The sequence below is a fragment of the Hylobates moloch genome, unplaced genomic scaffold (genome assembly GCF_009828535.3).
Source record: "Hylobates moloch isolate HMO894 unplaced genomic scaffold, HMol_V3 SCAFFOLD_5, whole genome shotgun sequence".
Taxonomy (NCBI): domain Eukaryota; kingdom Metazoa; phylum Chordata; class Mammalia; order Primates; family Hylobatidae; genus Hylobates; species Hylobates moloch.
In genome coordinates this window covers 131,137,098-131,209,186 of record NW_026652280.1, presented here as the reverse complement: position 1 = coordinate 131,209,186, position 72,089 = coordinate 131,137,098, and the positions used below count along the sequence as shown (strand labels likewise).

The following is a 72,089-nucleotide window of genomic DNA, read 5'->3' as shown; positions in this document are numbered from 1 at the left end:
TGACCATTAGCTTCCTATGAAATAATGGAACTATGCCTTTCTGTGTTTCTTTCCCTTACTCCCTCAAAGACTCTAGAAAAATAAGAAATTGCTTTAATTAAGGGAGGGAGGGGAGCAAGGGTTGAAAACTACCTATTGGGTACTGTGTTCACTATTTGGGTAATAGGTTCACTAGAAGCCCAAACCCCAGAATTATGTAATATACCTATGTAACAAACCTGCACTTTTACCCCCTGAATCTATAACTTAAAAAAGAAATTGTTTTAACAAGTATTGAGGGGAATTTTGGTTTTGGAATAAAATAAACAAGTAGTTTGCAAAGTATGGTCCAGGATCCTCCTAGTTAAAAATTGCCAAATGTGCTTGGTGAAAGTGTAGATTCCTGAGCCCATCCTTAGATATGAAAAACCAGAATCTTTAGAGGCAATGCCTGGGATTTTATATTTTCGGTAAATATGTCAAGTCAGTGCTTCTTCAACTGTAATCTCTATGTGCATCACATGGGCATCTTTTAACAATGCAGGTGCTGATTCAGTAGGTTTGGGTGAAGCAAGATTCCATATTTCTAACTAATTCTCAAGTGCAATGATGCAACTGGTCAGTGGCCACACTTTGAATACAAGGCTTTAGAGATTTTTTTTCTCCCTGAATGTGAGAACCACGGAATTGAGCTAGAATGAGGCATTAAGGATAGAAAGAAGACTTTGCTGAAGAGGAGTCCTGTAGAAAGAAAACGTGTGCTTCCCTGCATGGGGTATGCCCATATAAAACCTTGATCCCTACCCGTCTTTCTGTCACTTCCACATGATGGTTCAGTTTACCCTAATTCCTGAGCATGGTCTGTTTGATACAGGCAAGGGCTATAGCAACAGCTCTTCCAAGCCCTTCCTGGGAAGGTCCTGGCATGAGTCCTGGTGTGATAGACCTTCAACAATGACCTTTTATTGAGGTGTGATCTGAGACTTGGTAGTGGGAACTCTGGGCCCACGTTACCCTTGCACTTGGACAGACTGCAGTAAATGCGGTGTGGGCGGAGGGCCCTGGCACTGGGATATGTCTGGAATGTTGTATAGACTACTGCTAATGAGCAGAATCAGAGAATAAAGACAAAGACTCCCTTCCATTAGCGTTATCGACCAGGGGATGAGGGCCTGAATGACCCACTGAACTTCGCTTTGGCTTTTTCCAGCCTTCTATTAATTCTCCCACAGGCCTTGCCGGCACTTTTTTGCTGCTAATACTCGATGTTTGAGGTGGCTGTCCCTTGCTACAGAGTCAGTGAGTCATGGAACAGAACTTCCCTTTCTTATATATCACACTGGTTCATTTGGGGACCACATCTACCGTTTTTCTCTCCATAAACTATAAGCTAACATTGCTAAGTGAACAAGCCAGTCCAGCTCTCTGCAGCATAAAACAATCCTGAATAATTATCAACAGGGCTGCTGAATATGACTATGTGTTGTACAACTCCAGGGGATGGGATTCACATATGTAAATGGCATTCCTAAGGTTCTACAGTGTAGTGGCTCTGATTCCAAGGTACTTGCAAAAATGGAGCTGGGAGGCTAATCTGGATAGTAGGAAAATGTTGGTCAGAAGAAAGACAATAGGAAGAGAAGAAATATATTTCGACTACCCAAGTTTCTGTGCAAAACTGAAAGTGTGCCTCTCTTACAAATGGCCCAAAAAGTTGAGAATAAATGATAAGATTGTATAGGACTTTTAGATGAAAATGACAGAAACCTAAATCAAAACAGTTTAGACAAAAGGGTTTTATTGGCCTAGATAATCCAGGAAAGGACTGAGCAATCAAATACAGGGAGGACAGTGATACAGCTGAGCCCAGACACAACTGCAATAAGGGATTCAAGTGCTTTCGTTTCTCTGTATTGGCTTCATTCTCTTTGAAGGCTGCTTTCTTCTGTGCGGCAGAGAACATGGCCTACTGATAGCTCCCAAGTTGTACATTTTAAATCTTTTATTTCTAGACACTGATTCTCTTTCTTTGTTCCAGTGGGCAACACCTTGAGAAGAGACTCTGGTTGGCCTGGCTTGGACCAATTGGCTGTGGTCAGCATGGCAGCATTGTATAGAAAAATGGCAATTCCTCCACAGGAATCACATAGCCAGAGTGGAGTTAGGTTTGGAAAAATTCCCGGAAGAAGGAAAGCCTTCTGGGTAGGCTAAATAGCAGACGTCCACTCTGAAGCACATTTGCCCTTCTACATGTACTATAGTCTAAGGGGAATTTCTGTAGACTGCATGAAAGCCTATCCGTATTCAGCAAGAATGCAGCTCTCTTCCGGCCTGTGGTTCCACTAAAGGCTTTTCCCTAATGCTGTTACAAGCGGCAGCTGTATCACAGCAATAGTTGCTTATTTATTCACTGTAGTGACAGTTACATTTCATGGAGCAGCTGCTGAAGCCAAAAATGTTCAGCAAGGGCAAAATGTGATAAAAGCTCAATGCAATTTGGTTGCACATTATTAAGTTTTAATTTTTGGTTCAGGAATAGATTTTGTTTTCTGAAGCTATTTTTAACTCATTTCTACAGTTGAAAAAGAGATGAATTACTCTCATCCCATCAATTAAATTGGTTAGAAAACCCTCTTGGATTTAAGACCTGAGTTTACTCTAGTTGAAACACAGGCAAAGTAGAGCTTATTTGGAGGTGGAAGTAGAAGTAGGATTCTAGGGAATGAATTTGTAGTGGCGTTTTGAAGACATTTAAATGTTAACTTTTTATACCACTATTTCTTTACCTGTAAAACGAGAATAATATTAACACCGTTGTTTGGATCAAATGAATTAATGAGTGCACAACCGTTAAAATGTAAAGCACTAGATGTTAGTTAATGTTATTATATTATTAATACATTCATTTGTGTTCAATGAATGATTAGTCAACAACTTTGATTGCAAGTAGTAGACACTGCCTCAAAAATATGGTTTGTTAGAAGGCTTTATTAGACAATACCATGTGCAAAGAGGGTCCAATATTAAGTACAGGTGGGCCCCAAAGGGACAGGAGTCAGGAATGGAGATGTTCTCTCTTTCCCCAGGGCCATGTGGTTTCTTACCTCTGATTTTCTGTGTTTCTGTTCCATGCTTCTCTTTGCAGTTCAGCTTCTTCTCTCTATTCTTGCTTCCTTCTCTCAGGGCCCACATGAGAGCTTATGCATAGCTTTGGTTTGGTATTAGCTCCAACTCCAAACCTGCCTGGGTTTTAGTTCTAGAGCCCATCGCAAAGTGATGCATTCTATGTGTCTTAGTTGGCTTCTTATTAGAGGATGGTTGGCTGGCACTTGGCCTTGGGTCAGTTGTTTCACCCTGGGACATCCACTGAGATGTGACTACAGGGCAGAGGGGTCCCATCAAACCACTTGGACCTGCCCCTTCAGCAGGGACTAAGGGCTGGGGAGCTGCTAGAAAGATGGTGGGCAAGAAAGCATCTGAGATCCTATCTGCTGCCAATGGCTGTGAACAAAATGATGAAATGCCAAGGTCCTCTGACAATAAGTCTGGGGGATAGGATTGTTAGTGCACAGGGCTTCCATGGTGGCAGGGGTGCCAAATCCAGCGCTCTAGAGTTTGGTGCCAAGCCAGCATCTAGACATGAACATTCTAGGTAGTTGTATGAAAGCAAGAATATTCAGAAGAAGAGCTCTTTAACATATTTGAGCCCCAGTTCCATCTATAAAAAGGTGATAATGTCTACTTTATCAGGTATTAGAATTAAGTGAGAAAAGGTATCTTACAGCTAGTCCAAGATACTTGGAACATAGTATGTGTGCAATAAATGTAATTGCCTTTTGCTTTTCTTTCCCTCCTGCTTATGCACTATTTACTATAGAAGTATATCCATTTAAAAGAAGCAATTAAAATGATTTTCCTATTTTGTTGTACTTGAAAATAAATTCAATTATTTGTAGGTGATTGATTTAAGTGATGTCTATCCAAACAGCTTACTAGATTTTTCCTGTTTCTGATAGTAAAAGGAAAATCAGAGCCCCTTAATACTTTTTATTGATTTCTCGAGATAAATGCTGGTGTGACTTTGCAAATACCGTCTGTGTATTGAATTCGTAATAACAGACTATTTCAGGATCCTCTCCTAGTATACAGGTCTCTCTTTGTAAACAGTGGTGGTGCCTCTCAGATGCAGCCTCACACTTGGAGGTGAAAATATTTCCTGAGCAGCTTCCTGACCTTATTCAATATTTAGAAAAGGGCACCTCATTCTTTTCCCTTTCTTGCCCCAAGTGATACATGCTCTCTTCTGGATGAAGCCTTCTTATTTCTGTCTTCCATAGCTCACTCATACATCTCTGCTGTTAAACCTCTCTTCTCTTTCTCTCGTGCTTTCTCTTTCAGTTGTGTATTTTCTCTCCTGAATCTTCAGCTTCTGCCTATAAGAACTTCTCCCCCTTAGTCCACAAAGAAGTTACCCTTTGCCTTATCTTTAGAAAAGCCCTCTTAAACCTGCTTCCCTTTCAAGCTAACCTCGTATTTCTCTCCTTCTCTTTGCCAACATAAAAAATAGATAGAGATGAATCTCCAAATGAAAAGGTTTTATTTAAGAATAATATGCGAGAAGTAGGGTTATAATCTGGGACATACATACGGAACAGGGTGGCCTCTAGTATGTCTGGAAGAACAAACGAAAATGGTTAGAGTTTTTAGGGGGAAAGAGGAGGTTATACAAGTCGATTTGAAGGAAAGTCCATTGATGCTGGCAGTGTCTTTTAAGGGCTGGTGAGTTTTGATCAGCAAGGATCGGTGTTTGCTAGGTAGGACTTAGAATATTGGAGTTCTAGTTAGGCCCTTGTGGTTTTGGATTAGGCCTGTGAGACAGTGTGTCAGGCAATTGTTCTTGTATCAGCCACTAGCTGTCCTTGTACTGCTAGCTGTCCTTGGGTGACTCATGTAGTAAGCTGCAGTATTGGAAAAGTTTGTTGTCATAGTTCCTGTTATCAGGCAAATCATGTGTGAGAGCTCCCTCTTCATGGCCTTTCCCAGCTCCATTTTGCCAGGGTTTGACACAAGTGACTCCATTTTGAATCTGACAACTTTCTTACCTTCCAGACTTTCAAAAGGGTTGATATGGTTTGATTTTCACAGCTTCCTCATGCCTCACTTCCTTTTCAACCAGTGGCCCACAATTTCTACCTCAACTGCTTTACAGATTCTGCTTTCCCGAGCCATTAATAGCCGTCTCATGCTAACTCACATGACCTCTTAATGTCTGATCTTGAACATCCCCTTCTCATTGAAATTCACTGCTTTCTTGATTCCCATGACACAAGACTCTACTGCTTATTTTCCTGCCTCCAAGGAGACATGCTTTCTTCTTCTCCCCTTCATGCTCTATGTCTGGGTTTCTTTTGTAGAACTTGACAGATATTATTAGCTTTGCTTTTTTATTATGTGTCTCCACCAGACTATAAGCTTCAGGAAGGCAAGGCCTGTTTCTGTCTTGTTTACCACTATAACCGGTACACATTTATAACTATAAATGTTACCATTCTCCCTGTATCTCTGTCCACATGCTCTGAGGGTGCCTTTGTCTCCTTTCTCCTTCACCCTCTCCATCTAATCAGGCACAGAGGCCAATTTTACCTCCAAAGTATCTCTGGACTTCGTCTCAACATCCCCGTCCCCACTGCTCAGCATGAGGCCCTCCTGATGTCTAGGCAGCACTTAGGGGCAGAGTTGACAAGGTGATATCCCAGTCCGTCCCCATGCCAGTCTGTCCCATGCAGTGTTGACAAATTTTCCTTCCTAAAACGCAGCATGGATCACCTAACACCCTGCTTACAGACTTCTGAATCTTCACAGTGGTTACTCAATCAACTCTATTCTTTTCCATTTCTATGTTGCCCTCAATTTACCCTTCAATTATTCCCTCCTGTTGCTTCCCATCTTGTTGACTTGTGTGCAGACAGGGAATAGGGGTGCCATTAGGCAACTAGAAAGGAATGAAAGAGTTGCTTCATACTACTTTGGAGTGTTGTCCTGGTCACTCTAGAGCTCCAAGACACACTGTTAAATTGGGAAGGTAAGACAAATTTAAAAAGAACAATAATATGTATAGGACAAAGAAAGGAAAATAATTGCTGAGCGCAAGCAATATGCTGCCAGTTTTATTTAGCTTGGAATAAATATACCTTACTCTGATGGTAAGATTAAACCTAAATGTCCCAAGATAGAAACAGTAAAGAATAGTGGTTGAGTGCACGGACTCTGAAACCAAACTGCCTGGTTTTAAAAAGCATTTTTACTAGCCATGTGACTCTGAGCAAGTCACTTAATCTCTTATGCCTCAGTTTCCTAATCTGTTAAACGGGAATGATGAAGTTGTCAGTATTACATGAGTGAATACATAAGAAATGTTTAGAAGAGTGCCTGGCACGTATAGTACTATACAATCGTTAGCTGTTCCTGGTGTTGATTCAACAAATATTCATCAAATGCATATAATTGGGCAAGGCACTGCACAGCTATTGGGTAAAGTATGAGGGAAGGAAGAAGGAAGGAGAAAGAAAAAGTTAGAAAATGGAAGTCTGGGATAACTCACTTTTCTCTGGACACACCATGAAATGAGTGCCATTCACTAAAGGAAATACAGTAAGAGAAGCAGTGACTAGGAACTTACATGTTCAGGTTTTATGTCATAATTTCTATTGGTTTCTTTTTAGACCTTTTCAAGTAGCCATTATCTCTCAAAATGTGAAATCCACAAATGTGTATTACTTTTAAATAACTTTAAGGGCCGAGAACAGCAGATAACTAGGTAGATTAGAAAAATACTTCAGGAGTGGGGAAAAAGGAAATGTTTATGGGTCCATATTCCTATTCCAAACAATGCCTAGGAGAAACTGTTGATGAAATCAGAAAATGCTGCCAGAAGAGCTGGTAACCGGTCATGTAGTCTGCTTCCTAGCAGCATGGGATGGATGTGAGCACTTGCTTTTCCCTGTTCCTCTGTGGATCAAACCTGGGTCAAGTTCTAGGTGGGAGCTGTTCAGTGTTGCTTTTTCTCTCTACATTAAAACAGTCAATGTTCAAGAATAATTGCTAGAACAATAGTGCCAGATATCAGAAGTTTATATTATTATTAATAAACACTTATTCACCACTTATGTGTAAGACATTGCATTATATATTTTACATGAATTACTCAATTAGGTGGGATTTATTCTGTCTGTAGAGTATTAGAGCAAGAAAGGGCCTCAGAGCTAATATGGTCCAACCTTCTCATTTTGCAAATGAGCAAACTGGAGCCATGGAAAAGATTAAATAGCTTGCCCAAGATCTCATCTTGAGTTATTGTTACTAACAAGCCGGCAACACAATGAGGCTGACAAATATGCAACTGGACACTATGAAATCACTCGGGCCCCTCAATCTTTTTCAGTTATTGATACGAGCAAGTAATTGTGTCTTTGCCTCACAATTTAACCAATTCCGTACCTGACAATCTTTAAACAAGACAAAGTCTAATTTTTAGAAACATGTCCTTTTGTGTTTTGTGAATGCAACCCACTTAGGTTTTGGAAACACATGGATACTGCATTGAGATGAATTACTCGTTTTTCTATTTTTATCCTCATTTATAATCTCTTTTCAACACTTGATTTAAAAAAAATTGGAGAGAAAAATTGTGATAGCATTTTGTCTGTGTCTTTAAGAATTTACCTAAAATGTCTAGCTCCTGAAATGAGCTAGTAAATAGATTTGCTTTGCTCTGTGAGCCTGTACCTTTCTTTAAAGAAAGAATAATTACACAACTTGGGGGTTATTTTCCCTCTGGCTAAAAATGGCCTGGTAAGTACCCTGAACAATCTCTCCCCTCTGTTCCCTCTGAGCTTTCTCACATGCTCTGCGTGCTGTTTCTTGAAAATCCAGATGCTCTGGGCTCCAGCTTGGTCTCCCTGCCTAACATCTGATTTGAAACACTGAGCTAAAACCATCTGCTGTATTTGGGGAATAAAGGGTGGAGTGAGTAATGCTTTTTACAAATGTATCCAAATAGGGCAATCAAGAGAAGGATAATATTAATAAGACGTGAAGGCCTGTTTGGTGCCAAGCCCTCTGGTTGGCCACTCAGTGGCTTTTGGGGTATTTGTGTTTTCTGCCTCACACCAAGCTTGTCTCAGCTTGTGCATCTTACCGTTTCTTGGCAGCAAGGTATCTGTTATACGCTCTGACTAAACTGAACACTTTTAATGGTGAAGTGAGAATTCTGAAGTTCAAAGAAGCCTGAGATGGATTGTAAAGTTGCTATTCTTGAAAGATGCGCTTGAGCTCCTCAGCATCTTTTGTAACTAACATGCATCTGGAGCAGCTATGATTCTTGGTTCTTTCCCTCACTATGGACCCATTTCCAACTGAGCTGGATGTGTGCCCTCGCAGCTCTGTGCAGGGATTTTGGTGGGCTGTCTGCAGGTTTTATTGAACATCTGTAAATCCTCGGCTTGGGTATGCTTCCAGCTACCACTTTAATCTGTTCCTGGGATATGGTGCTCTAGGTTTTTAGCACTGGGGGCTGGGGAGGCATCTGTTTTGCTGCTGCAAGCAGAGGATGGAATAGTAACCTTGGTTTCCCAGGCGCTATGGAGCATGAAGGGGAGTTCTTAGGAGACCACGGTTACCGTCTTTAGCACAATCTGCTCTCTTTTCCCAGAGAAGTACAATCTCTGAGAAGCATATTTTTCAACTTATTGTAAATGAAGCCTATAGGGCTGCATGGGGCAGGGAAATTATACATAATTTATCCAAATATTTGTTCTTTCTGAGAGAGGAGTATGAGAGTAGGCATGTAGCTGTGGGGCTCATAGAGACACTGAATGGAGACACGTCGAACAAGTGAATCGTGAGAGGGTAGAAAGGCAGGGGCTGTGGGTCTGGGCAGAGGGTGGGGGAAGTTGGGTGGGGTGGACACAATAGGAAACCGAGCCTGAAAACATCTGTGCTGCCGTCTCTATGAATCCTTGGTGCTTAACTCTTCACAGAAGCTGGATTTGTGTGTGGCCAAGACCTGTTGAATTGCTCGCCTGATGTAAATTTCCCAAGACTTTGGCTCATACGTACTTTAGCCTCCTGGTTACAGCCAAGAGGAAAGTGACTCAAAACCTGCTCTCCTAAGGTTCTCTGGGAAGCCTGCTACGTGTCTGGACTGCATGGGGTCTGTTGACTTCAACCAGACTTTTCAGTATGTTTCCGTCAGTCTCTAAGGAATGAAACTTTGCTGAGATTTTCTTTTTCTCCTCATACCACAGAAATTCTCAGAATTGTTCACACAATCTGGGAAGTTCAAATATTCTTCCCTAATCTTTGAAGACATTGATATGCAATTCAGAACTTTAAGATCCAAAAATCTTAATTCAATAGAAAAGTCTTGTTGTACTGAGAAAAACAAAACCAAAAACAATTCCTTAAATTATCTGAACATTTTAGTCTTTTCCCTTCCTTTTTCTCACTTCTTTTCCCCTCTAAGGACACAGCAAGAGTAAGCAGAAGCTATTAGGTTGGTGCAAAAGTAATTGAGGTTTCAGCCATTACTTTCAATGGCAAAAACCACAATTACTTTTTCAACAACCTAATACTTTATGGTGGTGACCCTGGAGTTTTCTTGCTGTCATCCAAACACTTTTAAAATACCTTTATTTTGGCATGTTTTACATCCATTGTTTTACAAACAGTGAATTTAAATTGAGGACCCCCTCCTCTGGCCGGAGTGCCCTGAAGAATTATCCTTTATGCGAAGGAAAGGTAATTCTTAGGAGGGAGTCTCCTTTAAAGAGCCCCAAGCTAACAGCTCAATAATAACAATAATAACAATATAAAATGCCATTCATCGGCTATCTACTATGGACCTGGCACTTTATGAATGCTCTATTCAACCTCACAACCTCTCTTCAGACTACTGTTATTTATCCCCACTTTAAAGCATAGAAAATTGAGTCTCAGAGTTAAGTGAATTGATTAACTTTACAAAGCTTAATACATGATTAGGTTGGGATTTTTTTTTAATTAACTTTTATTTTATGTTTGGGGGTACATGTGAAGGTGAGTTACCCAGGTAAAGATGTGTCATGGGGATTTGTACATATTATTTCATCACCCAGATATTAAGCCCAGTACCCAATATTTATCTTTTTTTCTCTCCTCCCTCCTCCTACCCTCCCTCCTCAAGTAAACCCCAATGCCTGTTGTTGTCTTCTTTGTGTTTGTAAGTTCTTATCATTTAGCTCCTACTTATAAGTGAGAATGTGCTGTATTTCGTTTTCTGTTCCTGCATTAGTTTGCTAAGGATAATAGTTTTCCAGCTCCACCTGTGTTCCTGCAAAAGATGTGATCTCTTTTTTGATGGCTGCATAGTATTCCATGGTGTATATATGCCACATTTTCTTTATCCAGTCTGTCACTGATGGGCATTTAGATTGATTGCATGCCTTTGCTATTCTGAATAGTGCTGCAACAATCATTTGCATGCATGTGTCTTTATGGTAGAATGATTTGTATTCCTCTGGGTATATACTCAGTAATGAGATTGCCGGGTCTAATGGTAATTCTGCTTTTAGCTCTTTGAGGAATCGCCATACTGCTTTCCACAATGGTTGAACTAATTTACGCTCCCAACAATAGTGTATAAGGGTTCTCTTTTCTCTGCAACCTCGCCACCATCTATTTTTTTACTTTTTAATAATAGCCATTCTGACTGGTGTGAGATTGTACCTTATTATGGTTTGGATGTGCATTTCTCTAATGATCAGCGATATTAAGCTTTTTTTCATATGCTTATTGGCAGCATGTATGTCTTCTTTTGAGACGTGTCTGTTCATGTCCTTTGCCCACTTTTTAATGGGGTTATTTGTTTTTCCCTTGTGAATTTGTTTAAGTTTCTTATAAATGGTGAATGTTAGACCTTTGTTGGATGCATAGTTTCCAAAAATTTTCTCCCATTCTCTAGGTTGTCTGTTTACTCTGTTGATAGTTTCTTTTGCTATGCAAAAGATACTATCTTATCCATTTTTGCTTTTGTTGCGATTGCTTTTGGCCTTTGTCATGAACTCTGTGTTTGTTCCTATGTCCAGGATGGTATTGCCTAGGTTGTTTTCCACGGTTTTCATAGTTTTGGATTTTGAGGATGGGATTGGAATCCAGCTCTGTCTGAATCCCAATCCCATGATGCTTGTTCGTCTCTCTCTCTCTCATTAATTGTATTCTGTAAGAGGACCAGGCGTTGAGCAAATTGGAGTTGAGAGACATTGGTAATTAGGACAGTTGAGGTAGTAATCATAGCATTTGCTCAGTGGTGTAGGCATTACAAGAGCCTTTCTTTGCTTGCTTGCTTTCTATCTTACTTCGTTCCCACAACACCCCTGGAACATGTCTTCTTCAACCTTTAAGTCACCCTAATGCAATGATTCACCTTGGAGTCACTAGTAAGTTCAGACAAGCCCAGGACGCTGCTGAACCATTGATCACAATTGCCCAAAACCCAGGTACCACGACACACATCTTTCTTTCCTGACCTGCTTCTGCTTGATTATAGTCCCTCAGTCCCAGCATCAAAGACTATTGTCTTTCACTTTCAACTCTACTTTTGTCTTTTCAATTTGTTAATTGCTATTGTTCATCCCAGCTGGACCCACAATGCCAAGACTTTGGCTGCTCTTCACTCTGCAGTTATGTGGCTGATCTGGCAGGATAACCCACCCAGAACCAAATTAAATTGGAAGGTCAGTTCAGCTGGAAAGTTGCCAGGGAGGAAATCCTACCCAGATGCCACTTAAATTGGGAGATCAGTAGGGCCATTTCCTGGAGTGCCAATAATTCAAAGCATCAAAATACACTTGTGGTCTAAACTATACCTGGAAATATAAAAACATGGAGAAAGATGATATTTCCATAACTCCTCTCAGGGAGAGTACTGTGTATTATGTAAGAAAACCACAAATAAGCTACTTTGGAGGAGAGTGACAAGACACCCAAGGTCAATTATTGAGTAGCAATAGCTGGCAAGAGCTAAGTTGCTGAGAAAAAGAGGGAAGATAGAAATTGGTAGCCTGCAGCCCAAGGTGCTCTTTCACCTCTTAGTCTTCAACATCTCCTGTAGATAATGTTGAACAGATATTTAAACAAAATAAAGAGGCACCTGCTGCAGGACTACCAAATTGTTATCCTGCTGTGTCACCAATATGTCTCATTCTGATCCTGACCCCACCAGCCTCAGAATCTAGATGCTAGAAGAAAGCTCCTTGGCTAGTACTCAAGCCCAGTCCCTTCCTACTCCTGTAAAGTGGGTTTGTATAGATGTAGGTGTCGTTGTTGTCATCATCATCATCGTCATCACATTTTCAGATGAGGATCTCTGAAAGTGAAATACCCAAGGCCATTTATCTAGGAAGAAGCAATGGCTTCTAAAACTACAACATGATCCCTACATAGCGCACACTAAGGTAAACTAATACTATTTTAAAAAATCTAACAATGGTCATAGAAGACTGGAGCTGGTCTTCTGTGTTTCCTGTCAAAGAGTTCCTCTGCAACTTTTCTTAGTATGCTAGGAACACATATTTCTTAAAAGTATCCTGACTTATGTCCAGAGAAAGCAAATACTACTAGTATTTGCCTCTTGTTCTAGAATGTATTCTCAGAAAATGTTAATAAACACATATATGTCTTTAGTGATCACATTTTTTAAACTTTTATGTTAGGTTCAGTGGTATATGTGCAGGTTTGCTAGGTAGGTAAATTCAGTGCCACAGGGGTTGGTGTACAGATTATTTAATCACTCATGTAATGAGTATAGTACCCAATAGGTAGTTTTTCAATCCTCTCCCTCCACCCTCAAATAGACCCTAGTGTCTGTTGTTCCCTACTTTGTGTACATATGTACTCAGTGTTTAGCTCCCACTTGTAAGTGAGAACATGTGGTATTTGGTTTTCTGTTCCTGCACTGGTTTGCTTAGGATCATGGCCTCCAGATCCTTCCATGTTAGTGACCACATTTCAAGGGTGCTTTTATGTTCTTTCACATTAGGGAACACTATCATGCCTCCAGCGGACCAAGAGCTGAGTCCTCTTGGTCCAGGTGCACTTCCATGAAAGTGCCTGAATTGTTCTTTTGCTTAGGACTTTATAAGCTCCTTAAAAGTTCATGGGAGAGGAAGTTAAGACCACCTAGGAAAGAAACCATACACATCCAAAGTGAACTGAAGCTTAAGTATATTCTTAAAAATTCACACCATCTAAAGGCATGAGTGTGGTGTGAGGGCTCCAGTCTCTTTTCACTAGGAGATTCTTGAAATCCTAAATCAAAAATGGTTTGGGAGTGGTGATATCCAGTTGTATTCTAGAGATCTTCCTTCATCCTGACTTAGTGTTTCTGAACAGAATTATTCACTTCTCCAGTCCAAGCTGGTTTGTTTGTTTTTTCCAAATCTTAACATCTGTTTTCTATGTGGTTGATAAAAGGTTAGAATTCAAGGCAGGCGTATTTTCTGCCTCAACCACCCATAATTTAACCACTATACAGCTATTTTTCTTGCTATTTCTGTTTCTAAGTACTACCACACATGATTTTTCTGGGACTTCTCTTTGTGACCCCTCTATGCGAGGAAGTTAGATTTGTTTATAGAGCTCTAGGGCTTGAGGTAGAAAATAAATTATCTCCAGGACTCTTTACTGCCTGGAAGATCCTTCTTCAGCCACTTTCACATCCCTTCTCCTTGTCTGCATCTCATCCATTACCTGGGACTCCGCCACTGCCCAGTCTCGAGGCAGTGTTCTGGGTTCTTTTCCAGGAGTACTGCTTTTGGTCATTAGCCGACTGCTGCTCACTGGATGGCTATGTGAAGAGTCTTTTTACACTGCAGGGCTGGTTGGAAAGTCATGGACCCATTGAAGGCAGTGTGAACTCACTGTCTTGTGTTTCTCAACAAAAGAGCAAGGCACATCTGGCTCTGGTAGAACCGGAGGGGACAGATGTCTCTCCTTGTTCTGTTTAAAGTTAACAAAGAGTGATAGTCTGGGAAAGAAACCTGAAAAAAAAAAAGAGAAAAAGAAAAGAAAGGAAAAGAAGAAAAAAGTGAGGGAGAGGCCAAAAAAGAGCAGCCAGACCTTCTCCCCTTGCTTCAACCATATCTGATCCATCATGATCTTTTCTGTGTACTGGAGTTCTGAGTGAGGTCTCCATTGACCAAAGGAGAGTGCTACAAAGATAAAAAACTGAAGGGCACTTATCTTATCCTGTCCCTTCATTACAAAAGATGAGTAAAATGTGTTATAGGAAGGTTACCAATAGCTAGGGAATATCAGAAACACACATATTGTCGTTTCCCTTTATTAATAGATTGTGGGGTATAATGCTGATCTGCTACTGTTAGATACATTGAGGTCAGATACAATCTCCATCCATACAGTCTTTCCAGAAAATATTATTCCCATCCTTTGGCAGGGGCGCTCAGTGCACTTGAGACAGATGAGAAACATTCTTTGGGAATAATAGAGTCTTCTCCCTTAGAAATGTTTCATGTACTTCAGAGTTGCTGCCATATGGTTCCCATAAAAGTTCTGCCAAAATTCCCGTGGTTCTCACAAGAGCTCCTACCTCCTCTGTTCTTTTAATCTCCTGCTGCGGGTGGCAGACATGGGAGAGACAGGCAAGCTGCAAAGGGAAGTCGACGAAATAAAATTAAAGCCCTACAATCGTGTTCGTGTCAGTGTAGATGGGGTGCCCCCCTCAGTTTGCTCACAGAGGTGGGTGTGAGATCCTACAGGACGGTCTGCAAGACATCCCATGGAAGGCACTTTATTTTGCCCAGAAGCTGGAGGAAAAGCAGAAGGCAAGTGTTGTCTCTTAGAAGGCCTGGGCGGGGGGTAGGGGGATGGTAAAGGTTTAAGGAGAAGAAGTCTTTAGGGATTTTTACTTCACAGAAAAAAGAGAATGATACGTAGAGGCTTGTCTGAATTTGTGAAACCACGTAACAACAGAAAGAGGCAATGTTTAGAAAGACTACCCCTCCTGATTATGTATTCTGGCAGGGCAGAAACAGTCTCGGTGCCCGTGTGAGGACTGGAACTGGTTTCTTTTCTCCTTTACATGATTGTTCTGAGTCCCTTCTGTTTCTTGGTGAGCTATATTGTGGTCTCTCTCCCAATCCTCCACCCTAAATTCTATGTACGTAAGTGATTGACAACTTTCTTCTTTAGAAAATCGCAAATTTCTCTTGAAGGTAAATGGCAGCATTAACACTCATAGAGTCTGTAGTTGTGGAACATATGCTCCTGCTTGCTAATTTCTGACTGCACATTTCGAAATAGGTTCTTTGAGATTAATGACCAATTATTAGCTCTGACGTGGTGCTTGCTAAGTTGGATGTGGATTCATTTCGTAAACCTTGGGTGTGCATTTGTTTTTTATGTTTAGCAACTACTTACATGGATCACCTGTTTTTGTTTTGCTATGACTGTTCAAAGTAGGTAAGGCAAAAAGAGACTTTTGGCCCCTGAAACTCATTCCAAAAATTATACTGAAGAAGTGAGATCTCTAGGTAGGTCTTGCTGAGTTTGGCAAGCCCGGGGGCGGGGGGGCTTATATTTTGATGTCATGTCACTTCTTTCCCAATTGTCCTGTTGTTTGACTCATCTGGAGGAGATTTAGCACACCTGTTGGAGAGCAGTGAGGTGAAATAAAGGTCACCCAGGAATAGCATCCTCACCATCCTCTCTGGTCCTCATTCTAGCCAGGGTCCATCTGTGTAAGCTCTTTGGGTGATCCTTCCCCACCTCTGTAAATGTTTGCCTCTCACGTTGCAGGTAGGCACGGGGCTTTTGCTTGATTTGACTGAGACAGTGAATAGATTTCACTCCCCCATTTCCCTCTCTCTCTACCCTATTTGAATTGTCTCTGCATGCTTGAAGATGAGGTAATTAAATATATCTTTGAAGGATATAGAAAACAACACCCCCCCCCCTCCTTGCCTTCTTCTGGGGAGTGCAATCCGGTAAACTACCAGGTTGTCTTGTCAAATGAGTTATTGTTTTTCAAAATGTAGCCTGAATGGCATCCTTTATAATTAAGGCTTCTGGCTTTCAGTTTAAAGTGATATTTGCCAGTAAAAGCCTGCCAAAAAATAAATAAATAAAAGCAGGCTTACCGTTAAATATTGATTTAAGCTTGGAAACTGGCTCCAAATTTTGTTATACTAGTCTTGATCTTCACGGCCTCTGGGCATCTGTTTCAATTTGGTCAAATTGAAATGGGGAGGGACAGTGCCAGGTTAACAGCAAGGTGATCCAATATAGTAGGATGAGTTGTATTTGATGAAAAAGAGCCAGGCAAAGTCATCTACAGGTCCTGGGGATAGGTGAACTGGGCTCGGATAAAATAAAAGCTGATGGGCATCTTAACCTATCCCTTGGGCTGACCTGAGCCAGTGATTATATTTTTGAAATGTAAAAAAACATTGGGCTATCTTTGGAGGACAGAATTTTTTTTTTTTTTCTGCCTTTCTGTGTGTCCTGTTATATAGAAGCATTTCCTGCAACTGGTCTGGATGGGCATTTTTTCTTATGATCCTTCCACAATACTGGTAGGGATATTAGAAAGCTCAAATGCAAAACATTTCCCTAGGAACCAAATTTCTCAATGCCCACTTTGAGTTTTTTTCTTTTTATTTTTTATTTTATTATTATACTTTAGGTTTTAGGGTACATGTGCACAATGTGCAGGTTTGTTACATATGTATCCATGTGCCATGTTGGTTTGCTGCACCCGTTAACTCGTCATTTAGCATTAGGTATATATCCTAATGCTGTCCCTGCCCGCTCCCCGCACCCCACAACAGTCCCCGGAGTGTGATGTTCCCCTTCCTGTGTTGTCCATGTGTTCTCATTGTTCAATTCCCACCTATGAGTGAGAACATGCAGTGTTTGGTTTTTTGTCCTTGCGATAGTTTACTGAGAATGATGTTTTCCAGTTTCATCCATGTCCCTACAAAGGACATGAACTCATCATTAGGAAAAGGATAAGGTTCTCAGAAGAGTTTTCTCTTCCTGAGTATATATGTTTGAGATTGAGAATTGTTCTTATCTATCTCTATCTCTCATAAGAGAAGGCAAACAGGAAGGGGGAGAGTTAAAAGTTCCTGAAAAAAGGGCCCTTGATGAAACTGAACTCTGTGGGTGCAAAATGCCTGAGATCTATTAGTTTTGGCAACCCTAGTTATTCCAGTGTCTCTCATCATCTGTAAAGTTAACAAGGGCTGATAAGAGATGATGAGACAGGGTACAGGGTACTGGTTTGTATTTCCAGACTCATAAATATTTCACAATACCATTTTTTTTTTTTTTTTTTTTTTACAATCAGATACATTAGATTGCCAAGTGTGCTGCTGGATGTTCATTCAGCACTAGTGTTTAACAAAAGCCTGGTTTTAAAATCATAGGATATGAGTTGGGGGGCCTTGAGGTAAGCATCACTTGTTATTGTACCTGGCTTTCAAATGCATGTCCTAATTTGAGTGAGGGAGTTGGTATTTGACCTCTAGAAACTGCTGCTGTCTACCTTGAAAAATATATTGTTATGTTCTATGGGCAAAAAAGCATCAATCTTAGCTACACTCTCATATTCTTTCTCATTCTCTAGCTCCACCAGTGCCCTTGTGTTTCTTTGTACTTCACACCATGGACAGTAGAATCAGGCACCAAAGGGTGAATTTAATTTGGAACAAACCTCTGTCTTGATAGAACTGCCTTTGCCCGGGCTCAAACACAGCAACCTGCAATTTCCTGAGGCTGTGCCTCACCTAGCACTATCACAGGCTCTAAAAATTAAGTCCAGCCTCAGCATTTCTCATAGCTAACCCAACTACAGCAAAAACGGGGTATAGACACACAAGTCAGCCAAGTAGCAATGGTTTTCTCCCTGATGTAATCAAATGGAGTGCACGGATATCACTTGATTAACAGCTGCGGTATTAATTTCCCTTTTTGGTTGCTTGACTCACAGCAAGAATCATGTCAAGGCAGCAGAGAAGCAATTAAATTGATTTTAATCTTTGTCAGAGAAGATAACATGCCTCTTTCTCTTCTCATTTAAATAATTAAAGTTTCAGTAGGTATTATTTCTGGCTTTAAAGAAATTGGTATCTTAATGTAATAGAATCCTTGTAATTATATACTTAATGGTCCTTAATAAGTTAATCATGGTTTTTCATTTAACATGTATTTTTTACTTATTAAACTTTTATTTGTTATAGTATCTTTGCTTTCAAGAAGAAGGGGGAAAACACAAAGAGTGATAGATATAAAACAGTTCTGTCATTTCTTATTATTAATCCTTTCAGCATTTATTTTCTTCTTCTTTCATGCTGTCTTGGACTTAAATTTGAAGTAATTTTTTTACATTTCAGTTCATTTAAAAGAAGCCCACTTATTTTAATACCAACATACTTAATTTTAATAATAATAAAATTTGGGGCTTCTGTGAAAACTTCTTTTAATAACAACATACTTAATTTTAATAATGATGAACTTTTTGGCTTCAATGAAAACCTCCTTGTGTAATATTGTATTACTTAAATTGTTTTGAACTCCTTTAAACTTAAAATTTCATTAAGATATTAGAGAAATATTGAAAAAACATTGCAAATGGTTTTATTCCTCTTTGGTATTCAGTCAGACATTATATAGTTATTTTACTACTCGCCCCAACATTGTGAGATGCATCTCAGAGAAAAGGAAATAGAGAAAAACAAATAGGGGCAAAATTCATCACAGCCTTCCTCGTTAGATGCTGGATTTTAGCTGTAATGCATATGTAGCCTATATAATGTTGAGCATTACATAATTTAACTATATAAACCCCAGTTGCTACCAATGAGAGGAGTGACTTGTGTAACAGAAGAAGTGTTGTCCTGGAGAAAGCCTACTTCTCGATTTAGATTCCTATGAAGAAATGAGCTTTTCACCAAAAGGTTTCAAAACTGCTTCCTTTTCAGGATGCTGAATACTGACTAAGAGGAGAGAACTCACATTACATGGAGACCATGGTCCCTATACCAGAAACATTGAGAGTAGAGAGAAGCAAAGCTAGCATCGTGGAGCCAGTCCCTTTATCCAGGGTCTTAGAGGGATACAGTCTTCTGTAGAAATTAAATAAAGACTGAATTCTTCAATGGGTATTTTGAGAAGAGAGCCACCATAAGCTTATACACTGTGCATTGCAAAATGTTACTGCCTCTGGGTGGACAGGTTTTAAAAAGACATTTTTTTTTCCTCCTGGCATGGCTGACAGAGGGAAGGTTAGGTTTCAATCCCATCTTTCCCTTCGCTTGCCCAGTGCTTCTTTATGTGCACAACCTGCACAACTGTGTGTGGTTTGCAAACACTCATAAGCAAAGACTAACAGCTTCTGAAACAAACTCTGAATCAGAGAGGGAGCATATTAATGCAGATGGCAGAGGAGGTGAGCAGCATGGGCAGATAGAAGCATCACAGAGACTGCAAGAAGAATGTGCCAGACCAGCTCATAGTGGCCACACTGATTAAGAATTATCATCAACTCTTTAGGATTTGGAAACTTGGAAACACATTGTATGTTCTTCCTGGTTTGTTATAGAGTATGTGTATGTACTTCTTTCTCTTAAAAATATTTATTTTTAAATAATTGACTTATAAAATTATATGTATTTATCATGTATAACACAATATTTTGAAGTACAGTCCTGTGTCATAAGGATATGTTCTGAGAAATCCATCAATTTTGTCATTGTATAAACATGATAGAGTGTATTTACACAAACCTAGGTGGTATAAACTACTACACACCTAGGCTACATAATGTAGCCTATTGCTCCTAGGCTATAAACCTGTATAACATGCTACTGTACTAAATACTATAGACAATTGTCACATACTGGTGAGTATTTGTGTATCAAAACATATCTAAATATAGAAAAGATGCAGTAAAAATATGATATTACAATCTTATGAGACCACTATAGTATATGCGGTCCATCATTGATTAAAACGTTGTTATATGGTGCATGACTGTATATATGCATTGTGGAATGGTTAAATCTAGCTAACTAACAAATGTGTTACATCACATAGTTATTATTTTTGAGGTGAGAACACAATATTCACTCTCAGCATTTTTTAAGAATAGAGTATATTAACTATAGTCACCATGCTGAATGGTAGATCTCTGGAACTAATTTCTCCTATCTAAGTGTGATTATGTACCCTTTGACCAACATCTTTCTAACCCCACCCCACAAACACCCCATAATAAAGCCTCTTGTAACCACCGTTGTACTCCTTTTTCTATGAGAATGGCCTTCTTTGTCTCTCCTTTTGTCTGTCCTTACAGTTTTTTAAATTAATCTCTATTTTGCCTGATATTAATACAAGTATACTTCTTCCTGCTCTCTTTTAGTTTCTACTTGCATAGAATATCTTTTTCTGTTCCTTCATTTTCAGTCTGTGTGTCTTTATAGGTAAAGTGAGTCTCCTGTAGGCAACAGATAGTTGGGTTGGCTCTTTTTTTTTTTTTTAATCCATTCCAGCCACTTTGTGTATTTTGATCAGAGAACTTTATCCTTTTACAACCAAGGTAATTATTAGTAGATAAGGAGTTACTACTGACATTTTGTTTATTGCTTTCTCATTGTTTGATAGATTGTTGTGTGCGGTTTTTATTACAGGGTGTATCTTGAGTCATCTCAATTAATCTTTGATGCTCTTGGTTCCCACATCGCTGTTAGCATTGAGGATGTTAGAGTGCAGAGTATCAAAACCAGCATTTATCAGAAAGAAAGGATGTTTACATAAACATTAAAGCATGGAAGAGAGTCAGTGGGGTGGGGGTGGAAAAGGAAAATATTCTAGGCTGAGAAAATCACTGAAGCAAGAAAATGGTGTATACGAGCATGGGTTCTTTTAGAAACTATCTTAACACCTGATCAAATGTGGGTGTTTCTGAAAATGCTGAGCTGATTACGGCACATTCTCTGTCCTGAAGAAGCTGAAAGCATTTTTACATCTACCCTATTTGATCCTCATACAAATTTTATAAATTAGATAAATATCTAATTTTATTTATCTAATTTTATAAATTAGATAAATATCTAAATTAGATAAACATCTTAATAACTAAAAGTCACTGAAGAGGGAACCTTAAAAAAAGTACTTTAAAAAAGTACACAAGACTTAAGTTTATACAACTAACTCTAGGAATGCTGGAACTGGAACCCAGTTGCCTGGCAAGTACCATGGTGTTTTCAACCAGATCAGAGAGGGGTGAGCTTTTTCCTTTTTCCTGCTTCTTCCCCAGAGCAGTAAACTAAAAAAAAAAAAAAAAAAGCATTATTGTTGTTATTTTATTATGATGATTATTACTATTATCAGATAGTGAGGGGTGAAGGAAGAGAGTACAGCTAGATTCCTTCATTTCTCTCTACTAGTAGTGAATACATGAAAAATCCTTGCAAGGTGAGTTAGCAGATGTGAAATGCAATGAAATGTGTGTGGGGGCATAATAAACTCAATTAAAGGAGTTCTGAGTATTTGCAGAGCAAGTTTGTTCATCTGTCTCAACTGCTTTAAAGATATTTTTATTTTAATAAGATAAATAGTTAACTCATCCTGCCAAATGAGTTTTCTGCTAACAACCATACACCTCTCCCACAACACTAATCACAAAGTATATTTCTAAAGTGATTCCAGCCCTGTTTGGGGAATCAGTATTATTTACTCTTTTTCCTCTAGTCCCTAGCACAATGTCTGGGCTAGAGGATTCATTTGATCACTCAGGAAATATTCACTGAGAACCTACTATGTGGCAGTCACTATTTTAGGTACTTAGGACATAGCAGTGAAGAAAGTAGATATGATTCTTTCTCTAATGCAGCTTATATTTTGATGGAATAGTTTAGTATTTCTATAAATAAATAAATAAAGATATGTGTTACAAAGAAAATTAAAGAGATGTGATAATGACGAAACAGGATAATTTGCTTGGGTGCCCAGGAAGGTTTCTTTGAGGAAGTGACATTGGAACTGAGACTCAAATGTCAAGTTTTAAATGTAGGAAAAAGCTTTGCATGCCTGAAAAATGGAAAGATGGATATTATGGCTTGAGGCTGAAGGGGCAAAGGAAGTGGTGTGGAGGTGAGTGGAAAGATTCCAAGATGGTCTTTTCACAGAGGAGGGTGAGGGAGCCAGGTAATGTCAAAAGCTGACCCATGTTGCTAGGCTGTCAAAAGTACCAGGCTACAGAGATTCTCCAAAACTTAATTAAATTTAAAAATATTTGTGCTCCAAAGGATACCATCAAGAAAGTAAAAAAATAACCCACCAAATGGGAGAAAATATTGGCAAATCATGTATCTGATAAGAGGCTTGTATCCAGAAATATAAAGAACTCTTACAATTCAATGGATAAATAAACCAATTTTAAAAAATGAGCAAAAGACTTGAATAAATGTTTCTTTAAGGAAGAGATATAAATGGCCAATTAACAAATGGAAAGATCCTCTTCATCTTTAGTTATCAGAGAAATGCAAATCAAATCATGAAATACTCTCTCATACCCACTAGATGGCTAGAATTTAAAAAGTCAGTAACAAGTTGTTGGCAAGGATATATCAAAACAATCCTCATACCCTTCTGGGAATGTAAATGGGGATGTTAAATGGTGCAGCTGCTTTAAATGTCAAATGGTCCAGCAATTCTATTTCTACATATATATATATACCCAAGAGAAATGAAAGCATATGCCTCAACAAAAACTGGTACACAAATGGCATTATTCATAATAGCCAAAGGTGGGAATAACTCAAATGACCACTGACTGATAAATGAACAAACAAAATGTGGCATATCCATGAAAGGGTGACTCTGTAGGCTCAGACTCAGACCATGCCACACCGGTTGCAGTCAAGAGATCTTTATTGGAGTCCGAGGGAGAGCCGAAGCAGAAGAAGAAAGAGAGCGAGGGCTCTGCAGCCTCCGTCTTTTATGCCTAGGGACGTTACGTGGGGGTCGCTGGTTGGCTGAGGGGCTGGGTCTAGGCTGAGGCGGGAAGGTGTGACCTCTGATTGGCTCCTTTTGGCGGGCCTGTGTTGGGGAGGAAGAAGAACCCGGAACCAGCGCCATTAGGGCGCTTTTGTTACCTAACAATCCATACAACGGAATTGGCCATAAAAAGGAATGAAATGCTAATACATGCTACAACATGGATGGACCTTGAAAACATGATGGTAAGTGAAAGAAGCCAGTCACAAAAGGCCACATATATCATTCCATTCACATGAAGTTTCCAGAACAGAGAATTCTATAGAGTCATAAAGTAAATTAGTAGTTGCTTGGTGGTGGGGGATGGGAAGACAGGGGTAGTAGTTAAAGGGTACAGAATTTCTTTTTGAGGTGATGAACATGTTCTAAAATTTGCTGTGGAGATGGTTGCCTAAATCTGTAAACATATTAAAAGTCATTAAATTGTACACTTGAAATGGGTGAACTGTGTGGTGTGTGAAATGTATCTTAATAAAGCTATTTTAAAAAAACACTAAAAAAGCTCCCAAAGCCTAAGGTACACTTTATACTACCCAAGAGATTCAGGCTCTTCAGATAAAATTTACTACTTCCAGATTAGAATACTTTTGTGCCCAAGGGAGAATCATCAATGAGGCTATTCTTAGAACACAAAGCTTTGCTTCCTAAAATACTGGAAAGGAGCAACACCTTGAACACCACAGGAAACCCATAAATATCTAATTTGCACCACTGCATGATAAAAGCAGCTTGCTTCTTCCACTCATTAGCAACACTCAAAAATATATTCTAGCTCTTTGCCTGCTGAAAGGGATATTTACATTTGCTCCTTGTATCAACTAAATAAGCCCTGTTTATGCCCACAGTTTCTCTGCAGCTCTGGTCCACCTGAACTGTGTTTGGAAAGCAGATAGAGAGCTGTTCTGGGACAAACACGGTGGTGGAAGGTGTGAGAGTTGTATGAGAAATCATTTAAATTAATGCATTTGGAATCAATGAATTTCAGAGTAACTCTAGAATTAAGAACCTTTCAGCTTCCTAGATGACAAGAAGTTAGCCATTGCATTTGACTACCTGTAACATGCTCTTCGTCTTGCAGATGAACTGGTCATAGCAGAGGCAAATTTTAAGCCCTTTAAAATAGAAAATATCTTATTCATCGTTGTACTCTTTAATCTATAATTTAGTGGTTTTGTATATAACATGTGTTCAGTGATGTTTAAATTGAATTTTAATTAATGGATTACCTTGAGAACCAGTTCAAGAAAAATTTTCAATGATTGAAATTAATAAAATTGAACACATGATGGATGCTATTAGCCACCTGTAGGTCTGACCCACCCTGGGAGCTGGCTTATAAATGTGATGCTATCTGAACCAGAGTCTCCAGCTGCCAATCAGGAAGCTATGGAATTGATGATGCTACTGTAAGTTGATATGGAAAGAAATGGAAAGTAAGACTTACCCAGTACAGATAATGCTCAATTTATAATGGGGGTATGTACTGATAAACCGGTCATAGGTCAAAAATATCATAGGTTGAAAATGAATTTAATACTCCAGGAAAGCCATCTTAAAATAGAAGTATAGTAAACTGAACTATTGTAAATTGAGGACTGTCTGTATTTTTTAGCCCAGTTTAAGGAAGGAAGACCTCATAGCTGGTGGACATAAACATTCAGTTCACTAGACTGAGACTCTGCTTGGTGGCAGAATAGTTCAGTAGGCTTTACCACTGTGTGCATGAGATATGTAATTTCCTCCACTATCATTATGGGACAAGGTTCCCAGGTGTTGACGTATATGGAGCTGTATATTCGCCAGTCACAGGGATGTCTCTTCTCTTTCTCTTGATTCCACAATAATCAATCACAAGGTGCTGCCTGTGAGTGTGAGGTCCTGTCTGAAAAAGCTTGTTGGCCTTCCTTGGAGAAAAAAATGTAACAGTTACTTCTTTCAGTTTTTTCCTAACCTTTGCTCTTTCTTGCCACCAACAGAGCAGGGCCTGTTTTCCTCAGGCTTCCCTCTGTCCATTTAGGTTGTGTGAATGAGTCTGAAATGTCCAAATATCCTAAATATATTTTTGAATATATGAGATATGCTTTGAAATCCAAAGTATAGTATACTGGTACCATCTTTACCACACATACGGCTCTTAGCACTTTACAGCTCAATTTTCTGCTTAAAAGGGTGCTGCTTACAAACCAGCAAATACAGCAAGTGACTAATTAGCCAAATTAATGAGGGCTTGTTTACTTGAAGTCCCCAGTGCCCTTGGAACTTGGGATGTTTCGTTATTACAATCTGCAAGTGGTTTCCTGCAATTAATTTTTAACATACGGCTCTTGCCTCTTCTCAGTAATATCTAACATCCTAATACTTTAGAGAGGTTTGCAAGATTTAACTCATTAATCCTCAAAAGGAACCACTGGAATACTGAAATAAAAAGGAATCATACTACTTTTTTTTGGTCAACATTAATTTTGGCATACTTTACAAATGCTGTCCTATAGGTCTAGGGGAAAATTGGTAAAGATCAAGTATTTAGGCCCATTCTGATAAAAGTGTGGAAAGGAAGAAACACAGGTATACGTCAAAGGAACTGCTGTTTGCTACAGAATGAAAGATGTACAAACTAAAAACATCAGTCCACTTACTTCTAGACTTTCATAGGATCACCTTGTTAGAGACAAACCTAAATCTAACTAAGCACATGAAAGTAAACAATCAAAAACAAAGACAAAGACAGAATATTGAAAGCAGCAAAAGGAAAGTAATTTATCACATACAAGGGTCCTTAATAAGATTAACGGCTGATTTTGCAGCAGAAAGCTTGGAGGAGAGAAGGCAGTGGGATGACATATTTAAAGTGCTAGTAGGAAAAAAAGTCAACCAAGAATTCTATTTCTGGCAAAACTATTCTTCAAAAATGAAAGTGAACTTAACATATTCCCAGATAAACAAAACCTGAAGAAATTCATTACTAATGGACTTTCCCTACAAGAAATGCTAACAGGAGTCCTTCAGGCTAAAATAAAATGCAACTAGACAATAACTAGAAGCCATATGAAGAAATACATAACTCTGGCAAAGGTAACCATAAAGGTAAACATAAACACCAGGATTACCGTGTTTTTGGTTTGTAACTTATTTTTGGTTTTTCTATATAATTTAGAAGACAAATACATAAAACAGTAATTATAAATTCTATGTTAATGGACATGAAATATAGAAGTATAAATTTTGTGACAATAACTTGGAGACAGAAAGGTATAGAAACAGTTTTTGTATTCTATTAAAGCTTAATTGGTTTCAATTCAAACTAGATTGTTATAGATATAGTATGTTAGTTATAATTTCCATGGTAACTACTAAGAAAAGAACTTTGAAAATATACAAAAAAAGAAATGAGAAAATAAAAATAGTACCCTAGAAAAAAGTGAATCAAACACAAAAGAAGATAGTATTGGAAGAATTGAGGAACAAAAAATATATAAAACATATAGAAAACAAATAGCAAAATGGCAGAAGTACTCATTCCTTATCAGTAATCATTTAATGCAAATGAATTAAACTTACCAATTAAAAGGCAGAGACTGTCACAATAGATTTAAAAGAAGCTTGTAGTGAGGTATACATCTAGAGCACATGAAGAAGTAAAGTAAGCATCTCCAGCTCACTCAGAAGGGAGAGCTTATTATTGTATTGATGACTGAATTCTAATCCATCCCAAATTATCAGTTCCACTTTTGCTTCAAACTTAAAAGTTTTAATAATTCTATCTTTATATTTTGATAAAAGCCAATCTCATATATTTGGGGCTAAGCTACTATCTTAGTTCATATTGTGCTGCTGTAACATAATACCTGAGACTAGATAATTTATAAAAAACATAAATTTGTTCTCTGACGTTTCTGGATGCTGGGAAGTCCAAGATCAAGGCTCTGGCATCTGGTGGGGCTTTCTTTCAGTGTCCTTACAAGGCAGAGGAGCAGAAGAGAGAGAACTCATTTTCACAAGCCCCTTTTATGGCAGCATTAAGCCATCATGACCCATATAACTCCCCAAAGTTTCCACCGTCCAACACTGCTGCATTGAGGATTCAGTTTTCAATATAAGAATTGTAGAGGGGATACATTTGGATCATAGCAGCTACAATATGGTATCGAGTTTGGAATGAATATTCCCAAAAGAGAAAAGGTTTTTTTCTTTTCTTTTTTTCCTTTTACTATCAACCAGCCAAGTAGTATTTTTAAAACATGGCATCAACATGTCAGGCAAATTTACATTTAAGAAACAGTGGAGGAGATGTAAAAAGGAAGAGTTGACATCACGAAATGAATGGAAACATGAAGAACAAAAGAAAGATGCAGAGTCTGTACATGCCCATTATTTACTCTGAATGTAGAAAGAATAGGTTTTGAGATAGTCTTCAAAGAAAGGGAGGCTCGTTTGTTGACTCGTGTGGAAAAAAGCATATTCCTAGTGTAGGAAGGAGGTAAAATGGGTGTTGAGTAGAAGATAGCTTTGGAAGTTAAGAAACAAAACAAGCTATGGAGTCCATCCTTCCTTGCAATGATTGACAAACTCAAGTGCTTTGAGAAAAGAAGCAATAATCTTACCCTGAAATATTTGGATTTATACCTAACACTAAGGAAGACAAATAATAAACTGTTAGTAGCTTAATAACTGATATGGTTTGGCTGTGTCCCCACCCAAGTCTCATCTGGAATTCCCATGTGTTGTGGGGGGGATCTGGTGGGAGATAATTGAATCATGGGGCAGGTCTTTCTCATGCTGTTCTCGTGATAGTGAATAAGTCTCTCAAGATTTGACAGTATCATAAGGGGGGGGCAGGTTCCCTCCCCAATCTCTCTTTTTGCCTGCTGTCATCCATGTATGATGTGACTTGCTCTTCCTTGGCTTCCACCTTGATTATGAGGGTTCCCAGCCACATGGAACTGTAAGTACAATTAAACCTCTTTCTTTTGTAAATTGCCCAGTCTCAGATATGTCTTTTTCATCAGTGTGAAAACAGACTAATACAAACCCTCCCCTCTAATTTTTTTTGATGCATCGTCTTCCCAAGACATTTCTCTGTAAAAACACTTTGATTAATTCATTGATAAAAGTATAAAATTTAAGCTCTGCTATGGTCTAAATGTGTCAATTTTGTGTCTCCCCAAAATTAATATGTTGAAACTGAATCCCCAATGTGGTAGTATTAAGAAGTGGGGCCTTTGGGAGCCCTCATGAATGGGATGAATGCCCTTATAAAAGAGGCCTAGGAACTTAAATACTTGGAAAATTCTCATCCTGACTATATTGTAACAAATAGGAATGCATGTTTATGACTGTCTTCATCTTCATCTTTTTGTATGGCTATAAGAAAATACCTGAGTCTTTGTAACTTAAAAAGAAAAAAAATTTATTTTCTCATAGCTCTGAAGACTAGGATGCCCAGGATCGAGGCACTAACAGGTTCAGCATCTGGTGAAAGCTTGTTCCTCACCATCTAGGTGTTCTCACACGGCAGAACATCAGAGGAGCTAAAAAAGGACTGAAGCTGGTTTCCTCTGTCCTTTTTATAAGGCACTAATCCATTTCCCCAAAGGTCCCACCTCTTTAATACTATTACCAAAATGCTGGGCATTTGGTCTAGGTCTGGTTGCTCACTGCACAGAAAGCCATTCACTGAGACAATAAGTATTGCCAGAGAAGAAGGCTTTATTATGAGTGATGTCAGCTGGAGGGATGGGAGCCAAACCTTAAACCCATCTCCCTCTCAACTGACTAAAATTGGGGGTTTATATAGTGGGGAAGGAGAGTAGTTATGTGCAGGAAAATAGGAATTATTGAGGGATAAGGACACAGCCATGATGAATGAGGGGCCTTGTGTCTCATTGTCTAGATGCAGTTTTCTGGTGAGTTTCAGTTCCTTGATACTATCTGGGAGGCCTGAGGTTTCTTGAGAAAGGAACTCAGATAAGACAAATGTAAGTTTCCAGCTTTTTTTTTTTTTTTTTTTTTTTTTTTTTTGAGACGGAGTCTTGCTCTGTCGCCCAGGCTGGAGTGCAGTGGCGCACTCTCGGCTCACTGCAAGCTCCGCCTCCCAGGTTCACGCCATTCTCCTGCCTCAGCCTCCGAGTAGCTGGGACTACAGGCGCCCGCCACCACGCCCGGCTAATTTTTTGTATTTTTAGTAGAGACGGGGTTTCACTGTGGTCTTGATCTCCTGACCTCGGGATCCGCCCGCCTCGGCCTCCCAAAGTGCTGGGATTACAAGCGTGACCAGCTACTCGGAGGCTGAGGCAGGAGAATGGCGTGAACCTGGGAGGCGGAGCTTGCAGTGAGCCGAGAGTGCGCCACTGCACTCCAGCCTCCGAGTAGCTGGGACTACAGGCGCCCGCCACCACGCCCGGCTAATTTTTTGTATTTTTAGTAGAGACGGGGTTTCACTGTGGTCTTGATCTCCTGACCTCGGGATCCGCCCGCCTCGGCCTCCCAAAGTGCTGGGATTACAAGCGTGAGCCACCACGCCCGGCCAAGTTTCCAGCTTTAAGACTAGGACAATCAACTCTATGTTTATTCAAAAACTGTAACCATCAGTTCTTTGGGGAAGTTGAGCCAATTTCCATGTTACTATAATAGGCATTACTTTTCAATTTAAATTTGGAGAGGTCACACATTCAAACCATAATAGGGACCAAGAACACCAAGAGTGTGGATAAGAAGATCAGTATAGATTGGCCCTGTGCTGTTCATCAAGACAACACAAGTGTGGCCCTGAAGGCATTTTGGAGATAATTGGGGCTGCCACTCCCATCACAGTTTGGAATGCCAGTTGGTTGAGGGCAGAATGACTTCAAGGAAGGGGTCTATGAGACATTGGGTCTTACTGCCCAGCACCACTTCAAGGCTCTGCTGCATGCATTCCAGTGCAGTGCTCCTTGGCCCCCACCAGGTTCAGCTCCAGCAGGCCTGGTGTGGTTATGGCTGCTCCTCCAGAGGGCATAGACAGTAAATTTTAGTGGCATCTACATGGTGCCATATCCACTGGTGCTCAGAGTGCATGAGCTGTGGGATAATGGCTGCCTCCACCTAGATTTTATAGGGTGCCCCATAGAGCCTCCTGGTTCAGGCAGACAACTGCCACAGGAGTAGGGCAACCACAGAAAGCCCTCACTAGCATATTGTCTAGTGGAGCCATAGAAGCAGGGTCATCCCCAAGACACCAGAATGAGAATGGTAAAGACACCAGAGTGCAACTCCAGCCTGGGAGAGCTATAGGCAGGTGACATCAACCCATGAAAGCTGCAGTGTGGGCTGTGCTCAGCAAAGCCATGGAGATGGGGCTGCCTGGGGCTTTGGGGGCCCAACCACCCCCTCCCAGAAGGCAGGACATAGAATCACAGAAGATTATTCTTCAGCCTTAAGATTTAATGTTGTTTTCCTTGTGGGATTTTGGATTTACTTGGGACTTGTTACCTCTTTCTTCTTTCCTATCTTTTTTCCTTTGTAACGGGAATATCAATCCTATGCCTATGATATTTTGGAGACACATAGTTGTTTGATTTCACAGGTTCACCTGGAGAGTGATTTGCCTTAGGATGAACTGTACCTTGAGTTTTACCCATGTCTGATTTAGATGATATTTAGATGAGACTCTGAGCTTTTGACTTTTGAGTTGATGCTGAAATAAGTTAAGACTTTTGGGGATACTGGGATGGAATGAGTGTATTTTGCATGTGAGAAGGACATCAATTTGGGGGCATCAGGATCAGAATACTATGGACTGAATGTTTGTGTCCCTTCCAAAATTCATGTGTTGAAACTTAATCCCGATTGTGGTAGAATTAAGAGATGGGGTCTTTGGGAGATGATTAGGTTATGAGGGCGCCATCCTCATCATAGGATTAGTGCTCTTATAAAAGAGGCCTGAGGAAGCTTGTTTGCCCTTCTTGCCATTTGAGGACACAGTGAGAAGGCGCCGTCTATGAGGTGGGGAGACAGCCTTCACCAGACACTGAATCTGTTGGTATCCTGATCTTGTTCTTCCCATCCTCCAAAACTGTAAGCAATAAATTTGTTTTTTATAAATGATACAGTCTAAGATATTTTGTTATAGCAGCTCAAAGGGATGAAGACAAGTTTCTTCACTTGGATTCAAAGCCTTCCACAATCTGGTTCTTATCTGCCTTCCCACAATTTTCTCTCTCTCTTTTTTTTAAGTCTTCAACTTCTCAGGAAGCAGGTTGGTGAGAAGTCACAGTTATACATATTTTTTTGATAAATCTACTGTTTTAGAAGAGTAGATATTTGGATGTAATAATTATTTGAAGACAAAAATAACCAAAGAATGGACTCAGATTTTTGCATCCCTTGATCTTAAAAAGCATGGTGTTAGTTTTCCTTGCATAGTTTCTTTGCCTTTCTTGGCCCCTGAGGAGTGTTCTGCTATTGTCAGGCCAGATTTTGGGGGGGTTTGATACAGAATAAGAAAGATAGGTGGAAAGTGTAGAATAACTGGAATGCTCAGGCCTGATGTCGATGAGGTTTTTGTTTATTTTGTTTTTAAGAAAGTTTTGAGGAGAATGGTACCAGGCAAGTTCCAACATCTGAAGAAAATAAACGGGAGAAAAGAATCAAAGTTTTAAAAAACGTTAACTGTGGGCTATGTATTCTCTTCAAACACAATCCAAAATAGCTGAGCAATTTTGATATTACTCAGGTTGCTGAACAGCATTTGGCCGACTGTGCACTGCTGAGGCTGAATCACATGTGTCCTGGTGTCAGTAGGCTTACACAGATGATAGTGAAGTTCTGGAAACCAAGTGAACATTGAGTAAAATTTGGATTTAAAGGTACTGACACCAGTCTTTTTCCAGTCTTGTTTCTGAGACTAAAATTTTTGTTGTAGTTAAAGTTCTCTCAGTCATCTGTCAAGACTCAGCTTCATGATTGTCTTCTCTGTAAAATCTTTTCCTGATATTTCTTTTTTCCGTAGTAGAACTGACTCTCTATCCTTTGGGTCTCACTTCTCCCTCATACAGATTTCTCTCATTACCCCTGTAGCACTTGACTGAATTTATTTGTTTGTCTCTCTAACTGATTGTGAGTTCTTTGAGGACAAGAGCCATCTATCTTTGTAGCCCCAAGGCCTGGCATTGCACCTGGCACATAGTAGGGACTTTAATGGACATTTGTTGAACAAACAACTGCTTAGTCAGTATTATTTATTATTTCTCCTCATTTCATCCCGTGTCTACATACTGCTGTGTTTTTCAAAATGTTTCTTTTCAGTAGGAAGGAAGAACCTTCCTACTGTAAAATATCCCATAAAATATCCCAGCAGGTTCCCTGCCAGCCCCAGAATTTGCACTTGTAGATTGTGTAGTAAGAAGAGCTGAGACAGGAGCAACAGAAAAAAAAAAATCCCACAGGGGAGTGTAAGTTATTGTGAATATTTGAATTTCTGTGTTAGGTAGTGAGATCACTGGTGTTTATTATATTTTAAACAAGCAAGCAAGCAAATAAATAAATAAGAGCCATGTATGGACTAATGATGAAAGTGTACCATAAATCAAGGGTATGGTTAACCCAATTCTATGAACTTGAAGTAAATAATATCTGGGCATTGCAGTACAATGGAGAAAAGAACGAGTAATGTGCCTGGTACATTTGTCTCCTCTTGCATGTCTGAGATCCTTGCTGCTTTCTCAGTGCTGACTTCACTTGTGGGACAGTTATAAATAATAGTGTATAATGTTTTGAAAGTTTCAGGCCTATGTGCCTATATAGAAAATGTATTCAAAGTTTATATTGAGGATTTCTCGGTAATGACTTGCTGCAGCTGGTCCTCAAGTTTTAGGTGCCTACGAATAATCTGGGGTATCTTGTTAATTTACCATTTTGAATTTCTGAACCCATCTCTCAGTGATTCGCTAGGTTTAATTGTATGACCCAAGAATCTAATTTTAAATAATCCACTTTTGGGATTTTTTGATGCAGGTGATTTAAGAAAAATATGTCATGATGTGATGTTGGTTAGGGTCTTTTGGGGATATCAAGTTGAGCTACAGATGTCTCAGTAGTGTAGAGATGTACAAAGACTCTGAAGATGCTATCAAGAAGAGCCTCAGAAATGGTTAGAGTAATGGAAGGATTGATCTGAGGCATTTACTAGGTTTAAAGGATCTAAATGTGCTTAATCCTTAAAGCCTAGCTCAGCAACAACTAATGGGAGATGTGATAATGCTTTACAAATATTTGAACGGCATAAACATCAAAGATGGAGGGAAATTATTTGGCTTGTTAGAAGACAGTATGATTAAGAGTAACTAAAAATGACCTCTAGGGTGAATCTAGGATTAGCCTACTGAAAGTACAGTGATTAGGTTTCAGGGTAGACTCTTAACAGAAGTGATAAATCAATACAGATGAAGGTAGAAAAAAAATTGATCCACAAATGAGTTGACTTCACTTATACTTCAAACCTGAGGAATGATTGCCCCCAAATTTCTTTTATTCTCTATTTTCTTTCTGCAGCACCCCAGGACCTCTCTCCCATGTGTTCTCATAATTGGCCTTGGTAGGTTTTCACTGGCCCTCTTGTCTTGCCTCTGGGGATATCACAATGCTGGCCAATCTTGATTCTCCAAACTGGCAGCTGCTGGTCTCCCTTCTTTTCCTTCATTCAACAAATATTTGTTAAATTTACTAATAAGTATCTTTGAAATATTTCTTAAGGTACTAGTCTAGGCTCTATGTAACAAAACAGAGGCTCTGTCCTCATAAAGTTTATTTTCTGGGAGATTACTGATGGGACCCCACTGGCCATGTTCTAACTGGAATTGATTGAATTCTCGTCAGTTCTGTCCCACCAGGGAGAACCCAGTAGTACCTGGCTGTGAGCTAACCTAGAAGACAGGTAGCTGGGAGAAATGCAATTATAATAGAATCCAGCAAGAGCCTGGTCCCAATACTTCTTTCCAACCCTACCTGACTCACCTCCTTCACTGCGTTATCTTATTAACTCAGCTGAATTTGCACCATTTACTCCGGCAAACACTCCCTTTGTTCTGCATTGCATCACCGTCAGAGAAGTCTTCCAGGCAGGCAAGCTGGGGCCTTTCCCCCAATACTGTGTTTTGTGTGCGGCCCTCACAGGTGACAGTTGAAGAGACAGAGACTAAGAGATCACTGTCAGGTAAAGTAAAAAGAAAAAGAAAATACACATACAATTGGCGAACTTAGTACCATGTCTCCTCCCTGGCCCCCAAAAGGGACTGTTCTTTCTCTCTTGTGGCTTCCCTTTCTTTCCATCTTACACTGCAAGTTGCTCTTTTGTGATTTGCTTTTTTAAGGCTGATGTTCACTTAAAAACACACAAACAAAAAAACATTTAAATTTCATCCATATACAGATGTTTCAAGGAAGGGCAGTAGGATAAGTGAAGATTAGGATTGGGAGGGGTGGCTGACTACACCACACAAATCCACACTCAGAACCATCCTGTGATTTAACCCATTTCCTCCACTTCTTGGGTTCTGCCTATGTTCTCATGTCATGGCTTCTGTCCTGTTACCCTGGATCCCAGGTAGACCTAGAGCTTGAGGGCAGAGACAGAGTCTTTCTTCTTTGGTAATTCTTTGCTGGGAAAACATTGCAGGCCCTGATGCTTTCCGTATACTATTTCCTTTAATTTCACTATAAGTGCATGCAACCTCCATCCCTTCAACTCCCACAGCTAGGCAAGAATGTGGATTGCACCACTTACAGGCTTGCCACTTCCTATCTCTGGATATTTTTCATTTCCACAAGGAGACAGCAAAATTGAGCCACAGTTTTTGGACTTCAGGATTTTTAAAGAAGCTGTTTTAAAAAATATTTTCTGGGTTGAACTTAGAACTGTGATCGTCTTGATTGAATGAAAGGATTCAGCTGCCCTCTGTGAAAAGTACACATGGCAGATGTTTCAGAGTGATTAATGATTCTGGAGAGCCTTCCCAGGGTCATCTTCTCTGAGTATTATTATAAACTAGATGGGAGAGATTAGCTGTAGTATTAAATGCAGACAAGAGAAAAGTCTAGAACAGGGCTGTTCATTATGGGAGCCACGACCCAGCCATATGTGGCTATCAAGACTTGAAATCTAGCTCTCTGAATTGAGATGTGCTGTAAGTGTAAATTATACAGCAGATTAAAAAAACCCAAGAGAAAAAAAAGTAAAATAACTCATCATACATTTTTATAGTAGTTTCATGTTGAAATAATATTTTGGATACATTGGGTTAAAATGTATTGGTAAAATTAAGCTCATTTCTTTTTACTTTTAAAAAATGTGGCTATCAGAAAATTAAAAATTATTTACATGCTAGCATATATTTTTATTGGGTAGTGCTGGTTTAGAAAAAAGGTATCTAGGAATATAGGCATCTAATTAAGTTCACCTTACTTTTCTGTAACGCTTTTATTTGTATTTTTTCTGGTACTTCTTATATCTACCATTTAAACTAGCTTAGAATTAAACTGCCACCTTTGCTTTAAAAACATCTGGCATGTAACACCCAGGCGTAATTATTTTTCTGCTACAACCATGTTGCTATAGGAGCAAAGTTATGGTGTAATAAAGAACAACTTGAGCTAATAACTTGTATATGAAAATAGTTACATCTTCATTGTGGAAGCCACGAGGCACCCATGCTGTTTCATTGCACACACAAATCCCTTTTATAATGATGCTTTTTCATTCATTTGGCATGCTTTTATTATTATTAATACAACAGCAAAAGCTCCATATATATCAGGGTAAAAGCATCTATTTTTGATAATCAAACCTATAAATCTTGTGACTGCTCAGATATAGCCAATTAACTCCCCTTCCCCAGAACTGCAGTATACCATATGGTGCAAAAACAGTGGTTACATACTTCTTGCAGTGCTTTTGACTGAGTGACATAGTCACAAGAACCATGGAAACTAGTGAGGAGGTACAAATGTTTTGGTTGCCCAAAACACTCATTTTAAACCCTAATAAGAAATGTTTCTATTCTTTAAAATTTTGATGTCTTTATTAACGATGTCAAAAGTGCTCATTAGTACTTTGGCAGAATCCTTCATTGTGCATTAGCAGAGTCCTTCTTTATACTTCCGAGGCACCATTGTTTGATAACAGAAGAGTTTTTAAAAAATAAACCAGAGGTAATACTTTATAAAGAACTCTAGGCACCTTCCATATCTATTCTGGGATATTGTTCTGTTTCTCTGCCTATTGCAGCAAGCCATCATTATTGTTGTGTGCGTGTGTATGTGTGTGTGTGTGTGTGTGTGTGTGTGTGTGTGTGTGTATGAGACAGAGAGAGAGAGAAAGAGGAGGCAGACAGAGAAGCAATCTACATGAAATGCCATGCAGTCAATAGGCAAAGTGGGATTGACATGAGTAATAATCTTTTATTTTCATTTACTTTTAAAAAATCTTCATGTGAAAATTCCTGAAAATGTTTAATAGCTTGATTGCTGCTACCTAAATATTTTTTGAATTAACTAGTTATATCACTAAGGCAAAATATATGCTTTGAAATTTCAAAGGTCAGGAAGTCACATTTCATGATCTTATGAATTCTGGCTTGATTGTGTGTATATCCCCTGAGCACAATCTCTTTTGGAGATCTGGGATTTTGGTTTTGTTGAATTAAAATTGCCCCATGATTCTAATGTGTTTTTAGACAGTGGTTGCTTCTTCATTATTTTGAGCTTAAAATGGTAAACTTATGAAGTGCTTAGATATGGTTTAAAAACCTGAACAAAAATATACTGAGAAAACTTTCATATTTGTACACTTCTCATTCAATATTGTTTCTTGCCTCCAAATTGCTTCCATAAAATATTGCAGATTTCAATTTCTGTTTGAGTTGTTCATCATTCCTTCGAACTATAGCTGACCTTTCTTAAATTTGTTTTTGGATAAAAACGATGACCTAGAAGATATTTCACCAAGTGAACCCCTGCCAAAACCTGATAAGTGGGGTCCAAAATATCCAATCCTATAAAATGCAAGCTCACAATTTTATGAGGTTAATGGAATGGGGTGGGGGCGAGCCTGTCCAGCTAGCTGCCACAGTTCTGGGGTTTGTCTGAGGATCCCAGTCGGCCTCCATCCCAGTTGCAGTGTAATGCCACCTGGTGTTGGTTGTCCTTTCTGATTTAAGTGCCGTTGACATTGATCCAGCTTCCCAGGGAAGGCTGGGAATTCTAGGACAGCAGCAGCAATTCCATGAATCTCCTGGTTAATTTGTGCCCACTTCATTGGCCTTACTTGGGGGAAACTGAGCCAGTAAAACTCTGGAGACCAGGGACCCACTCTTTTCCCCTGTACCTCCTAAGAAGAGTTTTGTTTTGTATTTTTTGCCACTTCCACCAAGCTTTGTCTTTCCCTTTACATTTCACTTCATGCCTTACCTCCCATATAAAAACTTTAACCCCACCAGATCTGAAAACATGATTAGATAGAAGGAAGGAGTCAATCACATTGTATACAAATTTTGTTTCTGTGGGGTCTGTTTGCATGGGGTTTTGCTGCAATTTTCTTGTAGTCAACCAAGTATCATTAGAAATGAATTTGGCAAAAACTGTACCCTCCATGAACATGACTAGTTATAGATCTTAGTTCCCATATAGTTTCTGCTCATGCCTACAGATGATTATTAAATATGTAGATTTTACTTATTTTCAAATTTTGGTTTATTTAGCTGAGGAATCTTAACTTCATCATTAGGACATGTAGGTGGGGTATTTTACTAAAATTAGAGAAGAGGTACATTTTATTTTTATTTATTGTTTTGTACTCCAAATTAACTGTTAGAAAAAAACCTTAGCTTTTGATTGATCAGAAAAGGAATTCGAAACAATGTATTTGCAGATCACACATAGAATAATATCTGCTTTTCGAATTTATTAGGTAAATCTCATGGGAAAGAGCTCTCGAAATACCTATAGCATTTGATCTGAAGCAATTGTACTACTTTAGAGTCTCATCTCCCCTATGATAATATAAAAATTATCACTAATCACAGATTAATTTATCTTTGCATACCTCACAGTGAAAAAGGCATTTAATAAATATTAAAAAAGAAAGAATGTGCATTACACATGTGCTTTTAAAATGTTCTGCAAATTAAAAAAAAGCCAAGTCACGCCATTAACAATAATCATAGCTTCTCTGTCTCCTCCAGTGTAAGTGTATGAGCAACTATGAATGTAGGTGGCTAAAACATTATATGATTGTGCATAGCACGCATGCTTCACCAATGTCCAAAATACTTTTCAATCTCCTTTGTCATTCAACTTATTTTAATATCCCGTCTAGGTACTGGAGATTGAAATCGGTTCATTTCTTGGTTCTGTAAAAGAAATGGCACAATAGCCACAGACTTGATAAGCTTTCATTCCAGATGAATGATGTTGTCTAGAGAGACAGCTTTTTCTGAAGGCAGGTTCACCCAACTGTCCATAATGAAAACCTCCTATACTCCAACTGGAACTTTGGAAAATTTTCAGGAAAATTCAAACACCTTGAGGTGCTGTGGGAAGGTCACTTTATGTAGCAGGACATTTTAGGTATGGGGGTTATTGTTGCGTAGCATGAGACAGCGAAGCAGGAGGGAGTGACTTTGTTCAGCATTTTCTACCAAAAAGATCTAGGCTTTCGTCACACAGTGGTCAACAAGCAGAATCTTCTCTTAGAGCAAATAAAATTGTCTCTCCATGTCCCAATTTTATGACAGTCATGAATTTAGTTCTGTGCCTGGAGAGTAATGGAACTTGAGAGTGATGGAATCAATATGCTTCTGGTTTGAGCAGAGGGATGCTTTGGGAAGAGTTTAGATGAAAATGTGGCCTCTAAGCCTCGGTTCAGAGATGGACTTCGGAAGATCTCTAAATCCACCCAAATCTCATACACAATTGTGGATGCACATATATGTATTTTTTTTTGGCAGAGTACACAGCTTTCATTATATTCTTAAGGGAATTCAAGGCTCCTACAAGAATCAGAACCTCTAATTCAGAGTACTCAGAAATTACATTCTAACGGTTGTTTGAAAAATTTAACAGATGGTGTCCCTAGGATTTCTTACAGATGATTGTAACAAATGTCAGGTGGATATTTGTGACTAATCTGAAAAAAGGTAATGTCAGGACCTCTGTGGACAGTCGTCTTCCTTAGAGTAGTGTGGGGATGACTGTCACATGGAGCCTTAAGGGGCAGATGTGCTAGAGAGTCAAGGTGAGAGTGAAGAGACAGGGCATTTATAAGGAGGGTTAATAAAATGGAATCCAGCTAGAGGATCACAAGTAGGGTGGCAGTGGGTCTAGAAATTATAGAACAGAATAAACATAAAAAAGCTGAGAACATTTAGAGACAAGAAGGCTTTGTCTTGGGGCGGGGGCACCCATGATAACCACCTTTAGATACCATGTGGAAGACAAACTGGATTTGTTTTTATTCTGAATGTCTTGTTTCTAGTATGAGTGTCTAGAGAGACAGAACCCAGGAGCAGCTCTGGTCTGGTTGGTCATAGCTGTAATGCCAAGGCTCTTAGAGGGCATTCCTCTAAAAGCTGATCCGGAGACAATGGTTTGAGTGAGGTCGTTTATTTAGGAGATGATCCCAGGACACACCATGAGGCAAGAGAAAAGTCAACAAAGGGTTGTGGGAAACTAGGGCTCAATTGCACGTGGACCTCCTGAGAGACTGTGTACCGCAAACTTCAGAGCTCCCCCGAGGGCCGAGGAAGCTGGCATGGTTATCCACTGACTCCTGTCCCTCATTTGCTGGAAGTCACTCTTGGGTGGCCCAGCCTGCGCTGAGTCCAGACTGAGCTTGCTGCCGCAGCCTGAGAACACCCTCAGCTAGGAATGCAGGAAGCTCTAGGCCTGCATGGAGACTGTTTACAGGGGATCTCTGGGGTGGGCTGAGGTCATCTGGGTGCCAACATCCTCTGTGAAACCAAGCCGGCACTCTTACACGCTCACTTGCCTTCTGCTTCTGCGTGGATGTGAGGCAGGAGGGCTGTCACTGCTGCTAACAGAGGCAGAATGCATCCCAGGGGCATGGCACATTGAGTCTTGCCTTGGATCTCAGGATTTGCGGCAGGTAGGGTGACACCCTCAGGGGATGCCAAAACCAAGATGGTAAATGGAGGCAGTGATTTTTCTTTCAGCTCACAGCTACCATACTGCTCATGGGTCCAGCACAGGGCTGGTGGCCAGAGGCTGACTGCTGGGCAATGGCATCCTGACCTCTCCCATACATCCCCCTCAGGTTGTGCTTTTGTGACATGGCTCTCTTTCCTTTTTCTATCGATGTGTCCACGATGTTCCCTTTAACCAGATTCCCTGTGTTACCAGGGAGAGAGAGAACAAAGAATGGGTAGTAAGGATAGAGGCTGTTTTGTGATTTACCACTGGGCCTGTGTCTGCCCTGCTGGGCTTAGCCCTGCCTGTGCTGTGTTCTCTGAATTGGACTGAATTGAATTTTATTCAGGTAGTTCCAGACAAGAAAGCAGGCCTATGCTCAGCTGGATTCTGGCTTATCCACGCAGCAGGTCAGCTACCAGAGTTTACTCAAGCTCTTTAATAAATTTATACTAACTCTCTTGCCCCCTAAAATTTGGACTAGAAATCAAACTAAATTAAAGTGGGCATTGTCAGCAATTTTCATTTTATCGTCGTTTTGGGTTAAATGTTTAAGGCAAATCAAATCACTGGAACTGGTTTTGCTGGTTTCAGTTACAACGTTTCATCGTAACTAGCGTTTATACTTTTTCCCTTTTCCCGCTCATTCTGTCTCTCTTCATTCACTTTCCTTCATTCCGTTCTTAATTTAGTGATTATTTCAAATAACATACTAAGAAAAAGTGAGTGCTGACACATAAAGCTGGAATCCCATGTCTGCCTCTTTTCCTCCACCAAAAAAATTAGGCTGTTCAATTCTTTTTAAAAATATAACTTCTAGCCATTCAGCCTTCAGACATAATAATATAAATCTATTTCTTAACCCAATTTTAATTCAGTTGCACAGTACATAGTGGAATGAGCTTGGAAACCAGACGAAAATTAGAGTAATAAAAGCAGACAATGCCTTTGCCTATGTATTATGCCTTATAAATTTCAGGTTCTCTGACTGGCTTCATTTTAACTAGCTGAGAAAAATATAATCCGCCAAAGATGGTTACCAGTGTTCAAAGTCAACTGAAACCGAAGCAGTGTTCAGTAATTACAGCCTTACAGTTTCTAGAAGACTCCGTCCCCACCAGACCTGCCGTCTCATGTTCCCATTTGTAACATTGTTCATTATATTCAACCTGCTGCCATCACTCTGGAGCTTTCAAAGGCATTCTGGGGGCTATCTTGCTGTAGGACATGGATAATGAAATAGTTATATGTGACTTGTATTATAATCGCCTCACCTAACCCCCCATTTAGCTTGAAAAGTAGACTTAATAAAAGCAGGAGTGAAAGGCACTTTATGTTTTTAATAAGGAGTCTCATATGGTATTACCTGCTGTTTTTCATTGTGTGTCTCATCTCATGGTTTTCCTTTGAGATACATGACAGAAGAAAGCCAAGCACATCTCTTAATCTTAAAGCACTTTAAGAATCTATTGCAGTAATCTACCGAAATTGATCAATAACTTCAAGCTAACAGGGCTGATTTCCAAAGTACATATGTGTACTTATAGAGACAGGCAGATCTGTTCACTGGCAAGTAAAGGCCGTCTTATGTCCAAGAAACTAGAGGATTCTACTGTATAATAATTTAACGTTCTGTTTGCAAAAGGTAATTATAAAACTCTCATTCCATCTCCTGCTCTGATGGGCTCAGGATGAATATAAAATGGATTAAGAGGAAATGGATAAGACGTTCTGTATTGCTGAACTCTGCCTGGCGTCATGATATGCAAACAGTGAGCAGAGTGCTGAAACTACTAAATACACACTGAAGAGATGACAGGGCTCAAATGCGAGAATGCCTGGATCTGCCAGAGAAAAGGACTCCTAAAAATAGTGCTAACAATTTACAGAAGAGAAAATCTGACTGTGGTGTAAAAATCTTTGAAGGCAGAGCTGCTTGGAGCTGGATGCTATAATGCTATAAACATATTCATGATGATATGTTTGGAGAAGCATCTATTTTCTATGCATTAATTCTCAAATGAGGAAGGGAAAGAACATCTATGGACCTGTAATATGTGCTGAAAAAAGACTGGACTAGGAATCTGGAGGCCTTATTTCTAGATGAGGATTTACCACTAATTAGCTCTGTAACCTTTAGTAAAGCGCAATACCTCGTTAGGCCTTCTCTATAAAATAGGTCTGCTAAACTGAATGTGGCCTCCAGGTGCTAAAAGGTCAGGGCAGGTTGAATATTCATGATGTCCCCAAATTCTGGTTATAATGCAAATTTTTTTAAATTTTAGGAACTACATTAAAAAATGCACCTCCCTTTTTTTTAAGGTTATTAGATATTTTTAAATAAAAAAGTAACACATGTTCATTATAACAAGTCAAATAACACAGAAATTGAAAGAAAAATATTCAAAATTAAAAATCTCTCTTCAATCTTCCTCTAAAACTGTGTCTGGAATTGGTTTCTTCTGATGGATTCTTGGTCTCGCTGATGTCAAGAATGAAGCCACGGACCCTCGTGGTGAGTGTTACAGCTCTTAAAGATGGTGTGTCCGGAGACCGTTCCTTCAGATGTTCAAATGTGTCTGGAGTTTCTTCCTTCCGGTGGGTTCGTGGTCTCTCTGACTTCAGGAGTGAAGCTGCAGACCTTCGCAGTGAGTGTTACAGCTCATAAAGGTAGCGCAGACCCCAAAGAGTGACCAGCAGCAAGATTTATTGTGAAGAGCGAGAGAACAAAGCCACCTTGGGAGGGGACCCAAGCCGGTTGCTGCTGCTTGCTTGGGCAGCCAGCTTTTATTCCCTTGTTTGTCCCCGCCCACATCCTGCTGATTGGTCCATTTTACAGAGTGCTGATTGGTCTGTTTTTACAGAATGCTGACTGATGCGTTTACAAACCTTTAGCTAGATACAGAGAGCTGATTGGTGGGTTTTTACAGAGTGTTTATTGGTGTGTTTTTACAGAGTGCTGATTGGTGCATTTACAATCCTTTAGCTAGACACAGAGTGCTGATTTTTTGCATTTTTACAGAGTGCTGATTGGTGCGTTCACAATCCTTTAGCTAGACACAGAGTGCTGATTGGTGCATTTACAATCCTTTAGCTAGACAGAAAAGTTCTCCAAGTCCCCACTTGACCCAGAAAGTCCAGCTGGCTTCACCTCTCAAAACCACTCCACCTGAGGTAATCAGCAATGCTATCTGTTATTACATTGTTTTCATTATACTTTTAACATATGGTTGTATATAAATCGTTCTTTAAGCAAGTTCCTTCATAAAAATGGCATCATTTTTCGTTTAATGATGTACCATGGATAGGCAAACCATGGTTCATGGGCTGACTCTGGCCATGCTGAACGTATTGTCTATGGCTGTTTTCACACTACAAAGGCAGAGTTAAGTAGTTGCAACAGAGTCATTTTAGTTATAAAGTCAAAAATATTTAATATCTGGTCCTTTAGAGAAAAACTTTGCCATGCTTTCAACATGTGTAGTTCTGTCTCATTGTTTTTAAAAAGTTGCATAATATTCCATAGAATGTATATGCACCGTTGATTCAACTCTACTGGCTCAGGTAGTTGAAAAGCCAGGAGGAATGTAAGCTTCAGTTACTGTCAGATTCAGAAACAGAAATGATGTTCTCAGGAGCCTGTCTACATTTGATTCTTGGTTCAGCATTTGTCTCTGTAAGCTTAATTCTCAAGCAGTCTTTCCTCTTTGACAAAATAGTCATCATCAGTTCCAGTCTTAAATCTCATTTTACAGTGTTAAGAAAGCTGTTCTTTCCCCGTTGTTTTTTCTGAGGTACTGGATATGATTTTCGCTGGCCTGGTTGCCCATCCCTGAACCAGTCACTGTAACAGGGTATCAGTACTCTGTCTGCCAAGTTTAGGCCACCTGCTCCCCTCTGGACTCTGGAGCATGAAGCCACCCTTACCAAAACATTTGGATTGAAAGTATGAAAGTGTGATTACCCAAGGATAATTGCCGAGCAGTTATTAAAAGGGGAGACAAATACTAAGAGCTTGAGACAACTAATGTCTACCATAAACTCATATTTTCCTCAAGTAGTTTGCTGGGATAGATATTTGTCTTCTTAGAACTTCTGTAAGTATGGTTGTTACACTTCTCAAAAAGTTTCTTGTAGTTGATCACAGTTCATCTCATCAGCAATTCTTAAGTACTGGTTATTAAAGCAAATTAAAAAAATTGATCTGGTATTTGAAAAATATCTTACTGTTCAAATTTGCATTCTAATGACCACTAGTGAGACTGAGTATCTTTTCATAACTTTATCTTTTATTATATGCATTTACTCTTTTTTTTTTTTTTTTGAGACAGAGTCTTGTTCTGTCATCAGGCTGGAGTGCAGTGGCATGATCTTGGCTTACTGCAATCTCCACCTCCCGGTTTCAAGCGATTCTCCTGCCTCAGCCTTCTGAGTAGCTGGGATTACAGGTGCGTGGCCACCACACCCAACTAATTTTTTTGTATTTTTGGTAGAGATGGGGTTTCACCATGTTGGCCAGGATGGTCTCAATCTCCCGACCTCATGATCCGCCCGCCTTGGCCTCCCAAAGTGCCGTGACTACAGGCGTGAGCCACCACACCCGGCTGTGCATTTATTCTTATATGAAATATCACAATACCATTTATACGTTTTTCTATTGTGTTGCTTATCTTCTTACATTTGTAGGAGCTCTGAGTACGTTAAGCATACTAATCTTTTGTCTAGTTTATATGTTGCAAATCTTTTTGCATCAGTTGCTTAGTTGGCCTTACTTATTATATCATGCTATATTTTTTAAAAGTGTGTGTTAAGCTCTGTGAAGAAGTCCATTCCAAATGTAGAAATAAATCACAATCTCACTGATCTGAGAGCACTGAGTGAAAGCATTATTGAAAGTTATGTTCATCTGTATGTTTAAAATGCTCATATTCAGAAATTACATGATTCAGGGTGTGTAAATAGAACACCTCCTGGCTTCTCTATTGCTATATGTTGTTCAAGGAGAGATGGGAGCTCGAACACACAAAAACCCAGTCCCCTTCATCCACAAGGCATCATCTGTCACTGAAGCAGCTCAGCTCCACCACTTTGGTCAAGCACAGAAACCAATATCCAGCAATCCTACTCCTGGCTATAGATCCAAGCAAACTGAAACTAGGATCTTGCAGAGATATCAACACTCCCATGTTCATTGTAGCACTATTCATAATAGCCAAGATATGGACACTACCCAAATACTCATTGACATATGAATACAGAAAATGCAGTGAATACATACAGTGGAATATTACCCAATCTTAAAAAGAAAGAAATCCATTTATGACAATGTAGATGGGACTGGATGACATTGTGATAAGTGAAATAATCCTGTCACAAAAGGACAAATACTGCATGGTCCCATTTATATGAGGTATCTAAAATAGTCAAGCTCACAAAAGCAGAAACTAGAGTAATGGTTGCCAGGGGCTCAATGGGTGTAAAGTTATATTTGTACAAGATGAGTAAGTTCTAGATATATGCTGTACAACACAGTGCCTGTAGTTAATAATACAGTGCTATGTACTTAAAATTTTGTTAAGAGGTTAGAGCTTATGTTTTCTTACAAACAAGCAAGCAAATTAAATATAAAACAAAACCATAAAATAGCCAAGGGACACAAGGAACCTTTTGGAAGTAATGAGTATATTTATTACCCTGATTGTGGTGATGATATCAAGAGGATACATGCATGTCCAAGCTCATCAAACTTTATAAATTATGTACAGATTTTTTTCGGTGCATCAATTATACCTCAATAAAGCTGAAAAAAACATAAAGGGTTGTTTTGCCTAAAAATAAAAACCCGGATACAACAGCTCTTATTCAGATAATCTGTCTACAGAAATTACTTCTAATTATGCAACACTTTCGCTTTATCATAGTATGACACTTTTATTAAACTTATATTTTCATATAAGTATAAAAAAGAAAAATTGTAATAGAGAATCTTATATGTGTTCATGCATATGAGTGGGATGTCTTTAAATAATATGAAAGGGAAGAATAAAGCATTTCTATGTACAGAGTAGTTCATAGTAAAACATGATTTATTTAAGTCTGGATTGAACAACTGACATAATTGCACAGCAAACTGACAGAAAAAAGGGATTTTTTTTTTCTCTTTTTAAAGTTCCAAATATCAAAAATCTTAAAGACATTTTGATTACCCAATATAGTAATTTTGATTATAATCTTTTATTTTAAATTATGATTGCTTAGAGGTGAGGCAACAAATTGTTGTTTTAAAGCTGTGCCTATCTGTAGTTTTAAAAATAAATACATCAAAAATTAAGTTTTGCAATGACCTTTCCCAAATCACAAGCCAGCAAAGGGGAACACGCAGGCTAGCTAGCCAAAGGTCTCTGGATCTGCAGTCAGTTTTTGGTTAATTAATTAATTAGTGGCTTCATTGATTCAGTGATATGTATTATGTATTAAGTGGTTTCTGTTACGTAAGGTGATTAGAAATTAATATGTTCTGGCTAATATAGTATTTTATAAAGAAAGAATTATTGTGTAAGATAAACATAGGTTGCCTAGTCTTAAATAATTAGATAATGAAGTTTTATTTTTTTTTTTTGACATTCTTGTTTAGGAGTTTTGTTTTTTAAAAATTTCAAATTTTATTTTAGATTCAGAGGGTACATGTGCAGGTTTGTTTCATGGGTATATTGGCTGATGTTGAGGTTTGGGATACAAACAATCCCATCACCCAGGTAGTGAGCATAGTACCCAATAGTTTTTTTTAAATCGTTGTCCCCCTCCCACTCTCTCCTCACTAGTAGTCCCCAGGGTCTACCGGTGAGAACGTGCGGTATTTGGTTTTCTGTTCCTGCGTAATTCCCTTAGGGTAATGGCCTCCGGCTGCGTGCATGTAGATGACTAAATTTTAAATTCTCAATATTGGATAAAGGTGAATCCATTTTGCATGAGTCATACCTCAGGGTCTCATGGTGTCTGCTGCCTCAGTCATCGTAAGCATGAGTGTCCACATTTAGTGTACTTGCTGCAAATGATGGTTCATAGAGGATTCTGGACATTAGAATGTTGAAACAAGTTTAATCCTCTGCCAAAATTCATTCCTCCAACTCACAACTTTGTGATTGAGGAATAATAATAACAAATATATGAGAACACACACACACACGTAACTTAATTCATCAATCCTCTCAACTACTCCACTAGGTTAACACTGATTTTCCCCTTTGATAGATAAGGAAATGGAAGAACAGATAGGTTAAGTGCCTTGTCTAAGGACAGCAAGCTAGCAAACGGAAGAGCAGGATTCAAACCCAGGCTGCCCAGCTCCAGGGCTATTCTAATTTACATGTCTGACTGCCATACAAGTTATTGACAGCTAGTCTGGAAGTGGGGTCTTGCAATTGGTGCTTTTAGAAATATTTCCTCCCTCCTTCAAGCACTCATTTGTTTTAGTCTCTTGTGGCAGTGACCACATTTACCTCTACCATTGCCCTACTTCACAGATTGTGTGGATTGGAATATCACAACTGGTTGCTGTAGACACTGCTGCTCCTGACTTGCTAAACTGTTGGCAGCCTTCACCCTCATGTTTAGTTCCACCTGTTTTCTGTTATTCTGTTCACAGTGGGAATGAAAAGCAGCTGAGATTCTATTTTTGTTTATTAATTGGTCCCATTACTCAGAAGCCTTTTTTAAACAGAGCTCCCTCCTTTTCCAAGTTTAGCAATCTGTTCATTTCTTTCTTAGTCCAACCCTTAATCATCTTCAGCGTTCACCTCCCAACTCCTTCCAACATCTCTATATTCCTGTGGAGCTTAGGATGAATGAATATTCAAATAAGGGTCTGACCGTATAGAAAATGGGAAAGGACTTCTGGCCCTCATGGACTATGTGATTCTTTGCAGTATCCAGGTTTCCAGTTTACGTTCTTTCCCTGCCTCAGTCCTCTGTATCTATGACATTTTATTCATCAGCAACCCTTTAATAATGAAATTATGCAAAATGCGCTGCATGGGCAGAGAGGTTGCTCTGCTCCTCTATTCCCAGCACATACCAAATACAAACAGTGCCCAGATTATACTTTCAATTCTGTTGAGGAGGTTTTCAGCAGAACACAATTCAGAACAATTATTGGAACCGTAACTATTCTAAAGTCACAACTGGGACGTTGGTGAATTCAGAGTCTCCGTTAGGATTTTTGACATTTAAAGTTTTGAAATAGTCAATTTGAAAAAAATGGCCAAATTCATGTGATTTTGCATAAATTATTTAGTTTGATAGCCAATAGCTGTTTAAAGGACTAAGGTTTAAACTCGTTTCGTGATTATAAGATTTTGCTGTTAAGTTACTCAGTTAAGTTTTTGGGTTTTTTTTTAGTGGAGGAAGGTCCATGGTTTTGTGAAGTTGGTAAAACATAAGAATCTATTTTTGTGTATCTAGGACAAAATAATTAGTTTCAAATCCTGTCAGAAATATTCTCAGTCCAAATAAATCAATGCTTGTCTTAATGAAGGAGATTTTTAACACCAGAGAAAGTTAAAAGTAGAAATGCTTAGAAATTTAGGAGAGGGTATGTAAAATACTTATGCCACAGTTAGATCTGTATCTGTGGGTGGCAGAATGTCTTAGTAGAGAGCTAAGAGGCTGTGCGAATTAAGGCGTAGGCATCCATCCACATAATTTAATATGATTTCCCATTTGTTGTCAGTAATTTTTATTAATTATCCTATACTTCATTTAAGAAATGGGAATTATGTATTTTTCTTTTCCTTACAGCCACATCCTTCTTGGTTAAAAGATCTGGAATTTACATCAGGTGTTTTGAGATTAATGAACAGTGCAAGATATATGAATCCTTTAAAAATATTAAAGATAATTTCTTAATAACTACATTGGTTTTTTGGCAGCTATTTTATAGATGGCAGAATAGACTGGATTTTTATAGAGGAAAATAATTTAGCATTAAGGACACCTATAATGTTTCACGTCTTTAGGACATTATTTGTTTTGAAAAATTTGCCAGTGCAGTATGAAGATTTAATTAGTTAGATTAAAGCAATTAATCAATTATTTAAGTATAATTTAAAAATAATACATTGGAACAAAATTAAAATAATACATAGATATAATTATTTTAAATATGAAATTCTCCCTCTTTACTCTTGTAGTTTTAATTGTCAAAAAGAAAAAAAACTCACAGAAAGCAAATTGATAATATCTATTGCGGGAGAAAAAATGACTGTGCACTATTGGTGAGAGTTTATATGGATGAAACTTTTTTGGAGAAGAATTTAGAAAAAAGTCATCAAAACTTTATTTGTGTTTACCATTTGACCTAGAAATTTCATTACTAAGACTATGTCCTCCAGAAAATTTCAAGGATGTTTATTTCAGCATCATTTGTAATAAAACAAAACTGGAAATGACTGAAATGCCTGTCGTTAGGAGACTGTTACATGAATTACAATGTGTTCTTATTAAGGAGCTATTATTTGGCTTTTAAAATATGGTAGATCTGTGTGTACAGATACGATATATTGTCAAGATAGAAAATTCAGAACACTGCATTATTCATATAGTATTCTATGAGTTTTTTCCTTTTTTATACAACTTTTTGTTTTTCCTTTGAGTTACTAATTGTCTTGCTTATTTGTTTTCTTAATTCTCTTTGTACTTATCACTTATTCAACATTGATGTTTCCCTCAGTTGTCTCAATCTGTTCTCATACATTGAAACACATCAGATACTCTATACATTTCATGTTCTTGGGGACATCTTTCCTGGGGCTTACTGACCTCCTTAAATCTCACCTGGTTGCTGTCTGGTCGTTACCTTGGATCTCCATTTACCATTAACCCAAGGGTGCTCTTCATCTGTCTTTTGAATTGCATCCTCTGTTTCCTGGCCTTATTGTATCATATTCTTTTCTGGTTTGCTACATCATTTCCATGAAACATCTCCTTGCATAACTTAAGGAGAAAGTAAATGTTTTGAGACCTGTAGCAGATGTTGTTGGTGTCCTCTCAGATTCCTTCGATGCTTAAAATTCTGTCTGTGTTAATGGACATGACTGCATGCACTTCTGACTCCACATGACTTTTTCTCAGGGTTCATACACAGGAGAAGCTCTCAGCCAGTGATGGAACAGTTTTTTCACCCCTTGGCAAAGATAGTTATGATGCGTGTTCTGTCTCCTGCAGTTCTTCAGGAGGATTGAATCCCAGTTGTCCATTGAGGTGACATATCCAATAAAGCATCCTTTCTTGGGCTCCTTTTCTTCCTGTTCTCAATTCTCCATTCCCCTGCCAGTCCTCCTTGGCAGTTCCCAAATCAACTATTTGCATTAAAGTCCTTGTTTTTGGAGTTGTTTCTGGGGAAACCCACATTGGAGACACCTTGCATGTCTGAAGGTCTTTAGAGTTGACCCTCATACTTAACTGCTCATTTAGCTGGATATAGAATTCTGAGTTGGAATTAATCACTTGAAATTTGAAGTCATTGCTCTATTATATTCCATCTTCTTTTGTTTTTTTGAAAATTGAGCATCCTTCTGATTCCTGATCCTTTGTATGTAACTTAATGTTTTTTCTCTCTTGAATTTTTATATCTTTGCCTTCATTCCAAAATTTCATAATTATATGCCCTAGTAAGTCCATTAAAAATTATGGTAGATACCCAAAAAGCTTTTCTGAGTCTTAAAACTATCACCCTTCAAGTCTGAGATATTTTATGATTTTTAAAATAATATTCTCCCCTCCATTTTCTGGGTTTTTCAGTTGGACTGCCTGAAGTATCCTCCAGTTTTCTTAATGTTTCCCACTTATTTTCCATATTTTTTTACTTTAATTTTTGGAGATTTTCTCAGTATTCCAATTATCCCATTGAGTTTGTTATTTCTTCTCCCTTATATTTAATTTCAAAAATTTTTGAACTCTGATTTTTTTCTTTAAAAATTTTAAATAATATTTGTTCTTATTTCATGTATGATACTTTACGTATCTCACTGATATAGATGATAGTTTTCCTTGGAAGTTTTCTTCTTATACAGTCTCTCGCCTCCAAGTAGCTTCCCCCACATCCCCTTCTTTTGTGCTCTGCCTTTTACATTAGGACCTTTCCTCAGTTATCTGATTATCCTTGGTTTTCTCCTTAAATTTTAGAGGAAGGCCCTCAAAAGTTGATTGAAAACTTTGTGGGCATGAACAGAGCTGTCTGCTGTGTATTTTGCTGTAGAATCACATGATCATGATGCTATATAATCTTTGTGTTTACCACTTTAATCATTCATAGAGTAAACATAACATAGTTAATGCTATCTTTACTGATTGATGATTGAGTACACATTTAAAGTTCTGCTACTAGAAATAATTCTTGGATGAATATCCTTTAATATATACTGAATTTTTTTTTTAGAAGATAGTTCATGTTCTGAGTTTGATCAGGATGATGCAGTGGGACTGGAAATGGCCTATTTGGTCCTCTATGATGGTAATATCGTGGTAACGTTCTTGCTTCTTCACAGAATAAAACTCTCTGTGAGTCCAGGTCAGTGCGAGTGAGTCTAAGTCTCTATCGACTTTCTCAGATGAAAAGCCCAAATTCATCTTAATTTGTCACATTGCAGTATTCTTTTGTTCAGCTTTAGAGAGGAAGATATTTTGCTAGAGATAATACTTAGAATCCCTAAGAATGTCAGTGATAGATAAATTTAAATGTAGAATTCTAGGGTTCCATGCTACTGGAATTTAAAAATTTGGTGAATGGTAATGGTCATAAATGATATAGGATGAATAGGCATGTAGACATTCTCTAGTCAGTTTTACTGAGACAATAATGGCAGGACTCTGCAAGAAAATTACTCTTGATATATCTGTGTCTAACGAACTGGACAGGCATTACCAACCCAACCTCTCAGCAATGAAACTTTGTGACAGTGTAGCTCTGATTTGTCTTTGTTTTATCTTGTTAGCTGAGACAGTTGATAGCAAACACATAAATGGATGGAATTAAAGCAATTCATTTGCACTCGCAGAAGGATTATTTTAACTATTGGTATGGGTTGAATTGTTTCTCCCCAAAAAAGATACGTTGGAGTCCCAACCTCCAGTATCTAAGAATGTGACCTTATTTGTAGATAACGGTCTTTACAGAAGTAATCAAGTTAAAATGAGCCATTAGGGTGGGCCCTAATCTAATATGACTTGTGTCTTTATAAAGATTTAAAGGGCAAATTTGACACAGAGCTAGACACACATAGGGGGAAGATGATATGAAAAGACACAGAGAGAAGATGACCATCTACAAACAAAGAGCAGCGGTCTGGGATAGATTCTCCCCTCCCAGTCCTCAAAAAAAGTCAACTCTGATAACACCTTGCTTTTGAGCTTCTAGCTTCCATAACTATAAGACAATACATTTCTTTTCTTTGAGCTATCAAGTTAGTGGGTTTTCGTTACGGCAGCCCTAGCAAAGTAATGCAAACATTTCTTCTATTCCATTTTGTTAATCCAGCTGTTCATGCCAGGGCCTCCAAGTGCTTTTTAACTGGAGCGAAATCTTAGTTTCAGCGGAATGTCAAGTTGACTTATGCTAAATAGATAATAGCTTTCTAAATTCCCAATACCAAGTATTAAGATATTTTAACATAGAACTGTTGCTTTTTTCTCTCATTATTTCTGAATGTGGAAAAAAATAATCTCATTAGAAATGTTGTTTTCAAATATGTTAGCAAGCCAATTAAAATATAGGCTTCTGGGTTTTGCCCGGATGGTAGTGATGAAATTAATTATGAGCCCAATGCTCTGCTTTCTGTGAGTTTCCTCTTCTCTTAGACCAAGCTGGCAGGTCTGTTATTGTAAAAGAAACCACTGAAGGGTCATCACCAGTATGAGATGAAATCATCGATGAATGTTTGACAGTTTGTAAGGCATAGTGATGTTACTTAGATGTTTTGTTTTCTCCTTGGGTGACATGGGTAGCATAGCAATTACAGCACATTTCAAATCATTGCTTACAGGGAAATGACTCATTTCACAATACAGTACTTAGTTGGGGCTCTGGCTATGGATAGAGACAAGTATCTTTCTGCTTATGGCTTTTCCTGAATTATGAGCAAACCAGACAGAGGCTTAGGTTCATTAGAAATTTTACACTGTGTTTTTCATTTTAATGAGATGCCTGGGTAAATTCAAAACTAATACTTTACACTGACACTTGGTAGGCACTGACATGTCATTATGTCATACACATGCTGGTCAGGACTTGTAAAACAAAAACACCAGAGCCATCTCAAGAGTCTCCAAATAGATATGGAGGGAGTATTATGCCTGAATAGGTGGAGTCTCTTTGCTTGTGCACTTGCCGTTTTTTACTGACCTTGTTTGGAGCTGAACACTGCTGCAGGAACCCTTAAATTGATGCCTTATGACAGGTTCTCAGTTGAGTACTCAAACAGCCAAATTACTATTAGTTATTTTTCCATTCTTTCTGGCCCATTCACCCAACTAATAATAGTTACTGTTAGTTCTTGACTCCACTAGTGACTGAACTATCACTTTTTAATCTAGTGGGTTTTTTTCAATCAAAATTGTCAGATTTATGGGAAAAAAGATTATGTAAGGAATTAATTTGACATGTATTTTTTTGTTATTCATTATAGTCGAAGGCTTATCCTCATTCATATCTTTGTAAGTGTTAAAAGTGTTGCCAGATTCTCTCATCTTCTCATTTATACCCTATGCCCTACAACCCTACATGTAAATGAAATCCTTTGTGGCACTGCGTTTCTGGTAGCACAAATGTCTGGCATGAAATACTACAATATACTGGGGCTGAAATCTACCATTTTGGGGACCTGGTCTGATGCTATAATTTTCAAGCTGGTCTCCCATTCCCCAGCTTCTTACTTTCCAATTCTAGCATGTATACATGTCAAGCATCCTGAAATCTCTTTGTCTTTGAGTGGATCTCCAACTTCAGAGCTTAGGTTGATTTGCCTCTCAATCATTTCTACCTCCACCCCTCAACATCTTAAATGTAAGACTTCCCCCAGGGTTTCCTCTTTCTCTTCTTTTCTTCCTCTGTGGGCAATTATCATCCCTTCCCTTGACTCTGATAAATGTTGCAACTTCCACGACCCAACCTCCTCCCTGAACTCCAGATACATAATTACAACAAACATGTTAAATATCTTCTATGTCTCACAGATATGTCACACTCAACATGTCCAAACCAAATTTGTTGTTTTTCCTGTTACTTCTCCCCCTCTAAAGAATATCTTTCCATTGATGGAATTGCCCCTCCTCCAGTCTCCTGAAGTAGAATATCTGGCTCATCTTCAGCATCCCTTTTTTCCTCACCCTATCACATGTAATTATCATAGAAACCTATTGGTTCTCTCCTCTAAATCTTTATAGTTTCCTCCTCTTGAATCCCATCATGGCTACTTAAGTTTATGACCTTATTATCACTTGCCTGGACAATTGAAATAATCTCCTGCTTCATCTTTAGCCACTTTCTCTTTCAATCCCCCATTCACACTTTCTCCAGAATAATCTTTCTACATGAAATCAGATCATTTCTGTCTTCTGCTCAGAATCTGGCAGGCTCTGTCATTCAATTAGCTGCTTTAGCATTGACATAGAAATGCCTTTATAATATCAACTTAAGTCACATTTTACTTTTACCTCCCTCCAGATAGAACTACATTTCTTGTGATGTTGAGTAAACCTGGTTCCCTACATATAGATTTTTTTGAAAAAATTTTTAGTGATTTTGCAAATTCTTGTTTTCCTTGTCACTGAATGACACTACTGTATGTCTACTTGCCAGGAGTAGGAACCAAAATCTTTGCAGGGATCCTCAATTTTCTTTCCCTTCATACATAACTCAAAGCCAGATTATATCATTACCCTAAATATTTGTCACAAACACACTCAAGACTTTCTGTCTGTACAGTTGCTAACCTGGTAAACGGTCATTATCTTTCTCCTGGGCTCCTATAAGAGCCTGTTATCTGGTCTCCTTGTGTCTGGCCCTGATTCTTTTCCATTCTGCTGTCTGTCACACTAGCTATGTTCTAGAATGCACAGTTTACCATGCCCTCCTCTTTAGAATGTCTCAAAGGCTCTCCTAAGATTTCAGGATAGGATGTAAACTTCTAAAGTTTGCTCCTGCCCTTCTCAGCTGCAAGTCTCTCCTTTGCCCTGTCCTCCCTCCTCTAAGCCTCAGCCGTACTGAACTCCTTCCAGTTTCTGTAGTACATACCCTCTCTACGTCCAAGTCTTCCACAGCTTGGTTCCTCTCACTGAAACTCTACTCCCCTCCCTCTTCATCTGTCTAACTCCTATTTATCTTTTAAATCTCAACCAAAGGTAACTTCCTCCAGGTAGTCTTGACCATATTAGGTGCCCTTGCTATGTGCTGGTATAGCAACCTGCTTTCCCCTGTTAGAGCCCTGATCATAATTTATTTTAATTACTTGTTCAGTTAAGCATCTCACATTTCCCCAGCTAGAGTGTGAGGAAAGGGAGACTATCTCCCCTACTGTCATATCCTAAGGCTAGCACAGTGCCTGGCAGACAGTGCGTGTTTGATAAATATACACTGATTAGTCTTCCTGTGAGACAAAAACACAGAGTACTTTAAGAAAACACCTACATAAAACATGTTGCCCCAATCGATACTGAATAAATACTCTTCCCTGACTGAAATGTCTTTTTTTCCCCTTATCTTTATGATCAACAGTCCTTTCTGAAGAATCTGTTCAAATGCCATGTTTTGTTTTAAAATCTTGCCAGATTCTTTCATCTTCTTATTTATACCCTACAACAACCTACATGTAAATTAACTCCTTTCTGGCTTTGTGTTTCTGGTAGCACAAATGTCTGGTATGAAATTCTATAATATGTTGAGATTGTTTATGTGAACCTTACAAAACGATGAGATCACAAACTCACTCATCTTCAGTTTCCAAGCATCTGGCTAGCAGAGTTACTAGCTTGTAATCATTATTGAATCCATGAATGAATGAAGGAGTGAAGAATAAATGAGCTAGTATCAGTGCCTGAACACCTTTGTCTGGTCCTTGCAGCCCCCTCCCAACTGCCTTTTCTTCCTTCTCTCAGGTATTTCAGTTCTTAGTTCTTTGCTCCACCAAACAAATCACCTGCAGCTTTGCTCATGTGACTTTATTTTTCCCTCTGCACCTTTACACACAGCGTTTCATGCACACCTCCTATTCCCCATGCCTCTTGTGCAATTCAAGTGGAAATTCCTACCCATATTCAGCCTCTATATGCCTATTCATTTATTTAGTCATTTTTTCCTCCTTTATCTTTTATTTACATAATTTGTGTTGTTCATTTGTACTTTCCATTTATTTACATTTTTATTGTGTTCTTAAAGGTGTTTTAAAATATCTTTAGAGATTTAAGTTTGCCAAGGGTCAGTTGTACATTGACTAATACAACTCTCAAGACTCAGTGGCTTACAGCAAAAACTTTTTTTTTTTTTTTTTAATTACTTAACACCATCCATGTAGCATGGGTCAGTCAGGGCTGTTTTCCACTTTGCCTTACTTTGGGGCCCAAGCAGCTACTGTTTGGATCATCTCTGAGAAACGGAAAGAAAAGAGTGAAAGGGAGAGCATAGTAAATCATACACTGGCTCTTAAAACTTTACCTGGAAGTGACTCTGCTCATCTGTGAAGCAAGTCATTGTGCCACACCTGACTTCCAAGGGTAGAGAAGTGTGATGTTACTGTATACCTGGAAAGTGTAGAAGTCTTTCATCAACAGCACTAATGATCACATAAGACTTCTATTCCCTTTGAAGGTTCCTATCGGTTCTAGTATAGAGCTTTGAACATGGGGGAAATCAGTAAATGCTAACTCTTTGCTTGACCTGAGGTATATTCATTCCAAATTCTGCCTTGGCTTGATTTTGAGTGGTGGTTCTCTTGGAGATGAAACCCAAGTTCTGCAAGAGCAAGAAAATGAACTGTACCCAAAATACAAAGGCACAAAACACTTTAAATGCTTTAGCACTTTCTGAACTTGGCAGTGATAAAGACCTCACTAATAGTGTAGATGAACTTGATATTGTGGCCCTACTTAAAAAGCACTAAATCCTCCCAGCTGGAGATAATTGATGAAATGGCTATATCTCAAAGGTTCCCTGGCTGCCACTAACAGTGTTAAATTAGATAACTAGCAGCAGCATTTTGAGGAGATGGAAACCATCTGATACCAGAGAATAGAAAATAGAAATAGATAAAAGCATGAGAATTCTGAAAGCTATTGTGTGAGTTTTCTGAAGTTCAAGCTGTACTACCTTAAGAAGTTGAGTTGCAAAGATAATGAACATGGAAATGTCTGATCAACTGGAATTTATGACATATACTGTATAGTCTTTTCACTGTGCTTCATGTGAGAGGATAAACACAGTGTGACAGAAATTCCTAAAGGTGTAGATCGTGTTTTATCTCTTGCTATGCTCACTAGTACCCAGTAAACTGTGGTGAGGAAATATGGGGTGGTACGGGCAACACAGTGTACTGTTGTATTAACACCTTCAATTCCATCATTTGTACAATGGGGAGTGTACCTTGAAAAAAGCACCTACCTTATAGGGTTGCTGTGATGATTAAATAAGATAATGAATGCAAAAATTTAGCTCTCTGCTCAGCCCTTATTAAATAGCAGCTGTTTTGTTTACTGTACAATTTTAACTTATTGTGGTTATTGGTTTTTTTTTTAAAGAGAGTGCCATTTGTTCTATTTCGGAGACTGAAGAAATAAAGAGAAAAACAAAAGCATAGAACAATTCCATATTGCCATTTAAAAATGTGTTTTTCAATCTGTTATTTGTGACCAATTAGTAGGTCATGAAGTCAGTTTACTAGACCAGCATATAAAATAAGAGATAAAATAAAAATATGATAGTGCATTTGATTCCAAAGAATAAATATTTTCTATTAAAATCTTATTTCATGTGTGTAGTATGTGTCTTTATGAATGTATACATTTATTAATATATATGTATAATGGGTTAAAACATAAAATGCATTTCTTACTCTGAATTGTGGTCGTAAAGTCTGAAAGTCATAATTTTAAATTATGCATAAATTCATATGGGCCTCAACTTGTGAAAGACCCTATACCCCAAGGTATACCTGAGTTGAGTTTTTCTTGAAGATCATTTTCTAGAAATGTTCTAAACCACATTTAACTTGTAGGGTTACAAAATACTAAAAATGATGACAAATTGTATTATAGGGTTTCTGGGGTAAAAAAGTAATGTGTTACGGAATTTTCCCCCGTCCCCTTTCATATTCTCAAATCTGGCAAGGTTCTTTTTATAACAGTGCAAACTATAACACATTTCAAATACAAAAATGTGAGCATCATTCTGAAATCCTAATGAAATCTGCCTGATTTAATCCAGCAGTCCAGCTAGTGTGCTGGTCTATTTAGCTGTCATCATTTGATGGCCTAATCACTACTGGAGCCCCACACTTCCATTCAAAAAGCTAAGCACTTCCCAAATATAAAACAAAAGCAAGTAAAATTTAAAACGTGATATGTCACAATTGGCCTCTGAAATGCCATTTTCTTTCTTTAGACTTACAAGCCTGGGTGTCCAGGCTTCAAATTTTATAGGGCTCTTCTTCCTCAAAGGACAAAAGAGCTTGAGGAAAGCAGACCCACATGTGTTTCGCTCTGTTAGCACTTTCGAACGTACTGCTCAGTCATGGAAGGATCATGAAACACCTTTTACTGAATGCGTTCCACCAACTCAAGTCTATTCACATGAAGAGAACACAACAGTCCATCATTAGCAAAATCTGCTGCATTTTGCTAGCTTTCCCTGGGGACGCTGCTTTCCCTCCCAGCCTTGTCATTTGGTGCCTATTTTGTCTCACATTCCTTTTCTACCCCCTTGTGTTTTTATTGGTGTTTGCAAACCATTCTCACCCCGTCCCCGAGAAAGGAAAATCAAACTTTGGATCTGATGCTCCACCACCCACCTATTATCTCTTCGAGTTGTGGTTATCTGTGGAGCCCTGAGTCCCTTGTGTCTGGAGATTTTTAGTACCTGGCTCAATGTCGGTCCTTCAGTATCAGTCTTGTCAACTTTCTCGATGATATGATTATTCTCATATATAATCCTTTCCTCTCAGTTCCTGGTCTTCTCCTCTTCCACCGTCTTGTCCTCAATGCCATCTCAGCCACTCACCCCAGGCTCATATCATAGACCTTGTCTTTACTAGTAACTGTGACTGTCCACTGAAATTTTAAATAACTCTACTCCCTGGCCCTCACTTTTGATATCTTCTTTATGATATTCATGTTTAAATAATCACTGTTTGATAATGGGTGTTTGTTTTATGTATCTATCAAAGGTAATTTTTTTGTACCCACATACTTCTTCATATAATCAAACTACTTCTTCTGATGCTCTTTGGTTCTGTTTAATTGATACCGTAATGGCTCATAATTAAACTACCAAAGACAGTGAATGTTTTTTGGAATCGGTTTTGCATTGCTCTCTCCACTGCTACTCCACCCTCATTTGGTTTGCAGATTCACAAACTACACCCAACAATTTACACGTTTCTAAAATCCCTATATCTGAAATTCTATCCCCACCCGTTACTGTCTTTTATCCTTTCATTGGGATCTGCAAATCAGAGGTTAAGGCACCCCTATAACATTTGCTATATTTGAGGACTTATTTGCTTGGTTGATTTACGAGACTTGGGTTTATTACTTTAATGGCTTGTTGCAGCATATACATGTAAACATCACCTGATAAATGCTTCTTTTGTAGCAAATTAGGAAGTTACCAATTCATTGTATCATTAAATTTTTCCTGCATGTTTTTGTTCCTTTAAGAAAAATGAGAGAATGTTTACATTTTGCAGTCTTTACCATTGCTTTTGCATTCAATAATAAAACAAATATTGAAAATCACTAACTCAGCTATTATTTGGAATAACCAATTATGGGTTCGTTGTCTTGTAGTTATTTTAATAAAAATATAATCAGTTCAAAATACTCGGCTTGATTTTTTCATTGAGAAAGGAGATTATTTTTCACTCTGGTAGCTGCATTAATTTGTCTTTGCTACTAGAATATAATTAAGTAAATTAATTCCTCCAAGACTTTCTCTAACACCTAGTTGTGCAAATGAAGGTGCTAAGAAAGCAAAGATGTTTAAACCATGTATCCTGTCCTGCAGCTACTTACATACTAATTGATGAGATTGGGCTGAGTCAGTGGTAACCACACTGCAAGTATTTCAGATTTTGGTTAACATTTTAAATAGCATACTTTGTGACAAACTGGTTTGTTGTTCACCAAACCAGTTTTCCCCATCCCCTTTTGCAGTAAGCTAGATTATATTTCATATTTTCCAGATTCCCTTGCAATTAGGTGTGGACATATGACTAAGTCTCGGCCAATGGAATGTGGACAGACTGATGTATCTCACTTTTAGATCTGTTCCATAAAACTTCCCACAATCCTCTATTCTCTCTCTCTTAAACCATCTGCTGACTAGATGTCTATGCCTAAGGCTGAGAGTCAAATATTGAAGATGGCAGAGGCTCAGTTAGCTTAGGTCCCTGAATGACTGAGTGAAGGTGAAATGGCTGCCCTATCACCCTCTGTTGAACAAGAAATAAGTCTATGTATGTTAGGCCAGCAAGATTTCAGGGTTTATCTGTTACAAATTCTAGGGTTGTGGTAACTAATACACTAAAGAACTTAGGGAGTTGATCCCTGAGCTTTTATTATATGAGAAAATAAAGCTCATACTTGAAATACATCATTATGAAAGCTAAGTATGGACTTGGTTGTACAAATGAAGACTGTCATGAAATCTAGGAATCAAAAATTATTCATTGCTATTTACTAAAGAAGCTATGACTTAAAAAAAGTATGAGAAAAAGGGAAAGGAAATGAGATCATGAAAGAGTCTTGGGAGTGGATGGGAGCATTCGAGGTGCAGTAAATCATTTCTGCAATAACATTTCTGGTTCTCCATGTGTTCAAGTACCCATAGCTGGGGCTCCCTAGTGACTTGGATTTACTTTTGGCTGTCCTTATTTGTTGCAAGGAAGGATGAAATTAATAAGGTTTAAATCAATAACTCAAAGAATGCTTAATTAAATATCTTTGTAGGAAGGCCCCAGCTAATCCTATTTCCCAGTTCTGGTATCTGGACTTCTCTATTACTTTTATATTGTTAAGATTTTAAAACATTTACCTTCTCATCTATAATTTTTCTATGTGCTATATAAGTCGATTTGAAAAGCTAAATGCCCTTATTATGTACATATCATCTACTGAAGAGCTGAGTAGTTTTACCCCAAAAGAAAAAAATATAATCCTGTGTCATTAAATATGTGACATTTAGTGGTGAATGCTCCAAGCATCAAGAAAAAGTGATGTCTCTTAAACTCAGTCAATAACTCATAAACTCATAATTGTGTTCATACTTAAATGACTTGTTGATAAATCAGTTTGTTTTCTTTTCTGAATTTCTCCCTTTTTTTTTGTTACTGACAGAAGAGACATATGTTTTCATCATGGCATTCTTTTTTACAGAAATACATATGCAAGTAATTGTTTTTAAAGAAAGAGTATATGTGGGAGGTAAGTTTTTAAATTTTTTGCATGTCAGAAAATGTCTAAGTTTTATTCTCGTACTTGATTAATAATTAACTGGTTTTAGAAATGTAGGTTCAAAATCATTTTTCTTAAGAACCTCTAAAGAATTGCAACATTGTTTCAAGTATTTGGAGTTCACGTGTAAAGAAACCTACTCCACCCTCAAATCACCAAACTTTAGATTTTCTTTTTGCATTTGAAGTTTTCAAACTTTGTCAGAAGATTTCTAAGGATGAATATTTACTCTTTGTGCTTGGCACTCAGATTGCATTTTCAATATGAAAAGAGTATGTATTTAAGCTCAGGGACACTGTCTTATTTCAATGACATTTTCCTCCTTATTTATTTATTACCTTGGCTTTCTCTTTTTGCAACTGCTATCAGATAGCTTTTGAAACTTCTGAATTATCCCCCTACAATTCTGTTTTTGAGACAGGGTCTAACTCTGTTGCCCAAGCTGAATTGCAGTGGCACCATCAGGGCTCACTGCAGCCTTGACCTCCTGGGCTAAATCGATCCTCCCACCTCAGTCTCCTAAGTAGCTGGGACTTACAGGTGTGCACCACCACCCTCTGCTAATTTTTGCATTTTTTGTAGGGATAGAGGTCTATGTTGCCTAGGCTGGTCTCAAACTCCTGGGCTCAAGTGATCTGCCCACCTTGGCCTCCCAAAGTGCTGGCATTACAGGTATGAGCCACCACACCCAGCCCCTAAATCTTATTTTTTATTCATAATTTCCCACTTTACCTTTTTGCTTAATATTCTGGGAGATTTCTGTTGTGGGAAGTCAGGGACCCTGAACAGAGGGACTGGCTGGAGCCATGGCAGAGGAACATAAATTGTGAAGATTTCATGAACATTTATCAGTTCCCAAATAATACCTTTATAATTTCTTATGCCTGTCTTTACTTTAATCTCTTAATCCTGTTATCTTCATAAGCTGAGGATGTACATCACCTCAGGACCACTGTGATAATTGTGTTAAGTGTACAAATTGATTGTAAAACATGTGTGTTTGAACAATATGAAATCAGTGCACCTTGAAAAAGAACAGAATAACAGCGATTTTTAGGGAACAAGGGAAGACAACCATAAGGTCTGACTGCCTGTGGGGTTGGGCAAAAAGAGCCATATTTTTCTTCTTGCAGAGAGCCTATAAACGAATGTGCAAGTAGGAGAGACATCACTAAATTCTTTTCCTACCAAAGAATATTAATATTAATACCCTGGGAAAGGAATGCATTCCTGGGGGAAGGTCTATAAACGGCCGCTCTGGGAGTGTCTGTCTTATGAGGTTGAGATAAGGACTGAGATACGCCCTGGTCTCCTGCAGTACCCTCAGACTTACTAGGGTGGGGAAAAAAACTCCGCCCCGGTAAATTTGTGGTCAGACCTGTTCTCTGCTCTCAAACCCTGTTTTCTGTTGTTTAAGATGTTTATCAAGACAATGCATGCACTGCTGAACATAGACTTATCAGTAGTTCTGCTTTTGCCATTTGCCTTGTGACCTTTGTTGGACCCTTATCAGTAGTTCTGCTTTTGCCTTTTGTCCTGTTCCCTCAGAAGCATGTGATCTTTGTTCTGCTTTTTGCCCTTTGAAGCATGTGATCTTTGTACCTACTCTCTGTTATTACACCCTCTCCCCTTTTGAAACTCTTAATAAAAAACTTGCTGATTTGAGGCTCAGGTAGGCATCACAGTCCTACCAATACGTGATGTCACCCCCGGCAGCCCCCCTGTAAAATTCCTCTCTTTGTATTGTCTGTCTTTATTTCTCAGCTGGCCGACACTTATGGAAAATAGAAAGACCTATGTTGAAATATTGGGGGTGGGTTCCCCCAATAGATTTCCTTGTTTATATTTTCTATGTCATTCATAACCATTCAATTTAGTAAGCATTTCTATTTAGCTGTTAATTTTAGCAAATGCATTTAATTTCCTTTTTTTTTTTTTGAGACAGAGTTTCACTCTTGCTACCCAGACTTGAGTGCAATGGCACGATCTCTACCCACTGCAACCTCTGCCTCCTGGGTTCAAGCGATTCTCCTGCCTCAGCCTCCTGAGTAGCTGGGATTACAGGCATGCACCACCATGCCCAGCTAATTTTGTATTATAGTAGAGACAGGGTTTCTCCATGTTGGTGAGGCTGATCTCAAACTCCCAACCTCAGGTGATCTGCCTGCCTTGGCATCCCAAAGTGCTGGGATTACAGGCATGAGCCACCGCACCTGGCCGCAAATGTATTTAATTTCTAAGCACTCTTTCTTGTTCATGGCTTGCTCCTTTTTTGTAAATCGCTTATTCTTGTTTCATTCATGGCAGAGCTTCTTAAATCTTTTTGAGATTAGAATGTCTTCAACATTTTCTTCTGTTATTATGTCATTTCTGTTTCATATAAGACCAGTGCTTATGTTTGTTCATCTTGAATTTTTTTCATGCCCTTGGTCTTCCATAAAAACAAATATTTTTGGTTCCTTTATAAATGAATAAAGAACTGTGTTGACTTTACCAAAGGTAGCTGACATGTACTTCCTTTGCTCATTTTAGGTCTTTTTACTCAAAGTCTTCCATGAGTGCTATGACTTTGCCTGTAGACTCTGGATATGTGGGCAGATTGTGTCAAAAGGTAGTAGAGTATGAGGAATGGATTACCAAGACAGAAGCCTTCACAACTGCCAGAGGAAAACTTTGCTGTGGGCTCAAATATTTTAGCCCATTCCACTCTCTGGTAGGGGGACCACACTTCTCAGTTTGTTCCTGTTGTTATATCATAATTACTAATAGTGTCCCCTTTTACTCTCTAAAGGAGACTGATTTGGATCATAACTTATGCAAGTCACTCTCTCCATGAGTGGAGGGGTCTTCTCTTTTCCTTGGTCCAAGTCCATGGTAGAGGCCCAGGGTTACTGCAGTCTCTGATAATCTCTCTCTCTCTATTTTTAGCTCATCTTGTGTCCTTTCTAGATGAAACACACTCTTTTAGAAACTACTTCTGAGGATTCAGCTGGGGCAAACTGCTGCTACCAGCTGTCTTATATACACAGGAAAGGAGTGGGGCTACCTGCCCCAGCTGTTTCAAAGCCCTTTCCCTATGGCCCCTCCTGATTTCAGCCCCACAGCTCCCTCCTTTTCTATATACTGATTGATTTCAAATTTGAATCATTTCTGGGGGTTTTATGGGAAAAAAGTTTTATATATTACTGTAGCCATCTTCAGCTCTCTTTCTAGTATTTGGTTATCTTTATTCTGTTTTTCCTATCAATATAATCTTGCAGACTGTGTTCCCATGTTAGTTTTCTTTTGCTGCATAGCAAGTTACAAAAGTTTTAGTGTCTTGAAACAATGCCTACTTATGATCACAGTTTTTGTAGGTCATAAATCTGGGTGCTGGGCTAAAGTTAAGGATGAAATTTAGGTGTTGATCATCTGGAAAGTTAGGTGTTCTCATCTGGAAGCTTGACTAGGAAGAACCCATTTCTGAGCTCATTTAGGTTATTGGCAGGACCCTGTGGCTGACTGCCCTGGACTGAGGCCCCGTTATCTTCCTGGCTATTGACTGGGAGTCTCTGTTAGCTCCTAGAGGTGCTTTCATGCCCTAGCCACATGCCTCTCTCACAGCATTATGACATGAGAATGTCTCTTTAATAAGGGCTCACCTGATTAGGCCAGGCCCACACAGGGCAATACGCCTTCTTGTTAACCCAAAGTCAACTGACTATGGATCTTAAATGCCTCTGCAAATTTCTTTACCTTTGCCACATAACATAACCTAATTATGAGAATAACAGTCCATCACACTCACAGATTCCCTTAGCACTCAAGCAGAAGGGATGACACAAGGTGTGGTTATTAGGTGTCAGAAATCTTGGGGACCATTTGAGAATTCTGACTACCATAGGTCCCTAGGAAGTTGATTGACTCTAAGATGAGATTCCATGCTAGAAGGTCCTTAGTGAGGGTCATCAAGATGAACAGTTGTGGCTGAAAGGAAGGACAAAGCCCTGAGTGGAGGCATAAGTTGAGCTATGGAATAGTCACAATAAGGCTTCAGTCAACTCCATGGGTAGCTCATAGCTGGCTGGCCTTTTAGAATCGTACCTAGTTGGGGGAAGAGGTTGTGTTTGTACAGGCTGTCTTATGCTAGTCATTGGATATGAGACCTCCTGGGAGGCTGATCTGTACAGCTGAAAGTTTTTAATTCACAACCTTCACAACAGCTGGGGGAAAGAATTTTTAGTCCTAAGATGGAGCCCTGGGCTGTAGAGTACTTCAGTCATAGCATAATCCCACCTGCTATATTTCACTACTTTGTTTCCACATGCGTGTTTTCCAGTGCAATTATTTCCAGTGTTAACCCAAGATCTCAGGCATCTGGTAGAAATGGAGAGATTCTAAGCCTCATCAATTACTGGGTTGAAGCATGGAGTAGACTAGTTTAGGAATAGATGTTAGCAGAACTTTTATGAGAGCAGAGGTTTAACATAGAAATTGTACCGCAGTAAATTAATCTTTTATAAAATAAAGACAAATGGAGACTAATTTCTAAAGAGCCTCCCTTCCTTGCTCCACCTTCATATAATGGAAACACACATTAATAAGAGCATCAGTTTGTCAAATTTGCTTGGTGTCTTGCTTCAGAGCTATAGTAATATTACCACTGTTTCTGTAGGAGCTCATTGATCTAAGTTGTTTTAATCTACTGCTTTTCTCTTATCATAAATAGTTCTGAAACGGTGAGCTTGTACTTTCCTAAGCTGAGGAATATCCTGAGCAAATTCTACAGAATTCAGCCACCAGTGGATTTGCTGTGGCCCAACAATTTTTTTATTCATGAAAATCTCAGCTATTTTAAAAATTATTACTCCCGTTTTCCTTTAGAAGTTAAAAATAATTCTATGAGAGGTAACGAGAGATTTTATGTAACACATTTAAATGCAATTTAATGATTTCATTTTCAGCACACTTTTACATTTGAACTAATTATGTAATAGAAGAAATAACTGCATTAACTGAAAGACACATTTGAGAGGACATATTTGTTTATACAGTAAGTTAATGTGATTGCTGTAGGAAAATAACCAATGTCCCTATCTGTAGTTCTACATTAAGAAAATGATTAAGTGGACACTAAATGTGTAAGTAAATATGATCAGCTATTCAGATTCTAGTGACCTTTTGTTCCATAATATGTCTTCTCACAGTGTAGAATGTGACACAAATTTTTTTTTTCTTAAAAGAGTGGCCTTCTATTCCTTATTTACTTAGCATTATTACATAAAGAGTAATTCTCATGAAATAATAAGGACTTATTCTGGAATCAAATAAAAACTACAAAGATATAGGAAAGCATTAGCAATTAGCCAGGAAATGTAAGATATAAATGAATTAGTATGTGGAATGTTGAAGTTGGTGGAGATTGAATCTATAGTGTGAGAATTATCTTATTCACAGGCTCCACATGGAAACAGTGATTGACGATGCGATTTTGGCAAGTATTTAAGCTGATGCAAACATTGCTCAAAAATGTAGTAAAAGTTGAAAAGGTGTTTTGAGGAGACACACAGGAAACCTAGAATTTTCTATTGGCAATATGATCTGGAAAAATTCCAGGAAACTGTGCAAACATTTTCACATTCTTTAATTTGGAGGTTTAACAGGTGTTCAGCTTAGCTCTTTCAAGGGCTGAGGTTATGCTGTACTTGGCTGTCCAGTCTGTTTTCACATCAGCCAATAAGTAAAAAGCTCCAAGTTTTCTAAGAGAGTTTGAAATAATAAAAGGGCTACTGCTTTCTCCTTCAGTTTCTGGGCATCCAGGTTTTCATTACATTCCAAGCTAGTTTCTTTGGGTAGCATACAAGAATATTGAGGCCCATGAAGAAGGTCATGTGTAATGAGACAGTGCAGTGCCCGTGTCCCTGGAAGAGAAATATGCAAATTGTAAGCTCCTGAGCAGCTACAGGCAGAGGATATTTTATATGGACCTCATATTTATTTCAATTAAAGGTTTTGTTAGATGTTTATTGAACAATTCAACAGATCCAAATTTCTGCCCCAATTCAATTACATACCTCTAAAGTTTATAGACCTGTTACTAAATCTGGACTTATTCTCTTGGAAATCAGTTCCCACGGTTCTCCATGTGTATCTTGTGGTAGATAACAGGACAATACTTTGACTCCTTTGAGAGAGTATCAGCCCAAATGACCAAACTCTACCTGTCTTTGGGCAACCTCAAGGCATTTCTTTGTGAACAACCATATGAGTTTATGCCAGAGTAGGTCTCCCACATCTGTGACAGGCTTTCTACTCTTTTGATGTAAAAGAGGACATTTTCTAATAACAAATCTTTCTGTGACTATAACTTGCCATTTAATGGACACTTCTGCATGGTTGTGGTTCATACATCAGGGTGTGACCACAGAAAACACATCCTCTTGGTTCCCCGCAGGATTGAGTTGGGTCGTGCTCAGCCACAGGCCCAGGGGTGAGTAAGTCTGGTTATAGATCTGATGACCGCTAATGCTTGATCTGCTACTGGCAGCTTAGTTCTTCATTCATAATTGCTGTGGTGTAAATGGCTGAAGGAGCCCAAGTAGCACACGTGATGTGCATCACTCTTAAAAGGCAGAATATCATAGGTCTAAAGCTGTTCCCTTGGAACTTTGATTTATATTTGTGCAACATATATATCGCTGTTGTGAGGGAAAAAGGCTTAAAAGTTTTTTAAAATAAAAAACAAAGTAAAGTTTAAATTCTATGTTGCTGGCTCAGGCTTTGTTGACAACCAAAATTAGTTTTTTGAGGAGAAAGTAGCTAAAATACTTTATTTGGGGTTATTAAAAATTGAATTATATATGAAGTGATTCACCTTGGAATCAAACTTTATTCCCAGGTCATCCAAACAAGTATCTAAAATTGCCAAAGAAACATGATGATACAAGTTCCTTGAGACTGTCATTTAGAAAACTGACCAATAAATGAAATGAAATTTTAGGAGTTTAGAGTAGTAAAAAGGATATCTATATACTTTAAGTTGTGTAAAGTCTTGCCAGGAGTTTTTACTGGACAGAAGCCAAAGCTAAGGAAAAAACCTGTTATCAGGCAGCACAATGTGTCATAAAGAACTGACTGGCAAGAAAGCAAGACACTGTATGAAGTTCCAAACGTCCTCCAGGAACCTCAGTGATCCTAGTGTAGAAGTGTTTTCAGGATTTAAGGCAAACATAGGGTTTTTTTAGAGCATTCTTTTTGTGGTTTCTGATTGAGTTCCATAGGACATTGAGTTCTGTGCCAACTGCTCATTCATTCATTCACTTATTTCTTTTTTGATGAAATATCTATTATGTTTCGAGGACTATGACAGGCATTAGTGATACATAGTCCTGGCAATCAAGAGGTTCAGAGCATTGAACAAAAGACACATGAACTATATTTTTTTGTGTATTTTTGAGGTATAAATTACATAAAATAATGTTCATCCATTTTAAGTGTACAGTATAAGTTGGTAACTGTATACTGTGTATTAGTCTGTTCTCACATTGCCATAAAGAAATACCTGAGACCGGGTAATTTATAATGAAAAGAGGTTTAATTGGCTCATGGTTCTGCAGGCTGTACAAGAAACATGTTGCTGGCATCTGCTTGGCTTCTGAGGAGGCCTCAGGAAACTTATAATTAAGTAGAAGGTAAAGGGGGAGGAGGCATGTCACATGGCTGGAGCAAGAGCAAGAGAGGTCGGGGGAGGTGCCACATGCCTTTAAACCTAGGATCTTGCAAAAACTCATTCATTATCGTGAGAACAGCACCAAGTGGGTGGTGCTAAACCATTCATGAGAAATCTCCTCCATGATCCAACCATCTCCCACCAGGCCTCACCTCCAACACTGGGGATTACAATACAACCTGAGATTTGGGTGGGTGCACATATCCAAACTACATCAGTAACTGTTACTACAATCATGATACAGCTACATTTCTGTAGCCCTGAAAGAACCCCAGTTCATTTTTTCAGTTGATCCTCTCCCATCCACTCTATGACCATGGGAATCACTGTTCAACTTGTTGTCACAAGAATTTTTTTTTTTTTCTGGGATTTCATATAAATGGAATCATGTAGTGTATAGTGTCTGTGTTTGGTTTTTTGCACTTAGCTTGTTTTTGAGATGCATCAGTTTTATTGCAAGTGTGAATAATTTTTTTCATTTATTGAAGAGAAGTATTACTCAAATTGGTTGTGCTAACGTTTGTTGATCTATTCATCAGTTGATGGACATTAGGGTTGTTTCCAGTTTTTGGCTATTACGAATAAAGCTACTATAAACATTCACATATGGGTTTTGTGTGAACCTATGTTTTATTTCTCCTGGGTAAATACCTAGGTGTAATGATTTCTGGAAATTAGAATAAGTGTTTAACTTTATAAAAAACTTCTCAACTGTTTTCTAAAGTGGCAATACTACTTTCTCTTCTCACCAACAATGTATGAGAATTCCAGTTGCTCTCTACTACTGCCATCACCCAATAGTGTCACATTCAGTGGATGTGCCTTGGTATCTCACTGTTGCTGTAATCTTCACTTTCCTGCTGACTGATGGGGCTGACCATTTTTTAATGCGCTTATTTACCATTGAACATCTACTTTGTGGAAATGTCCTTTCAATTCTTTTGCTTAATAAAAAAAGTCAGGTTGTGTATCTTCTTGTTGTAGCAGTTCAAAGTCCTTTATCTGATATATATTTTGAAAATATATTCCCCCAGTGTATGGCATAAATTTTCACTTTCTTAGTGGTATCTTTTGGAGGGCAATTTTTTTTTTTTTTTTTTTTGAGATGGAGTTTCACTCTTGTTGCCCAGGCTAGAGTCCAATGGTGCGATCTCGGCTCACTGTAACGTCCATCTCCTGGGTTCAAGCAATTCTCCTGCCTCAGCCTCCCAAGTAACTGGGATTACAGGCATGAACCACCATGCCTGGCAAATTTTTTATTTTTAGTAGAGATGGGGTTTCATCATGTTGGTCAGCCTGGTCTCAAACTGTTGACCTCAGGTGATCCACCTGCCTCAGCTTCCCAAAGTGCTGGGATTACAGGCGTGAGCCACCACACCCGGCCTTGAAGAGCAAATGTTTTTCATTTTGATGAAGTCTATTTTAGCAGTTTTAAAAACTGTTTATCTTTTTTGTATCCTGTGCAAGAAATTTTTTCTAAACTTGGTCACAAAGATTTTTCTTTTAAATTGTTTTTTGAAATATTTTAGCCCCTACATTTAGGTCTGTTACCCATTTTCAGTTAGCTTTTCTTTGGTGTGATATACAATATGGGTCAAGGTTTATTTGTTTTTTCTTGCACATGAATATCTAGTAGTTTTAACATCATCTGTTAAAAAGACAATCCTTCCCCTAGTGAATTACTATCACCTTTGTCAAAAATTAATTGACCATATATATGTAAGTCTATTTCTGGACACTCTATTTGATTTCTTTGCTCTGTTTGTCTATCTCTAACACTACTGCACTGTCTTGATTATTATAGTTTCAAATGACGTCTTGAAGTCAAGTAATGTGAATCCTGCAAATTTGTTTTTCTTTTCAAAATTATTTTGGCAATTTTAGATTCTTTGATTTTCCATGTAAGTTTTAGGAAAAGCTTGTTAATTTCCATAAAAAGCCTACTGGAATTTTGACTGAGATTGTGTTGAATCTATAGATCAATTTGGGGAGAATTGACATGTTAATATTGAGTTGTTTGACTCATGAGCATGAGTGTCACTCTCTTCTTTCTTAGGTCTTTTTAATTTCTCACAGCCAAGTTTTGTAGTTTTCAGTGTACATTTCTTACTCATATTTTGTTAAGTTTATCCCAAAGTATTTCATATTTTTAAGCGATTGCAAGTGGCAGTGTCTCTGTTTTTTTTTTTTTTTTTTTAAATCAATTATTTGCTGGTAGTACAAAGAAAAAGAATAAATTTTTATAGGGATTTTATATCCTGTGAACTTACTCAAATCTACCTATTTATTCTATTTGCTAGAACCTTCTACATGGATGATCATATCACTTGTGTAAAAATAAAGTTTTACTTTTCTATTTTAAACATTTTGTCATTTTTTTCCTTTCTACACTATGTTAAAC

General features: G+C 38.5%; 1 long non-coding RNA gene across 1 annotated transcript; it reads right to left on the bottom strand.

Moving 5' to 3' along the window:
• Nucleotides 1-33,493: 33,493 nt before the first annotated feature.
• On the bottom strand, nucleotides 33,494-55,379 carry LOC131383537 (uncharacterized). Its single transcript, XR_009213678.1, has 4 exons — nucleotides 55,255-55,379; nucleotides 47,248-47,340; nucleotides 34,084-34,275; nucleotides 33,494-33,763 (listed from the first exon to the last, which is right to left on the bottom strand). It is a non-coding gene; the product is annotated as an uncharacterized LOC131383537 (long non-coding RNA).
• Nucleotides 55,380-72,089: the final 16,710 nt, after the last annotated feature.